Source organism: Lichenostomus cassidix, chromosome 5 (genome assembly GCF_008360975.1).
Source record: "Lichenostomus cassidix isolate B80296 chromosome 5, HeHo_3.0, whole genome shotgun sequence".
NCBI classification, from domain to species: Eukaryota; Metazoa; Chordata; class Aves; order Passeriformes; family Meliphagidae; genus Lichenostomus; species Lichenostomus cassidix.
This window is the reverse complement of record NC_139486.1, coordinates 42923327-42994980: the sequence shown is the minus strand read 5'-3', so window position 1 is coordinate 42994980 and position 71654 is coordinate 42923327. Positions and strand designations below refer to the sequence as shown.

General features: G+C 39.6%; 4 protein-coding genes across 11 annotated transcripts in view; 2 read left to right on the top strand and 2 right to left on the bottom strand.

Annotated features, from left to right (window-relative positions):
- The window catches only part of TRAF6 (TNF receptor associated factor 6), a 22634-nt gene extending 11951 nt beyond the window's left edge, over positions 1-10683 (bottom strand). The window contains exons 1-2 of one of the 2 annotated variants that reach the window (XM_085062654.1): positions 10578-10683; positions 2424-2750 (exon numbers count right to left, since the gene is read on the bottom strand). In XM_085062654.1, coding sequence (XP_084918780.1) covers positions 2424-2719 — 296 coding nt within the window. In that variant the 5' untranslated portion in view covers positions 2720-2750; positions 10578-10683. Of the gene's footprint in view, positions 1-2423; positions 8606-10577 lie in introns of those variants that run through there. The other variant, XM_085062653.1, reaches the window with a different exon arrangement.
- Positions 10684-17895: 7212 nt separating this feature from the next.
- RAG1 (recombination activating 1) lies at positions 17896-22619 on the top strand. Its single transcript, XM_085062652.1, has one exon. The coding sequence runs from the start codon at positions 17913-17915 to the stop codon at positions 21021-21023; it is 3111 nt and encodes a 1036-aa protein (XP_084918778.1). The 5' UTR covers positions 17896-17912; the 3' UTR covers positions 21024-22619.
- Positions 22620-28167: 5548 nt separating this feature from the next.
- RAG2 (recombination activating 2) lies at positions 28168-30875 on the bottom strand. The gene is made up of 2 exons (XM_085062643.1): positions 30727-30875; positions 28168-30617 (listed from the first exon to the last, which is right to left on the bottom strand). Exons 1-2 carry the CDS (start codon positions 30840-30842, stop codon positions 29003-29005), a joined length of 1731 nt encoding a protein of 576 aa, XP_084918769.1. The 5' UTR covers positions 30843-30875; the 3' UTR covers positions 28168-29002.
- Positions 30876-30912: 37 nt separating this feature from the next.
- IFTAP (intraflagellar transport associated protein) lies at positions 30913-70980 on the top strand. 7 transcript variants are annotated; one of them, XM_085062646.1, is made up of 8 exons: positions 30913-31040; positions 31928-32063; positions 42014-42169; positions 54437-54594; positions 56157-56222; positions 57150-57204; positions 63629-63759; positions 70334-70980. In XM_085062646.1, the coding sequence occupies exons 3-8, from the start codon at positions 42061-42063 to the stop codon at positions 70496-70498; spliced, it is 684 nt and encodes a 227-aa protein (XP_084918772.1). In that variant the 5' UTR covers positions 30913-31040; positions 31928-32063; positions 42014-42060; the 3' UTR covers positions 70499-70980. The 7 variants fall into 7 exon arrangements, with proteins under 7 accessions (XP_084918772.1, XP_084918771.1, XP_084918775.1 ...); XM_085062645.1 differs by having other exon boundaries at positions 31928-32116; XM_085062647.1 differs by lacking the exon at positions 31928-32063 and adding an exon at positions 39600-39695 and having other exon boundaries at positions 30931-31040.
- Positions 70981-71654: the final 674 nt, after the last annotated feature.

The window sequence follows — 71654 nt, the reverse complement described above, 5'->3', positions numbered from 1 at the left end:
CTGGTCACTGAAACTGTTTGTAGACCTAAAATTTTGAGCAGAGGAAATGCTCTGTTAATTTAAAAAGGAAGAGAAACCATTTCCCATGTTTGGGGTTTAATTTAGGTTGGAATGGGTTCACCACAGTTTCTAACTCAATATTGCTGTGAATTCTAACCAATAACTGTAATTGTGCAGCTTATCAGCAGAAGCATAAAACATTTAAAAACAAGATTGCCTTAGCTCTTAAAGATCTGAAAGACTGGAAATGAGACACTCGTTTTTGGTAATTTTTAGTCATTTTTCCCAGTTTTCAACCTAGGAATTCTGTTGTCTTTGGTGAGCAGACATTTCTGAAGCTCACTATATTTAAGTACTAATTTACCTTCAAAATTTATAGACATCATAATCCCATGAGAAGGTTTAAAGATTTATTTTCTTTCTCACAGAAATACCCAAGTCAAGGAAGTATAAAACTGCTACTGCCAACAAACAGAGCAAGCTCATACAAAACAAGTAAGGAATTCCAAAATTAAATGTCCTTTATCAGTACAACTGCCTTTTAATGCTTACAAGCATGCATGAAATTATGTACATTAATCTCTTGAAAGAATTTAGGTTGGAATGTGCAAAGCAAAGGCCAGAAAGTGAAGCCAGCTCCTTGTGCCAAGGAAACTGGATTACAGTCAAAGCTGTCAGTTTCACATTTGGGGTTGTTTGCCTTCTTCCAGGCACCTGGATAACACAAATACCATTGTGTGATGCAGTTGGGTAACGCCTGACGTACTTTGCTCACAGAAATAGGAAGGCAATGAACAAGGCAAGGCACTAAGGGAACAGGGGATCTCATGGTATAGTTAGTGGAGAACTGAATATCTCAGCAGCTTCTGCAGAATCACTCCTCAGGGGTGGACACTGGTGGTGTTCTGCATTTTCTGGATCTTTTTCTCAGAACAAAGAATTGATGAAACTGATGTGAACAAGAACTGTGCTGTAAATACACAAATTTCTGCACTGGCTAGAAAGAATCTGGTATTGTAAGTAGGAAATGGAAAACTAAATTTGTCTTCTCATTTTCAGCTCCAACATTTCCTTCCTTGTTCCAAAAGGGATGCCATGAAAAAATACAGCAGCATATGCTACAACAGTGACAGAATCCCAGAATCATCCAGATGGAAAAGATCACTCAATAGAACCTTTGACTGATCACCACCTTGTCAACTAGAGTATGGCACTAAATGCCATATCCAGTCTTCTCTTGAACACCTCCAGGGATGGTGACTCCATCACCCCTCTGGGCAACCCATTCCAATGCTTAACAACCCTTTCCATGGAGAAATTCTTCCTGAGAATCCATGTAGCTGAAACTACAGAGAAGCCCACAAAACACACAAACTACTGTATTAAGCGAACATCACTGTTGGCTTACTGTTCATTTAGTGAGCTACAAATGATGGACAGGGAAGAAAAAGAAATGGAACAGAACTATGGACAAATGGTATGAAAAACCAATCACTGTCTATTTTGCATGCTAAAAATAAATGCCAGGGAAAAACACTGTAACAGTGTAAACAGTTTAATGATCTTCACACAAAAGTGTGCAAAGTAATGTTGAAAATGAGCCAATTCTACATATGGGTCACAGAATTAAATATAAAAATTCCTACCAAAGTGACATTTGAGCTAAGTGAACAATTGCTAAGAAAAAAAATGAGCTTATGCTGAGAAGAACAAATCCCACAGCATAATAACTATCAGTATAATCCAGTACTCACTGACATGTGGGACACTGATGACTTCATTGTAGGTTTAAGGGAAGTACTCTCTACATGGTACTCTCTGCCCTTTCTTGCTTTCAATCATCCATTTTTATAAGCCCAGCCTACTCTTGCCTTTGAATCTTATTCCCACTCCCTCATATACCACCCAGTTTCCTCTCTCAATGCTTTGTTCAAGAATATTCCTTCATCACATTCTCTATTCCAGCTCAACAAGGAAGCAGCTAATTTCAAGTGAAGAACTGAAAGCATGAACTGCTGCCTTATCTGCACCAAGGAATCAAGCTGTCTGTAGTTTCCTGTAGAGAGAAACAATCCTAGGCAAAAGACAGGCTTTACAATCCTGGGCTGGAAAATGAAATTTATATGGGAAATTTCTCTACCTTTTAAAAAAAATTAATTATTTGGAGTTCAATCAATGTTTTCGATTCATAAATTTGTATAAATGGCAAAGTATCTAAAGCTCATAAACCCTCCAAACTTGTGACATTCTGGCCATATATAGTGTTTATTAGAAAGCACCTTTAATGAATAATAAATTTCCAGAGTTCTATTAGCACTCACTGGTAATGGATCTCAGGCAGCACGATTCTGTTTAAATTGACCTTAAACTGCTCTGGTACATGAATTTCTTCTTAAAAGCAGCTTCCGTAACTTTTCCTTTACCTGATTGATTTGACAATGCAGCCTTTGCAGAAGCGGTGACCACACGGCGTCTGCACCGCTTCCCGGAGCGCCATCAAGCAGATGGGACATTCGTATTTACTTTCCAAGGGCGGATCAAACTCCACGTCGTATCCCTGCGTTTCTTCCGTGAAGGAGCTGGGCGGGTTGCCAGCGCCGCTGCCCACGCTGGAGCTCTCCTCCTTGGCCGCGGCGCTGCAGGCGCTGGCCATGGCCGCACAGCAGCCGCTCTCTGCCTCCCGCGCTCCACAGCTGCTGCTGCTGTGCAGCAAGCTCATGGCAGCGGGGCAAGCGCTGCACAGCAGTGCACTGCAACGGGGCAGAAACATGCGTTAGTTTTAAATATTCCAAGGCTCTCCCTCCCAGGCGGGAACAAAATTTATTTCCGACCAGAAACACTGGGACGGTGTTACAGAGCTGGCTCTACTCAAAAGCACTGGTTTTGTTTTGGCCCCATTATCTTTCTTTCCTTATCTTGTGATATGTAGGAAAGGACACTGCATCTTGTCAGCACAGTTCAGACACACACACCGCTCCTTCTGTAAACTCTTTCATCTGACTATCTGATTTCTGTAAAAAGAAGAATCCTCTTTGTCCTTGCTATGTCTGCTGAAGATGTTTCTTTACCACTTCTGTATTATTTACTTCTAAGGCATTCAAATAGATTTTGAGTGAAAAAAATCCTATACAGAATCAAGTTTTATTGGAGGACAACAGCTCAATTCCATATTTTCCTTGCAGTGTATATATGATATATAACATTTTCCGTATAGAGCAATTCACAATATATATTTCAAATCAACTTAGCTTCAGGCTCACAAATACAATGTAAGTCCAAGTGCCTTAACCAAGCAGCTGCTGTGCTGTAAATGAAATTCAAACATACAGCACTGCTGCTAACATTTTAGAACTGCCAATAGGACTTTAAATTGAGTAAGAAGCTACACATGAGATAAGGATAATAATTCCACAGCTCAAAAGCTATCTACAAATTACTCGCACTCAAACAGAGTTCTTGCTCTCCTTTCCCTCTTCCAGGCTAGCTGGCAGAGAGGACAAGGAACATGATTGTAAGAACAGATGATAAAAGTCACCTTTCCCTGAAGAGTGGTGGATGGCATACTAAAGCCTACTTTTACAACACTCCTCCAAAACAGGGTGAACACACAGGTATGAAATAAAAAAGTGCTGGTATCCCCAAACAGATTGCTAGTGTTCCTATACTGAATGAGAGAACCTTAAAAAAAGGCCTAAACAACAAATACAAATTCTAAAGACCAAGAAACCTTCCTCTCCCTTGATTTTTTAAAGGTTACAATAATTTTCTTAGAATCCTACTGTGGTTAATTTTCTATAAATGACATTTCTTTGAAAAACAGAGATTATCACCAGGTGCTATGAGTAGTATGAGTAGTCTGAGGGTTATGGAGCCAGGCATGCAAAACAAGCCCAATAAACCCAGATTTGATAAACTTTTGCACAGCAGTATACACAACGGTATCTCGCAGTGTTCACCTAATAAATTCACTGTAATACCACTATGTAATTTTAAATATATTAGGGATGGAAATCCAATCAAGCTATGAAGTGTAGGGATTGTTTATCTGCATCACTACTTCAGATGCTGGGGGCAGCAGAATGAATAGGATTAGCTTGACCACAAGCTCACGGAACTGAACACTTTCTTGCCTATATCAGAATTTGAATATCACAACTAATTTTTACAAAATGTTCATGGAGGGCATACAGACAGTTTTATTTGGATACTCATTTGATGATACCTGAAGATCACATAAACAGAAACACTAATCAAACAAGGTCACAACTAGTATTTACTGGAAATACACTCTGAACATGTGCAACATCACAGAATTGTGCTTTAGGCCATCTACATGATAAACAACCGGCAATACTGCCCATGCTATGGGCTATTTTTCCCCCACTATCCAGACCAAAAAAAGAAGCAGACCTATCTGAACAAAGTTACCATATTTTGGTCACATATAGTTAGAACAATCAAAACAGAACTTTTATTCTGTTGTGTAAATATGTGACTTTCCATCTTGTTGGGGTACACAGAGGTATGAGAAGTATCTGAAGAGCTGCATTCTTGACATTTCCAAAATACCATTAAGATACAGAGCCTCAAAGCACAGTCTGACAGTTCTGAGTTGTACTGAACTGGCCAGCAATGCTCACTTTCTGCAGAAATAACTCTAGAGCAAAGCTGTCTGGAGCTGCACCCAAAGAGTGCTGCTCACTTCCACTCCTGTTTCCACCCCCTTGTATAGTCCCCATACATTACCTACCACAAAAGGCTTTCTAACTGAGGCTCCTAAACACAACAGCAATACAAACTAAACACCAACCACATTCTCAGCCGCTGCTTCAGACATAGTCCAGAAATGACCAGATAAATCCTACAAAAGCAGCAGAACCCCCCAATGACTTAGAATGGAAGCAGAAGAACCAATGCTTAGAAACATGCTCTGTGACAGGGATTTTTTTTTTTTTTTTGACAGCCATCAGTAGATCTCTTCTCTCTGGAGAAAAAGCCCAGCTTGCTTCTATTGTTAAACTAACATAACTTATTTAACAACTGCTGCAGAGGATGATCAGTCCATGGGCCACATTTCACGAGAAAACACAGGAACTAAATTGGGCCAATGTAGTGGGAATGTTGGTATGCAGGATACTAGAATCCACAGGCCAGCCTAGGACTGAAAAATTCATATTACTCTAAGCCACAGGGGTATATTTAGTGAGACTAAGAAAGGGAAGAGGAACATACATCCCTTTAGCAATGTCATAAAGGAATTCAGGAAGTTGCAAGAAGAAATATATGTACAGCTTTACTCAAATTCAGCTGTCACCTTAATTGCAAAAAAGTGTGTGACTCTTCTCTCAGGCTGTTCCTAGGAAAAAAACCCCATACTATTTAAAATATTGTTCTTATAAAGAAGAAACCAGGATCTGACTCAGTATAATCTCACTAGTTGAACACTGAGTAGATTTAAATGCTGTGCAAGCAGTGTTCTCTCTACCCATTTAAACTGTTTCTACAGACATAGCAAGTATGGATATTCAGTTTACAGCAACAAAACTCCTGTACCAGAGTCAGTTTAATGAATGAGTCACTGCAATCAGTCAACATCCCAGTATCACAAAAAAATCCCCTTATTCGGTGATATACTCCACTCCTACAAGGAGCTTTTTATCTGCGTATGACCAAGTAGTCCACAAAAAAAAGAAGTGCAAGTATCTTTTTAAATTGGGAAATTCAGGCAAAAGAGGCAACTTAAGGTGATTAAGAGCCAGATTTAAACTTTGTTCATATTTTATCTAAGATAGGATTCCTCCTACTACTCTTATCCATTTCATCTTACCTGTAAGCAAAATCCTCCTTCCTCCACACATACTTTAGGTGTGGGGCAAGGCAGAGTTTTCCAAATCAAAATCAACACTACTGTTACTCAGACAATTAACCAAGGCCTTACTACTCCTCCATACTTTAAACCAATTTCTCTGTGGGTTGTAAATACTGTACTAGGAGTTAGACCTGTTTCTTGTGGCAGTTACTTTACCCTCCAAGAGCAGGAACATAGTTTGAATATTTTTGGACAGAGCAGTGCTAGGACAAAACAGGCTACAGAAAAGTATACTTTGAATGGTAATGACAGGTGTTTTCCCAGTGAAGGTAAAGCAGACAATTTGTCAGCTTACTGTAGCAGTTTTTCATCTTCCTCCCCTGGGGAATTAAAAAAATGCTTAGGCTACAAAAGGATGGATTTTAACCCCCAAACCAGGATATATTCCAGATTTCAAATCAAATTGCTACATTTTCTTTTTGATTATGAAACAGATTTTCAGAGAAATAAAACCTAAGATCTCCTAAAAACCACATCAGTTTTTCTTCTTATTGGTAAGAGTTGCTACTCTTCCTTTGTGCTGAACAAAACTGAGTCAAATGCAAGTACAACAATATCCAAATATCAATTTAAAATACCTTGTGTACACTACAGTCTTTGGAACTTATCCTTTTTTTTTTTAATGTTGGTCAGTTAAAACATTAAACACTTTTCTAGACTGCTCTCTACAGCTTTTTGTGTTTGCACAATCCAGCTTTCAGATCCAGGAACAACTGCAATTAAACTGGATCATTACACGGTAATTCTTGCTTTCGCTAGTGTGAAGTTTCTGAGGCAGAGAAAGCCTTAAACTACATTTGCTGATGCACCTGAAATGCCCTTTTCTAGAGCTAGGAAGTGCTACCAGACCTGCTGAGTCTGGATATAATGGACTTTAGCTTGGGCACAGAGGTATTGAGGCCTTGGGCCAGCAAAGGTTGATTGTGCTCTCCAAGGCAACAGCAGTACTGTTTGCCAGCACAAAGGAAGGTGCTTTCCATGCCCAACAGTAATGGACAGAACTTGTTTGATCATTACCTGTGCTGCAGAAGTCTGTGAATGCCCTAAGGATCAAACTTTTATGCCCCAGAAAAGACAGTTAAGACTACAGGAGTCCCCATCCCACTCTTGCAACTTTAAACCATGATGAAACCTTTCTTCACTAAGTAACCAGTGCTTTGTTGCTATTTACACTGCTGCATTACAAAGAGATTAGGCTGATGTGAGATAGCACAGTCACACCAGAAGAGCAAACTCCAGCAAGAATAATGTACCTTATGAATAATGTACCTTATGATCGACAAAAACAATTTCAAAACAGAATTAAACTGCCCATCTTTTAAATTAATGCATGCAACAAAGCTTAGTACTCTGATTTTTCAAGTCCCATAGTACAACAAAGTTTAGGCAGGACTACTGGTACCATAAAATATCTTCAGATTGCCTGTAAAATCACCTTATCATTAAGAGTTTTAGGGAGGAAGTAAAAATATTGTAGCATTGTATCCTATCTACACTGAAATATGAAATGATACTTTTGGCAAACTGAAGGAATACTGTGCAGGGAAGTATCAGTTGCTATAACAGAAAATTTTTATTATAAATCAGGAAGTACTGAATGCAATTAATTTCCACATGCCCTCTCCTACAAAATTGACACTATCCATTTAAATAAGGAAATCAATACAGAGGACTATTCCAAATCCCTTTTCTTACTTACAGTTCACAAATATAATTAATTTTCTTGCAGCCTGGGCAGCACACACCCAGCAGGGGAAATGCCTTTAGCACTGCATCGACAGAAAAACTGGCCAAACTTTTTTCTTCATCTGCCTTGTATATGTATGTATAGATTTCTGGGTCATGAGACTGACAGACCAGTGGAGTGACTTTGGATAACTTGTTTATGGAGTAATACTTGCAACACCTATTCCCAGGAACATTAATCAATTGTGTACTGATAACTGATAAGCACCATGTGTTTCCACTAAGAGGTTTGTAGCTATCATCACCATGGCCTCATCCAGGCAGAACACATGAAATTATGTAAATGCCTTTTAATTAATACCTATGAAACACATCCATTTCAAAGCTATCAAATGGGTAGACAAGCCAAAGCAATAGGAGATTCAGGCAGAACTTTTAACTGCAAAAACTGAATTCTGGTTTCTTGTAAAAGTCTGCAAGCAGGTTGCAAATATTCTGTTGAGATATGAACTTTCTTTTTTCTAACTGCAGTAACTGCTAAGGCTTCTAAGTCTTCTGGATAACCACTCTACTTACATCATTTTAACATGTGAACCTGAAAACTTGAAAGAAGAATTTTTGTTTGAAGCAAATACAATCAAACAACATTCAGAGCTCATTAGACTATCAAGAGCTCCTGACTAGAGCAGAGCAGCCCTTGGGGGATTGCTGAAGCTTTCCAGGTGATTTCTCTTTATTTGTAAAGAATGCTGTCAAGCTTTAATTATGTAAGTATTTTCATGCTTGAATGTCACTTAGGAGACTACATGGTGGCACACTCACAGTTACATTCACATTTTATCCTACTTAAGTATGTCAAAACAAATTTAATTTTAGTGAGCAGTGGAAGCATACTATAGTGTATTTAACACCAAGATACTCTGTGGGTTTTTCCACAACCTAAAAACAAACCCAAGAGAAAATTCCCCAAAACTTTCTTCAATTTATTCACTTTTAGATACAATACACTGAGAATTGGCAAATACAAGGAAAGCACTGTTAGTAAGAACAATAGTAATTAACTCTTTACTTTGCAGTAAAAACTTTACTGTTGCATATGACAACATACTGAGATATGCACTGTGCCTTTCTATACCCCTCAGTAGATCTACAGAGAATGTAAGATGCTATTCTAATGGGGACAAAGTAAACCCTCACAAGGCACTTCAAAAAGAGACAAGGGGAAGTATGGCTGTGAACAAATGTCATTTCCTCAAGGCAGTCTCCAGGCTACATTTAATTACCATCCACCTCTACAGGCATGAGGCTTGTATGTGGTATTAGTATGATCTGAGACCCTGGGAAAGCAAACAGTGAATTAAACACACATTCTGAAACAATTAAAACGTTTCTCCTTTTCACTCCACCTTACATTTACTTTTATTTTCTTTTTGACATGCTTTATACCCAGAATCTTTTATGGTCAGTTTTCAGAGTTCACATGTAAAACTTTTTTTTTTTTTCCCCACATCTACTTAGCTACTCTCTGCTACTGAGACAGAAAGATTACTCTTCTTGACATAGTAAACTCATGGAAGTTCAAAGGGTGAAGAAAAGTGTGTTCATCTCATGGTTATTTTTTCATGCAGAAGTTCTATCAGCTTAGATACCTACTGTGTGCCTTGTCTTTCTAAATACATTAGCAGTTTTTTAAGACAGAAAGCAGTACTGCAGCATTGCAATACTACAAAACTTAAAAAGCTCATGTCTTGGCAAGTTCTCATTCAACAGTCTCACTGAGCTCCATAAATCTTCACCTGCTGGGAAAAGCTGAAGGTAATGTGGAATATGCAGAAGAATTATAAACAGAGTGATACCATGAAAATAATCTAAGTGCTTTTATCAGCGCACTTCTGCGACTTTTCTTCTTTCTTTTACCAGAAGGACAAGTTTTACAGCCTTTTCATTCTACAGGAAGACAAAGCAGTTTGCTTGCAAGTCTTTAAACAGTTGGTGAACAAAGCATAAAGTTCACCCAAAGCTTCAAATCAATACTTTATTAATCACTCACACCAGTATCTAAGACACCACAAAATCCACATAGCTGGGGGTAGCTCTGCATAACGTGTCAGAGGCAAACACGGGGAAATATTTTCGGCAAGCTTTAATGACTAGGTCTAAGGGATATAATTAGAACATTTTCCTCTCACCTACAGCTGATATTTCCGTTTAAGTATGAAAAGACTCAGCGTGACCTGTCAGAGTCAGACGACATTGATGGAAATCACTACTGAAGTCATAATTTAGTAGTCGTGTTAATAAATTTACCGTAAATATTAAATACCGCCCGTCTCTACCAGAAAATAAGAGCTATCGGGTTTAGAAAAAGGAACCTATCTTGCAAGTTATCCTTTAACGTGTTCCCGAAAAATTTACTGAGTATCTCCATGTCACAGCGGGAAAACCAGAGCCCGGCCTTAGCTGATGCTCTCGAGGCAAGCGGGAGCACAGCTCGAGAGCCATCGCTGCTCACGCTCCTCCCGCTGTCCGACAGCAGCCCGGCTACAGGCAGGACAGAGCCACTGCAGCCGCGCTCCGCCCGCCGGGCAGAGCAGCGTGCCTGCGAGCCCCGGAGAGCGGCACGGCACGGCACAGCGGTCCGGCCGGGCTCAGCTCCCCCCGCCGCGCTGCCCGCGCCGCGCTTTCAATTCCGGAGCAGCGCGCCCGGAGCGCCCCAGCAGCGCCCTGCCCAGCGCAGCACACCCCTCGCCGGCAGCCCGGCCCGGCCCGGCCGTGCGCGGAGCCCCGAGCTCGGGGGAAGGGCCGCAGGGCTCCGCGGGGCCGGGCAGCAGGCGGCTCCGCTCCGCAGCCGGCAGCCCCGGCTCGGGGGACAGCGCTCGGCGCCGTCACACGCCTGCAGCGGCCCGCGCCGGCCGGGCCCTGGTTCCCGGAGCGCTGCCGCGCTCTCGCTCCCCGAGTCGGGCCGGCTGGGCCCGCCGCACCTCCGCCCTGCCGGCCGCCCCCCGCGCTCCGCCGCACTCACCGCGACCCGCGGCCGCCCCCGCCCGCCGCCGCTTCCGCTTCTCGCCGGGAAGCGCAGGAGCAGTGCCTCGGAGCGAGCGCCGCCCCCGGGCCGCCACGCCGCTGCAGCGCCCTCTGCCGCCGCGGAGGGGCAGCGCCGCGGGGCGGGGCGGGCGCGCAGAGCCGCGGGGAGCTGCAGCGTCGGTGTCACTGTCACTGTCACTGTCACTGTCACTGTCACTGTCACCGTCACCGTCACCGTCACTGTCACTGTCACCGTCACTGTCACTGTCACTGTCACTGTCACCGTCACTGTCACCGTCACTGTCACCCCTCCCCAAAATACACAACGCTGTCTCCAGCAGAGGCTGTGAGCGCTGAATCCTCCTGCCGGGCCGGTGCTCGCTCGGCGCTGCTGATGCTTTCATGAATTGCCGTAGGGATGCGCTCCGCTCCGCTCCGCTCCGCTCCGCTCCGTCGGCAGCGCTGTTAAAACGAGGCGCTGAAAGCCGGGGGAGCGGTGGTGTGTGCGCCAACGGCTTGGGAGTCGCCGAAAAGCCGTTTCTCAATGCAAACCAAATGCTTATTAGAAACAATTTCCTCTCTGGCCCTCAGCTGTCGCCTTGGAGCTCCTGCGGGCGCCGAAGGCGATGCTGTGCCTCCCCCCGGGCGAGAGCAAGGGGAGCTTCTCCCGGTGCCTTGGGCTGCGGGAAACACTGAGGAAGTGAAATACCGGCACAGGGCGAACACAGACAGCTTCATTTCCTTAGAAACCAACGAGGGGAACTTGGCTGATTGCATATGGGAGTTTTCCTGGCAAGAATCTCTGATTAACATACATTTAAATCCAACAAACACTTCTGTTCCCACTGTTTGGGGGTGCTGGGGGCCACAGTTTTCCAGTGATTTTCAGTGTTTCTGTCTGCATGCCATGTTCCCTGGGAGCTGGAAATCAGTGGCTCATTCCACGGCTAAAGTGCCTGTCTGCAGAGTGCTGCTCCTGGAGCCAAGGCCATGCCAGACCCCAACACACCCCTCAGAGCACTGCTTGTGTCCAAAACAACCTACATTTGTTTTGTTAGGACCTGACAGGAAGCTAAAGAGGTTGGGCAGAGAGATAGCTGGGCCATTAGATAGGGCTCTTAAGTAGCACAGTAAAAAAAAAAAATATCGTTAAGAATATATAAATAAATTGAAACGTTGTGGACCCACTCCTGGACAAGTGGCTGAATTTCAGAGCTACCCTTTTTCTCCTGCCAAGGGAACATACTGTTTGCTACTTTCACTAGCTGTAAAACAAGGAAATTTATTATTGCACGGCTTTGCAAAACAGGTATCCTTAAATTGGGAGTTTTGTATGTCTGAAAAATACTGGTTTTAGGAATCTGCAAGGTGTCAAGGGCACTGATGTCCAGCCTGTTTCAACTGAGAATTCAAGGAACTCATCTGGAGTTTTTATTCCAAGAATAAATGAATTCTTTTATTCAGAACAATTTCCAGATCTGTACAGCTTAGGCCCATTATCATGTATTGATGCCCATGCTGTAACAGAAAGGAATGCAAAAATGCTTTTCTCCACTCGGTGGTGCCAGCTGCACAGGAAAAACATTTTCCAGTACTGGATCTGTGCAGCTCAAACTGTTGAGCAATTGTGCTCATACAGACATAAAACACCCCCAAAGCTGCAGCAATTTGAGATCAATTAAAATCTTTAGTTGCCTGCTGTATCCCTACGAGACAATATTTTTCCAAGGTGATTTCCTGGGTACTTGGAAGAAAAGCAGTTGACTAGGCTCATGTGTGCTCATGTGGTTCCTTTGATAAGGAAGCTGATGCCTGTGCAGTGCAGTTTTGCATGGGAACTCAGGCTCCTGGGGGGACTGGACAGGCAGCCAACTACCTGGGAGAAGTTTTGAATAAGCACCCCAGAGGGAGAGATCTGCTAAACTTCTCAAAAGAGCCTCAAATTCTTCAATACTAACAATGCATATTGTCAGGGAACAGTGCCTGCCATTTCTAGATAAGAGAGGAAATCAGTATGTGACTGCAGAGAGTGATTTTGATTGATATCTGGCATTGCAGCTCGGCCTAATATTTTTTTTTAAAGGTCTCTCCAAATGCTAAGGAGTGAATAGTAAAAATAGGTAGGTTGTTAGGAAGCCCAGGCAAAACAGCAGAGTAGCTGAACTCAGGCCCGAGCCATCTAATGTTCTCATAGGTCTAGAAATGCCTCAGCCATGACATCCTTGTTCCACACTGCCTTGGCCTGGAATGACATCTATTACTTCTGTTCTACTTTATCCTGACACTTCCATTCAGATGTTTCTGATTGGGATTTATTTCACATCAGGGTTTTGTGTGTATCGGAATCTGAGCAAGGACATCAAGATTTGTCTCTGAACCTTTTTACTTTCTCCATGAATTGCATACTCCATAAATACCTTGTTTCCTTTCTCCATACATCAGTTGCTTTGGCATCATTCATTGCACTGGTTTCTGGTTGACTGCTGTTAGCCTCTTGTGTGGCACAAAGACTCAGGACTAACCAGTTCTCCAAGACATCATCTTACAAGAATGGCTTGAGTCAGAATGGCTGAAAAAGGACCTGGAAGTGCTGGTTGAGAGCCAGCAGTGCCCAGGTGGCCAAGAAGGCCAATGGCATCCTGGCCTGTATCAGAGGGAGTGTGGCCAGCAGGACCAGGGCAGTGATTGTTCCCCTGTACTTGGCACTGGTGAGGCCACACCTCAAGCCCTGTTTTGGGCCTCTCACTACAAGAAAGACATTGAAGTAATGGGGCAATGAGACTCGTGAAGGTCTAGAGAACAGGTCTTATGAGGGGCAGCTGATGGAGCTGGGGGTCTTTAGCCTGGAGAAAAGGAGGTTCAGGGGAGACCCTATTGCTCTCTGCAGCTACCTTCCTTTCAAGGATGTTGTACCAAGGTGGGGTCAGTCTATTTCCCAAGTAACAAGTGATAGAATAAGAGAAAATGTCCTCAAATTGCATCAGGGGAGGTTTAGATTAGGTATTAGGAAAAATTTCTTCACCAAAAGGGTTGAGGAGTAGTGGAACAGGCTGGCCACAGAAGCTGTTGAGTCACCATCCCAAGGGGGTATTCAAAAGACATGTAGATGTGTCACTTAGGGAAAAGATTTAGCGGTGGACTTGGCTGTGTTAGGTTTGTGGTTAGATCTGATGATCGTAAGAGTCTTTTCCAAACTAAAAGGTTCTATGATTCCAAGAACTGAAAGCGTTGTAAGATCAGAGTAGATAACAGAGTGTAGGTCCTCTCACCTATTTTAACTATAGCAAATATAAAGTATTACAATTTTTACTGATTTTTCCTCTGGCTGATATCAGATGCTGTCAGGCAAGAGGTGCATTAACTGGGAGATCCTGAGCCACAATGTAAGCACAGTGGCCTCCCTCAGCCACCTTCTCAGGGAAGAGTGTGCAAGTCAGAAATGGATTTTGAGTCCTGCAGGATCACAAAGTCTCCTGAAAAAGGAAAATATCTGGGTGTTTATGTAGTTTTGGTGCTATTGCAAATTCCTGCATCTGGAGTGGGAACTTACATTCACACTTGAAAGGACTTGGAAGATCACTAGAATTTTTGCACAATGATATGTGTGGAGGCTGAAAACTTTCAGGGTGCTGTTGTATGAGAGCATCTTCCCACTTTGAGTCAGTTTTTGAGATAGCTGCTCTGTGGAAACTAAGCATGGGTTTTCTTCGTGGGCTTCCAGGAAAAAGACTCTGCTGGTCACTGTTTGTGGCTACCTGTGGCCCATACCTGCTGTAGTACCTACCAGTTGCTCAGCAAGAATATAACTAACTTTTGTATTGTTTATCTGTCCTGCCTGCCCAGGGCCTTCAAGACTGCAGTCACACATTACTAAAGAGATAAATATCCATGCAAATTAAATACTGCTATCAGAAGAAAGGACATTTTGTGATCCCTGTTGTCATTCACCCAAACCACAGAAGCTTGGCTGGGGAAGTGAAACACTGGCCTTCAATGAAATAGCTTTGACGTGGAACACCACTGTGACCAAGACCAGGTTCTCCTCTCAGCGAGTTAGCAGTGAAGCAACCAGTTATGAAACTACAAAGAAGAAAGCTAAATGCAAACTTTATGTTCAAAACAGTGCAGGTGCTCCTCAGAGAGAATCTGCATACTTATCTCAGAGCCCAGGAGTCTCACACAAGACGACCTTGTTTATATGAATTTTGTGGTTAAGCCTCATAAATTGCCAGGTGCCACCTGGATTTGAGAGTTCTGTATTGTGTTCAGTTCAAATAAACTGTGGTTAGCACCAGTGTTGTATGGGGAGCTCGGAGGGAGAGGGATAAGTGAGATAAACAGCACTGCAGTGTCTTTAAAAAGCAGAGGGAACACAGAAAGAGTGAGAACATGCATGTGAGAGAGCAAACAAGCTTGACATTTGGAACAAACTGGGCAGACATAGCCGCAGCTCTACAAACTGACAGCGAGCTGAAGGTAGGCTAGCAGTATTAATGACAGCATTGCAGATGCTTGTAGGAAATCCCAGTGTTGGTTCCTTGTCCTGGTTTAATGGGCAGGTCAATGATTTTATTTTATATGTGCTTCCTCACTTCAGAGGTTGTTCTGTTCATTTTGGTAAGACTTTCTATAAAGCAAGGTCTTCCTTGATGTGAACAAAAGTATTGCAATCTTGCTTGTCTTCAGAAATGTATGAAATACTGTGATCTGGGGCAAAAAAGGGATTTCTTTTCTGTTTTCAAGAGAAAAAAGGGCAATACTGAACACAGCTGTTTGAGTTGATTAAATAACCACAGCTGGAGATTCATGCCTGCGGTTCCCTCTGTAAGTCTCTGAGCAGGAGAGAAAAAGATTGTTGAGTGTGACCCCGACTCAGAACACAGGCACATTTTGCATGAGTGGCAGGAAATATTCCTAGCACTGGGAATATTTCTTCCTCTCCCAAGAGAGCTGCTAAAATCTCCACTGCCTGGGAGCTAGGCAATTCAAAAGCATTTGATGAGTAGCCTGTTGGCAACAACTAACTGCTGCAGAAGGTGAAGGTCTGATAACCTGAGAAGGTTTCTTTGTCATTCATTTTTTCCAGGACATGTTCAATGAAAGAGAAAAAGGAAAAAATGCTTGAACTTTTCTTTAGCACAGCTAGACCCTGTCTGATTCATTTGAGTTGGTGATTAATAGCAAGAGTCAGGTCACAGGTTTGGAGATGAGTATGGCACTGGAGTGGCACTTACTCAGAGGGTTGGAAGAGCAGAGAAAGTATTAAATATTTTGCTCTAAATGTACTTAGTGCTGGCTGTTTCTTTACAGTGACTTAGATATCGCCCTGAAGAGGCATTACTCACGGTTTAAGAGATTCTGAAGGTGCTGCTGATGGTGGTGAAATGACACAAAATTGCATAGGGTGTTATGTAGAAGAGAAGGATCTGTAGGCAGCATAGGGAAGCTAGGCATTCAATTACTCTGCAGGTGATAGGAACACAGAATTATTCAAGGGAAATGGGTTACTGCTCAGACCATAATTTTCACCAAGTCTGCCACAAGATGCAGACAAGAAAGTGAGACAGTAGTAGTGCTCTGAATACATCTGTGCCCAGCTGCACCTCACAGATCTGTGAACAGCAGAATACAAGCACATATGTTGCCAGGCTGGATCAGCAATGGACAGCAGGAGACTGCAGTGCAGACAGCAATATTCAGGAATATAGGCAGCTGGATGGAGCAATGTGGGCAGATGGGGACAGTGGTATGGGCAGCTTGTTCACAGTGGGATGAAAAGAAGAGAAGCTGGGAAGAAAACAAACCTAAATTTTAGTTTCCAAGCCTAATGAATGTTTTTAAAGTAAAACAGCTCTTCAGGAAAAAGCTAATCAGACTGGTATGTCATTATGGATGTGGCACTTAATTAATGCATGCAGTCCTTTCCCAACAGACTGTGAAGGGCTGTACTAAAATAATGCTTTATTGAAAGGCTATAGATGAAATAATCTCAGAAACACCCTGGGCATCATCACTTTGGAACATGACTTGGATGTATTTCCTAATGAAGGACACCTTCTGAAAAGACATTGAACTGAGATTTCTAGCAAGTTATCTGGATTGCTAATTGATGATACAATCAGTTAAGGAACCACACCCATATCATTTCTAGTTCTAGTACATTGCTTTAAGATATAGTTTTCCTCATTTTTATTACTCCCACCAACCAGATCAGTAAAACCAAAATAAGTCAGAAAACATCACTGAATTTTCTCTATACTGTTAGTTTACCTTGTGCATTTCTCAAAGCCAGGTAATGAAAAAAAAGGTTAGTCACTCTTGGTGTTTCTATACAATTTTATTTTCTGAGTCTGATGCAGTAACAAAAAGTTTCTGTGTTTCTGGTGAAAGTCTTGTATTTTTTTATACACACCATATTTCCATGAAAACCACATTCATATTACTTTTGGCAGCAGCTCTGTGAAAGCTAAAACTGGGGTCAAATTTAACCAGACATTTTCAGATTTCCAGTACTAGAAATCCTTACAGAGTTCCCAGCACGGTACTTAAACAGATGACTAGCGTACAATGTGTAAATATTCTCTCCTGATCAAATCTGCAGCCAGTATGCATTGCTGTATCTCCTTTGGAGTTCAGGGAACTGTAGTGCTTTGCATCAACACAGGATACATTCCTCCTGCTTTAATGGAGCTACTCATATTCATTAAGCACATGCTAAAGTTCCTTACAAAACTGGGGCCTGAATAAAGTCTACACTGGGACTGAGTGGTATGTGCTGCTCTGCCCATGTATGAAATGCCATGCATGAAATACTTCTGAACAGATTCAATCTAACAAGTAGCATGAGAGCAGTGGTTTTGCTGATTTAGATAATATAGCATGAACACACAAAATTCTACCTTTCAGACACCAATTGAGTTCAGTTTCACATTAAAAAAATCTTCAGCTTTCAGAATGTAATGCTGTTGTCTATAGTAGCTTTACTTATGGAAAGCTCAGTCGAGCATAAGAAGGAAAGGGCAGATTTGGATGTTTACTACCAGATGACTAACAGCTTCGTGTAAGGTGCACAGGTGATCAAATAGACATGTGATGTCTCAAGATCAAAGTTAAAATACATTTGTGAACTTATCTGATATATTGAGTGGACAGCCTTTTCTGGGCCTCTCAGTTCAGTAGGTGTCTTGGATGAGTAATGCACTTTCAAAGCATTTCTCAGTTAAAGTGATTAGAACTGTTCTATTAAAAATCATGGCATTATTACTAATTTTGGAAAATAAGCTAATTTACATATTTCCATTTCTCAGGTGATCTGGTTTCTGTGAGATTGCAGATGTCAGCAGCATCACAAATGGACCTGCCTGAAGAGCTTCAGCACTCATATACAAAATTTTCTGAGTGGAAATTCAAACTCTTCAAATTGCGATCATTTGAAAAAATAGCCTCTGATGACAGTCAGCACATAAACAAAGATCAGGCAGAAGAGGCTGCTTCTTCAAACAAGGAATTCATCCTGCATAAAGATGAAGCAGTACCAAGAAGAAAAAAGATGGAGTTAATGGGTGACAGGCAGGGACTTGAGGAAGATGCCCATGCCTTGAAAACACAAGACAATAGAGCTCATCAGAACAATCTGAAGCAACTCTGCCGCATCTGTGGAGTTTCATTTAAAACTGATTGTTACAAAAGCACTTACCCAGTGCATGGGCCAGTGGATGATGAAACTCTGTGGCTTCTGAGAAAGAAAGAAAAAACAGCAACTTCTTGGCCAGATCTTATTGCTAAGGTTTTCAAGATTGATGTGCGAGGGGATGTCGATACTATCCATCCCACTCGATTCTGTCACAACTGTTGGAGTATTATACATAGAAAATTCAGTAATACTCTATGTGAAGTGTATTTTCCTAGGAACAGCACAATGGAGTGGCAACCCCACTCCCCAAAGTGTGATGTGTGCCATACTACCAGGCGAGGAGTCAAGAGAAAAAGCCAAGCCCCAAGTGTACTACATGGCAAACGTGTCAAAACCACTGGGGAACGTGCTCGGCCAAACAGAGGTGTAAAGAACCAAGCACAGATGAACAACAAAAATTTAATGAAAGAGATTGTCAATTGCAAGGATATACATCTCAGCACCAAGCTGCTTGCAGTTGATTACCCAGTAGATTTCATTAAATCCATTTCTTGCCAGATTTGTGAGCATATTTTGGCAGATCCAGTGGAAACAACATGCAGACACTTGTTTTGCAGAACTTGCATCCTTAAATGTATCAGGGTTATGGGCAGCTATTGCCCCTCCTGTTGGTATCCTTGCTTTCCCACTGATCTGGTAACCCCAGTGAAATCCTTCCTGAACGTCCTTGATAACCTGAGTATAAGATGCCCTGTAAAGGAATGTGATGAAGAGATCTTGCATGGAAAATATGGCCAGCATCTCTCCAGCCACAAGGAGATGAAAGATAGAGAGCTCTACAGCTACATAAATAAAGGTGGCCGACCGAGGCAGCACCTCCTGTCTTTGACAAGGAGAGCTCAGAAACATCGTCTGAGGGAACTGAAACGTCATGTCAAGGCGTTTGCTGAGAAAGAAGAGGGTGGTGATATAAAGGCTGTATGCATGACTTTGTTCCTGCTAGCTTTGAGAGCAAAAAATGAACACAAACAAGCAGATGAACTGGAGGCTATAATGCAGGGGAGGGGATCTGGACTTCATCCTGCTGTCTGTCTGGCGATCCGAGTCAACACATTTCTCAGCTGTAGTCAGTATCATAAAATGTACAGAACAGTGAAAGCTGTCTCTGGGAGGCAGATCTTCCAGCCTTTGCATGCTCTTCGCACTGCTGAGAAAGCCCTCCTACCAGGTTATCACCCATTTGAGTGGAAACCTCCCTTGAAAAATGTATCCACTAACACAGAAGTGGGAATTATAGATGGACTATCAGGACTGCCAGTCTCAATTGATGACTACCCAGTAGACACAATTGCAAAGAGATTTCGATATGATGCAGCCTTGGTTTGTGCCTTAAAGGACATGGAGGAGGAGATCTTGGAAGGCATGAAAGCAAAAAACCTGGACAACTATTTGGATGGCCCCTTCACTGTGGTAGTGAAAGAGTCCTGTGATGGAATGGGAGATGTCAGTGAGAAGCACGGAAGTGGGCCTGCTGTCCCGGAGAAGGCTGTTCGCTTTTCTTTCACAGTCATGAACATTTCTATAGCACATGGGAATGAAAGCACAAGGATCTTTGAGGAAGTAAAGCCCAATTCAGAGTTGTGCTGTAAGCCCTTATGCCTTATGCTGGCTGATGAATCAGATCATGAAACTCTGACAGCAATCCTGAGCCCCCTTATAGCAGAAAGAGAGGCTATGAAAAACAGTGAACTGCTGCTTGAAATGGGAGGCATCCTGAGAACATTTAGATTCATCTTTAGGGGTACAGGATATGATGAGAAACTCCTCCGGGAAGTAGAAGGGCTGGAGGCCTCAGGTTCCACTTACATTTGTACCCTGTGTGATGCCACCCGCTTGGAGGCATCCCAGAATTTGGTCTTCCACTCCATAACCAGAAGCCATGCTGAAAATCTGGAGCGCTATGAAATATGGAGGTCCAACCCATATCACGAATCTGTTGATGAGCTCCGCGACAGAGTGAAGGGTGTTTCAGCCAAACCTTTTATTGAGACCGTTCCCTCCATAGATGCATTGCACTGCGACATTGGCAATGCAACAGAATTCTACAGGATTTTCCAGATGGAGATTGGTGAACTTTACAAGAATCCTGATGTGTCTAAAGAGGAGAGGAAGAGGTGGCAGTTGACTCTTGACAAACACCTCAGGAAGAAGATGAACTTGAAGCCTATGTTGAAGATGAGTGGAAATTTTGCTAGAAAGCTCATGTCCAAAGAGACTGTAGAGGCAGTATGTGAATTAATAAAGTCTGAGGAAAGGCATGAAGCCCTAAAAGAACTGATGGACCTTTATCTGAAGATGAAGCCAGTGTGGCGATCCTCATGCCCCGCCAAGGAGTGCCCAGAACTGCTGTGCCAGTATAGCTACAATTCACAGCGTTTTGCAGAGCTCTTATCTACAAAGTTCAAGTACAGATATGAAGGCAAGATCACAAATTATTTCCACAAAACGCTTGCTCATGTTCCTGAAATCATTGAAAGGGATGGGTCCATTGGGGCCTGGGCAAGCGAAGGAAATGAGTCTGGAAACAAACTGTTTAGGAGGTTCCGAAAAATGAATGCCAGGCAGTCCAAAGTCTATGAGATGGAGGATGTCTTGAAGCACCACTGGCTATACACCTCTAAGTACCTCCAGAAGTTCATGAATGCTCATAAAACATTAAAAAGCCAGAACTTCACCATTGATTCAGGGGGTACTTCAGGAGACTCCTTGCCACTGGACATCTTGGAAAACAATGATTCAGCAGAAGTCTAAATGTAAAGCACCTTTGGTGTTGGGTTTGTGATGGTGTCTTCCTGCAAGGAAGGAGATTCTTTTTCAGACCTGTAGAGGTACAGAGAAGTCTGAAATTTACATTCCCTGTTAAGGTGCTGAGAGGAGTTTATTTAATAAACACCGTGTGTGTTGGGAGTTTCCAAGAGGCAATGCACTGGTGCATTTACCAGTTGTTATATGAGATGAAAGCAGAAACAAAAAGAAGGGTCTTTTTTTTGTTCTGGTCGTATTGTTTCTAAGGGAAAAAATAAAAGTAAACAAGGTTTTATAGAAAGCTTTAGTTTGGAGGGAATGTGATTCTAGAGAGTTATGACAGTTGCTGGAAAAGGGAGCATGGCTATTTGTTTTGTTTGCATTTTTAGAACTATTTTGCTACTTACTTTTTAGGAGGGCTTGATTATTTTCTTGATGGTTCCTTGGGTTTTAAAGGTAAAGATTTGTCAGTGAGACACTTGGATAATTGCTTTGGGATAAAGTTCAGTTATTTTTGCATAAAATACTCACTAAAGATGCAAACTTTGATGCCACATACTCTAGAAATATTATTATTTAACATACATATTTTAATACTGCTTAGGAGCAGATGATGGTATCACCATAGTAATTTACTATATGAAGATATAGGAAAGGTAGCTGACTTTTTTAGAGATATTTTTATCATAGGCTGTTTACTCTGAAATGCAAACTTGCGCTCCTTAATCAGGATTTACAGTGCCTTGTGGTTTTCTCATTATATAAAGTACATTCAAGCTCTGCTGTGGAGCTTGTTGCTTCATGAGCATTTTAGACTTCTATGGTAACTTCAGTATATAGAATAATTTGCATTAGTACAGTTTTATTGAATGAATTCCTGGCCTTACTGAAGTCACCAGTAAATCCTCATTAATAGCAGCAGGTGCAGTTTCACCAAGTGACTTTAGTCACAGCAGTCCCATTTCTCAGGAGATGGTTATTACCTCGATCAGATACAGGACAGTAAGGTATTTTCCTGACTGCTATTGCTGGAGTACAGCTGTATCTGATACTGAGCTTTTTCACGCCTGGGATATACTAGACTCACAGCCTCATTTTCCAAATCTGTAAAAGAAGGATAATATTTATTAACCTCAAAGACAGGCTTACATGCCTAGTTAAAAAGCAATAAGCTGTCTTGAAATTTCTGCATACCATATTTTTTACTATTACAGCAGTGTTTAGTTGGTATTTGTCTTTCTGTTGTGATATTTAGTATTTTCATAATTCATAAAATCATAAGACTTTAATTCAGTGACATATTCATGAAACATACTCAAGTACCTGAGATGCCTCCAAATCATCCAGCCTTTCAGATTTGCATCTGTGGCTAGGGTGTTACTGCGTTTGCAGTAATGTTTCTGAAACAAGATTAAATGTGGAAACAATCAAAGCACAGATCTAAAAGAATCCGCTTTGTTTTTTCCATTTTGATGTGGCAGAAGTTGGTTTCTGAGTGTAAGTGAACAACGAATTTAAAAGAATTAATGGTCTGAGGTTTCTTTCATAGTATCTTTTTCGTGTTGCTTACTAGATCTTTAAGGGTCTGGCATTTACCATTTATGGACAATTAAAAATAGAGTCAAGTGCAAGTAATTAGTACAAATATTAATGTTATTCTAATTATGCCTTTCTTTTGGTTTCTATTAATTAAATCACTATTTTAAAAGTAGTCTGTAGTTTAGGATTTTGTTTTAACATGATTTTAAACATAATTTAAGACTATGTCAAAATCTGCAGTTGGAAATAATGTTTTTTTTTCTAAAGCAGTCATAAGGACTACAGCGTCTTCTGTATGGTGTATCATGTATATCGAGACTTACTTAGTGTTCATTTCTAGATTAATTTTTTTTAAATTTCTTTGAAAACAATTATTTCCTATATAGCATAAAAAGTAGTTTTACATAAGTACCATTCTTTACCAATAAATGTAGACCACAAATACAGCTGTTTCCCAGGGAGTATAAATATGAGGCATCTAGCAGTTATAGTTTTGCAGATACAGTTTTCTTATTTGGTCAGCATATATTATACATTATTCATGATACAAATAGTTGCACGCTTCCCCTTTTTCTCAGTATGTATATTTGGGACAGCTGTTTTACCTTACGTTGTATCCTTGACTTTGCTTGAACAAATTAGGCATTTGTTTAACAAACACTCATCTCACAGTGATTTTCACTCCATTTTTAAGGGGTATATATAGTTTTTGTTGCCTTTTGCATAGGAGTGAGGGTCCAGACTTTGTTAATTTTGCACGTCATTTCAGTGGCACTGCTAATATTGTCAAATTCCAAATTCAACTTGACTGCTGATATAACAGCAATTGATTTGTCTCACTGTCTTCAAAAAGGCTGAGTAAGTTTTATCCTTGTACGTATGATTTCTTAAGACAAGCCTTACATCCTGGGGTAACCCATCAAAGTGAACAAAACCTGAGTGGGGACAGAGAAATGCAGTGGCATGTGGCAGTATTCTTTGTGAAATATTTTAAGCCATAAAGACACATTTCACACTCTACCAGCTCTGGGTAGGATGGCTGACACAGAGAAGTATTACTTTTTTTTTCCTTTTCTGTTTTCTCAGACTTGAATCTGATTTAATCTTCTGCTTCCCCGTTGTTGACATCTTCTGTAAATCAGTTGAGAATTTTGAGCTCATTAGAACAAACAAAACTGAAGGGGTAGGTACCTGCAAGTGAAGCTTTTGTAAACAGAACTGAAATAACAATGCTGCATGCACAGAGCCATGCACTGGAAGGCAAACAAATCCTGACTGCAGACAGGTGCACCATTTGGTTATGCAGCCTATTGTTAAGCTTTCCGACTTTGAAAAGGCTTTAGAAATATGTACACACTTCTATTCTATTCACTTCTTTCAAACCTTCACATTCTCTTTTTTACATTAATAATCGGTACAAATCCTTCAGTAATTCATGGTAAATAATGACACCTTGTTCTGAAATTGTATTGACTGTAGTTTTTATACAATCACATTATGTATCTTGTTTTGTGTTATTCAAGGGCTTTGTATTGTGAATTGCCATGTTATAAATGATGTTAACAATGTTAGAAGGTATCATTCTGCTATCACTTTTTTTTCCTCACAGGGATAACTATTGTCTTTAAACAAATCAGCTTTGCCTTTTAGTTAGGTATTTCAGAAACAAACTTTAGATATTTACAGGATCTTAATTTCTGACAACACTGAGTTATTTGCTTTGTTTCACTGCATGGCTTCATAATTTTACTTTTTCTTACTGTATTACAGTTTTCTATTTCATTAAACCAGTTGAATATAAAGGTCTTGTAAATAATTAAGTTTCTGACTTTTATTTCTTACAGTTTTGCAATGATACCCATAATTTCCTGGTGGCAATCTTAGTTTTCATTCAAATTGTGGACACTTTTCACAGTTAGGCTGCTCTAATACCCAGAGGTAGCTTTCATTCCAGCCCTGCTCTGGAAGTCACTAAATTAACACAAATTAAGATTACTTTGTGAATCTCAGCAGTCCTTTCAGCACCCTTCCTCAAAGGCAACTGTTTGACAGAACACTAAACTGATATAAAACCAGTTTTATTTAGTCTGTAAATGTCTTTTGGTTCATTTGCAAATATCATACCAGATTTTATGTAAAATCAGCTTTGCACTTTTAATCACCATGCTAATACATTAAGTGTCTTGCTGGTTTCCATGCATCCTTGGCATCAAATTTTGGCTCCTCGCCAGAGGTTGTGCTGTAAAGATCAGTTCCAATCTACCTTTCAGTCCATTATTTGTAGCATAGTTTTATTCTATTTCAGAAAAATCTTTCTTTCTTCTGTAGAATATCTCCAGGTTAAAAGATTTATGTAAACCAACTGGTTTGAAGGGAACTAATGACAAGCAAATTAAGCTACCTGATTTCCTGTGTAATCAGATAACCAGACATCTAATATTTGGACTTTATATCACCAACTTATCTTTTTCATCTGAACTGGAGTAAAAAAAAATGTTGGATAGCAAAAACCAGAATCCATATAAACCAAAAAACTAAGTCTCAGAAAGTTTTCTGGTAATTTAGGATGATTTAACTCCTTTACTCCTAAATCTGTAATAATTGATTTTTACTTTTACTGACTGAATTTTACTTTCCATGTACTCCTGTGGGGATCAGATGAAGAATAATGAGGCCTGTCACTGCTCTTCTTCAGAGAACTGTTTTAGGGGACTGAATATGTTTAATTGTCAAGCAGTTGACCAGTTGCAACTCCTAAGTATTTCCTTAAGGGTTTAAGGAGTTTTGTACCTTTTGCACCAATGTTAATACTGTCCATGATACAAAAAGACACATTAGAGATCATTTAATTAGCAGCTTTTCTAGCAGCATCAGGAGAAAGGTCAAGAGGTGCATTTTTAATGCTCTTCCTCTGGAGATGAGCATTCTGAGCAAGTGGACAAGGAAATAAACAGTAACTACCAACTCCACAAAGGAGGTACTGCACGTCTGTGGAGTGGCCAGTGCCCTATTCTTCCCATATATGTTTATGCATGGAGAAATTGGGGAGTTTATAAGGTTATCGTCCTGCTTTTTTCAAAGTGAAAATGTGCTCCAGTGCCACAGTTTTTGAAGTAGAGACAACAAATTGGAGCTTGATTTTCAGAGGCTCAAGCCTTTCCCAAAAGTTAGCCTTGTCTAAAATGGAATATGGTAGGAAATCAAATATGGAGGGAGCTATAGCCACCAGTGATGAAAAAGAAGTAAGCCAATCCTTTTGTCTTTAATACATAGGGTTTAGCAGTAAATAACTTTAAAAATTCCTTTTCAATCTGAATTCAGTATTTTCCTTCTGTTTTGTGCTCCCAGTTGCATTATTCCAACTCGTTTTAATGGTCTGTTGGTGCAATGAGTCACTCTGAACTATAACAGTGCTTTAGTGCAACCAGTAAAGTTTGTGCTGTGCCTTTCCTCTAAATTAATCATGTACTTCAAGGTCCAAGCACCTTTCAGTAGTAGTAAAATCCATATATTATTCTCATAGAAGCTGATAATAGCAATACAGTGTTACTAAAACGTGTCTGGGAACCGTGATGCCGCTTATTGTGCTTACAAAACACACAGGTCAGTTAGATGCAGATACAATAGAGATTTATTTCTGCACTCCAATCTACTTCATTTTATCTGTTAATTCTAACCTGCCTGAGCAAGAAACATCTTGTATTGATTAGGTGGTTTTGAAGACAATGAATGCTTTTAAAGTACATGACTCAGGAAATGAAGTACTTTCTGCAGTCTTGAATGCTATGTCGAGTGTCTTCTTTACAGGCTGAAGTTCATATGTCTCCTTACGTTCGAGTCCTTTCAAATATTTTCTCTTTTACTTACAACTTCTTTTTCCTGCAGTAGCTACAGTCTCTGAGCTGTGATTTAATGCTGCTTGTACAGCCTTTCACTATGAAGCTGGGACATGGTTTAACCAAGCAATTTTTCCCTCTTACTCAAATAAACCATACATTTTAATAAAGCACAGCTCAAATATACAATACACAAATGTTATTGGCCCAATGAGGTATAACCCAAAGTCTGGCTGTGAACTGCTTTTTTCATAGCCACAGTGTTAAAGAACAACAGCTCACCTAAGAACTGGAAGGGGCTGCAATGTGTGCTTGTACTTGCCTCATGCTGATCCTCTGTTCTCAGCTCCCAGGGGCTCAGTGACTCACTGCAGCTGCAGGAGTCAGTTCTGGAATTTTGGAGTTGCTCCCAGTTCATGGCAACCACACCACCAATGCCTGAGCCACAGGGCTTTCCCTTTACAAAATTTTTCCATCCTTTGATTTGTCTGCACTGGCAGACAAATTTGTCATACAGTGTGCTGCCTGAGGAACTTGAGATAATGACAGTAACTGAGAGAGGTAACTGGCAAAAACTCAGACTGGGTATTGCCAGGGAGCCCAGTAATTGTGGGGAGTCCTTTGCTATTATAAAACGGCAAAGTGGCAAGGCGTGGAGTTTTGTTGTGTGAGTACATCGTCCCTTTTTGTTGGTGTTGTGATGATGTGGCTTTAATGTTGGTGTGGATTTTCTTTTTGAGGTAAAAAGTGCATGATGAACATATATTTTAATGACAATTCAGCTCACAAACACCTGTGACTACCATCCAAAAGGGGATGTTGACTACTGAATTTCATCAGTTTGAAGGGACTTTACATGAGCACGGTATTAACTTACTCCTTGGAAAAACATACAGAACTATATACTCTGACAAAGGAAATGGGAGGCTGGCATTGAAATCTATGAATTTATAGCCATATCAGGATGCAGAGATGGGAATCAGGGTGATGAATTTCCCATTTAGAAGTCTAATCCAAACTCTAAGCTCTCTCAGCACATGAAAAGGTTGTAAATTGAAACTTTGTACAGTTGTCCTTTTCTTTGCTGCTGACTTGGGGTGGTATGGTTTCAAAGGGAGTACTGTGCAGAGAGGTCTGTGTTGACAGGAACACTGTGCTCCACACACTGCTTTGTAAAGGAGTGGCTGCTCAGGGTCTGCACACAGTGATCAAATAGCTGACAGCTGCCTCTGTTTTTCTTTTTTATTCAGGGATCCAGCATGAGAGTTGGACTGTGAATACTGAGCTATTATTGTTGGCTCACAAATGTTGAGCTACTGGTATTGATTTTCTGAAAAGATGTTTGGAGCAGTAATAAAAATAAAAAATAAAGTCAAGAATGATGAGGCTTTACAAACAGCCAATAAAAGAATCCACAAAAAACTTAGTAAACTCTTGGGCTATTCAACCTTGACAATGTCCTTTTCAATCTGAATCCAATCTTCTCCTCATGTTTTGAGCAGCCAACTGCATTTGTTTCTACCCTCACAATGCTCCACTGGCTCAGTGAATCACTTGGAGCTACAGTTTGCACTTCTAAGCTTTCACTCTGTACACAGTCACCCTGGGAAAACAAAGAAAGAAATGGGTAGTGGAGGACCTGGAGTAATGATAAAAGTCCTGTTCATCAGAAGGAATTTCTTCTGAAGTCAATGTGAGTTCACAGCATGGGGTGGCTGTGAAGCTAGACCCCTTATCAGGCTTCATATGGACCTCCCAAGCATACATGCCGTCCTTTTGTAAACTTTGGGATTTACAGAGTTTGATTTACCCATGAGTACATGAAAAAATGCAGTCATTTTTACCATAAACTTTATTACCTTATTAAATTTTTTAAAATACTAACACAAAGCAGTTGATGATCACAGTAGTTTTAAAAAAGCAATTTAATTTTTACTGTGAGATGATATTCCACAACAGTAGCCAAGACTGACATACAATCATTCAATAGCTCTCAAAATAAAAAATTAATTATCCAGAATTAAATGCTCCATATGTAAACTCTCCATAATGGAAGTCCCTGAAGAAAACTGACCCTCAGTGCCTGAACATTTCTGACACAAGGGACTTAAGCCACTACTTTTGTTTAAAACCAGAGTAATTAGTCTCATTTTATTTCATTATAGCAACATAAAATTGGAGTATGCAGCTATAAATTAGGTCAAATATTTCTAAAACTACTGACTAAGATAAAAAATTAAAATAGGCAAGATAATGTTCTTTATGGACAGATGGTAACGGCAACTGACTACATGGAATAATGTCTTATCCTAACAGCAGTTCCATTAAACTTACTGGGGAGTAAGTTACACGATAAAACACAACACAAAGTTTACCAGTATCTGGCTGTGTGTTTGCATAGTGCCCTCTATGATGGAGTCCCTGTCTGGATATTACAAAAATACACATAAGAGGCAGAACAAATTAATGTGCTTTGAAATTTAACAAAAACGTTGAGATAATTGAAACTAAGATCTCTTCGAGCTTCAACAGCTCACTTTGCTTCAGCCAGTGTTGCCTTTGACTGTGATTTCATTTCCTCCCAGGTGAATACAAATCAGCAGTGTAAATCTATTCAAACAATCTCCGAAGAAAGGACTTTTTCGTTGGCATCGATAACTTTATGGTTTTCTTTCTGCGCAATGGTTTCATGGGTTGCTTTTTCAGGGTTTGTTGCTTCTGGGGAGTTTGTAGCCCTTTATGAAGGTCAATGTGCTTGTTGCAGAAGTACTTGACATTTGCTTCTGAGAGATGTAGAAGCATGGTCTCCGAGAGATCCATACACTGTGCGTGGACCCAGTGGCCAGTGCCACCGGAACACAGGATCATTGCAGGCTTGTTGAGTTCTGTCGAATAGAAAGGGACCCAGGTGTTAATGTCAATGTTGCAACTGGCACAGCATGTGATCCAGTAGCCTGTTTCTGATTCATCTTCTTCATCATCTTCATTGTAAGTGTCAGCATCATCAATGCCAAAGCTATTGGCTTCAGCACTAAAACAAAACTCCTCCGAATCTTCAAATGGAGTGGAGTCTCCAGGGTCTTCACTTGACGTCTGACTGCAAATTTGTGTTACCAGTTCTTCTTCCTTGTCCTCTTCTGCTCCTTTGCATCGCAAAATGTAGAAGTAGTTTGCATCTGGGATTATTTGTTTGTTGGCCCCTGGAATGCCCAGCAAGACAGACCCTTTACCCATATCACAGCCAAACCACATTCTGCAGTGTTTAATATCTGGTGTCCACTCTGGGCTCACACTGTCAACAATTTCTATCTTATTATCTTCTAGAACTATAGTGTTACACACCAACCGTTTCTGGTTGTCAGAGTGGTAGCCACCGACAAGGACAAATTCAGTATCACTGATCTGGGTCACTATAGCACTTGACACTGATATTCCCCCTGGCAGGATGGTGCAGGTTACAGCTGGGCTGCCCAGGGGCAGATCAATTTTTAGCTTGTACAAGTTGGGGGACCTGGTGTTATTTTGAAGTGAATGGCCTCCCAAGATGTAGATTGTATCATCTCTGGCAATTGAAACGTGGAAAGAAAGCCCATCTTGAAGCTCTGGAAGTATGTACGATGTACAGCATCCAAATTCAAAATCAATGAGAAACACAGATGGCAAACAGTCAACTACGCTGTTCCATTTTTCAGTGGTTCTTTGGGCAAGAGGAGTATACGATCGCCCTCCAAACAGAACACACATGCTTTTTCCCCGGCTATGAACTACATTAACTGTATGCCCATATCTGGCTTCAGGGACATCTCCACCCAGGTCTTTCTCAATGCATTGGAACGTCATTTTCTTGCTAGTTTTGCTTACCAGACTCATAAAGTAAATCTTATCAGAAAGGTCGTTGTTAGGTGTTTTACCACCATGGATGATATACTGGAACTCATCATTGCTTGCATCGCTTCTGAGCGTACAAAGAGCAGGGTAGCGCAGAGGGGGAAGGTAACACGAGTCTTTAGAGAAGAAGGCAGGTTTCATTTTGAGCTCATTCTGCTTTATATCGAGGACGAAAACACCCGTGGGGCAGGATCTCTTTGGCCATCCTTTCTGACCAAAAAACAAAACATGCCCATCAAAATTCAGGAGAGAGAAGCCCGGCTGAAGCAGGGATGAGTTACTGACGGTGGATACCATCTGCAGCGACATTTTGTCTGTTGACTGGGCCATACCGTGGCTGAGAAAATAAAAAAACAAAACAACCATATCAAACACGCATTAGACCCCATCTCAACTATTTAACAGTACTTGAATAAATCGTATGGAAGTTGCGCTTCAGTTCGCACTTTGAGACCCCAAAAGAGTCGCTTTTCTGTGACTCAGGAGATGAATCAAGCACGAGGTGTGCACCAGTTCGGCGGTGTTTTAGGGATTTTGTGCCCACAGCGGGCGGCTGACACATGCAGCCCGCACACGGCGGAGCGGCGTCCCGGGCGGGCGGGCTGCTCCCATGGGAACGCGGCCCGAGGGCTGCTGGGGCTGGTAGTTCCGCTGGGCTACCCGGCCCGGCCCGGCCCGGCCGCCGCTTGCTCGTCCCGGCACCGTCCCGGCTCGTCCGGCCAGGGGAATCGGCACCGGCGGGCTCAGAGAGCTTTCGGCGGTGAGTGGGGCCGCGGGGCCGGGGCCGCTCTGCCGGCGGCGGGGTTCGGCCGCGGGGCGCCGGGGCGGAGGGAGCAGCGCCGGTGATGCCGCAAGCCGGAGCTTGCTGCCCTCTTGCCGGCGATGCCCGGCTGGAGTCTCCCGGATGCCGCAGGCCCGCGGCCCCGGGCTCGCTTGGGCGCGGGGAGGACGGGGCTCCCGGCCTGATCGTGCCCCAGGGCCCCGCAGTCAGCGGGCTGGAGGATGGGCGTGCGCGGAAACTCGGCACTGCACGCTTTGTTTGCTAGGAAAACGACAGGATTTGTTGATTGCATATAAAAGCAGGCGGTGCCCCCTGTCTCCGCAGCCATGCAGGGCTGACTGGAGCGGCTGAGGCTGCAATGCCAGGGTGAATCCCACCCTCTGGGGGGCTTGCGAGTGTTCAGTGTGCTCGAATCCTTTTTATTTCATCCCTCTTCTGTGCTCATGCTTCCATGAGGAGGTTTCAAAGGGTATCTTTTACTTCTATAAACCTGCTTGTTGGAAGACCGAAAAGAGTTTATGTAATCAGCCTGGATATTAACAGTGAAAGAGCTTTGGAGAGCACACACACCAGGGAGGGACATAACTGGCTGATTCACTGGCACTGCCCTTTGGTGACAGCAGACTTGTGCTCTAAATAAATGTCCAAGTTCTCTCTCCCAGCCTTTGCCAAATCCCCAGAATTTAAAGGTGTAAAGTAAACAGTAGAAAAAAGACCCCCAAAACTAAATCCCTCTGCATTTTAAAATGTAATTCCTTGTTTTGAAATCTTTAGGATTCGTATTTTCCTTGTTCCTGCTTTTCATTTTGCTGTAACAACAAGACACATGGGGTTTCTTTTTTAAGGAAGGATTGGTATCTTTCTAGCTATGTGACATCAAAACCTGGGGGAATCTGAACATCGTGTACAGGAAGAGTCGCTGTAAAAACATGGGAACTGATGACACTGACTACATTAATTGCCATGTTGTATCGTATTGCTGCAGTGCCTGCCCGCAGACTGGTATGCAAACTTCTGTGCTAGAATAGGAATCTGCCATAGAATGTTTTCCAAAGGTGAGATGTTTTCAGGCCAGAGGACACAGACAGAATAGGCATAGCCATAACTGAGTCTGTTTGAAAAACAATCCGTGGAATGGTTGTCTTATGTTGTGTAATCATCCAGAGATCATGGTTGAGTTCTGTTCACTGTGTAGTCTAATGCCTCTGCCCTGAAGGTGATAGTTTTTCCTACATTTAGAATCCTTTTCAGAAGTACCGCACTGTAGGTGAAGTTTGGTTATAAGTTAATTGAATTAGTGAACCCTTTTCTGAGCATGTCAGAATACACAGCAGGTTTTGTCCTTATTATGCATGAAGAAAGACTTACGAAGTTATTTACCTTCAGGTGATATGCTAAACAGGAATCTGCTGCTTCTTTTTGCAAGCATTCAAAAATGGCATCATCAGAGTAGCTTGCACTTTGGGTTTACTGAATTAGATGTCATTTGTCTCCCTTTCCATATTGTCTGGTTACTCAGCTTCTTTGGTTTTACAGGATCTTTAGAAAAGTAAAATGTCTTCCATACTGAAGATGCCGTAAGAAAATTAGTTCTGTATGAGAAAATTAGTGTTCTTTATTTTGTAGCATTACTGCTCTACATTTGACTGCTGGTTTATATTTGAAGTCTAATGAGAGTATTAAAAGTGGCAAACAATTTAATTGACATATTGATGCACATCTTGTATTTTTATGTATACCTAAAGAATCTCCAAATATGACAATTATTGGTGTCCACAATGTCACAAACTATTTCCCAAATATTGAGCAGTGCTCAGTTCTGAAGAATTTACTATCTGAAGAGTCTGCAGATACAGAGTGGAGAAAAGATCTTGAAAATTATTTGATTGATAGACACACAGAATGTACTGGTTAAGCACACTTAAACACGCTTCTTCATAATCTCATAACATTGCTTGAACTTTACATGACCAAGCAGTTCAGTAAGTAATGGAGGGAATATTTATCTGAGACATCTTGACAGACGTAGGTCTTTAGGCACTGGCTGATACTGCTTTGGCTTTGCATGTATTGTCATGCTAATTATAGTCTGTTAATACAGTGTTGTTGCTCTTTGGCTATGCTGACCTCCACCTCTAACCTTCCAATACCACTGATTCTGTTGGGCCATGGCTCATCTAACCCTGAACAGCTTCAGGGAATGCAAAAGATAAAGATCTAACCTTGTAAGCAAAGAGTTGAAAATGCTTTTTTGTGGCTTTATGCTCAAAACTGTCATTGTGGGGTTGGATTAACATTACAGCTAGTGCAGAGGGAAACAGAAAAATGCCTTTGTTGTGGTGCAACACAAGATACGGGGGAAGAGACATATAAGGAATAAAGACAAATAAAAAGAGAAGGGGGGATTTACATAAACAATTACCAGTTACGATGACTTGAGTTGTATTTCATAATATTTGGTGTTTTTATAAAAGGTTAAGCTGTAAGGATTATACAAATAAATGAGAATCTCAGCATTACATTTGTAAGCCCCGTATTTGGGAAGCAGTAGAGACCTGAGCTAGAAGCTAAGCTAACAAAAAGAAGAAAAACTAATATTCTTCCCAAGTTTATTTTAAAATCAAACGGTATTTTGAGTAAGTTTTTTTCAGGTAAGAGTTGTTTATATGGCAAGAAGAGATTATAAGAAATTCAGCTTTTGATAGATACATTGGGAGGTACATTTATAGAAGGATCAAATGAAGAGAGGAGGTGTTTTTTAAAAACACCAGCTAATGTAATTGAAATGTGCTTGCTATGGCAATAGATATTAAAATATATATATTTTAACATATATATGTTAAAATATAGATAACTGTATTTTAACATAGTTAAAATTTTGGGTGGTGTATCATTTGAGAAACCGTATTAAGTGTTCACAGAGAAGTACAGGATGAACATCTAGAAACAAGGGGTAGCACTCAGTTGCCTAAACAACAAGTGACATTTCATACACCTGTGGATATTCTTCCCTGTTTTCTAGCTTTTCTTATGGAAGCAAGTCTCCCGTTGGTTTTGTGTCCTAGGTCCCAGTAAGTCTAGGGTTTATAAAAAGTCACTAGATGACAATGTTTAGGCACTGACTCACTGCCAAACTGTGTTCATTACTTATTGTCCACTTTGACCCTATGCAGAAATGGTTTGTTCACCTATGTGCTTTGCCTGTTACCCAATTAGGCAACAAAAGCATTATAATCAGGATAACAATGACTAATCAGTGCTGCTGTTTAGTGTGACATCTCATATTTTTTCAACATTGAAAGTATTATTTGTAATAATTTCACAGTAATTTGAATGCTACAAAATAATGAATGATGAATGAGTTGATCTTATGAACTGTAGCAAACATGAACGTTTTTTCATTTATACAAAAATATGATATTTGAACAGTACTGGCCATTGAGAGAATGGATTGCATGATTACATGGAGTCCTAGTTGGTAAACACCCGTTGCTGACCATTAAATTAATTAGTTTGCAGTTATTTTGGCATGAGCACAGATATCTATGATAGAATTAAATTGATTTTACAGTATTGTATTTTTTTCTCTGACAGATCTGTTTTTTAATTTCCAAAACAGAAAAGAATCTCCCTGAAAAGCAAGTGCTGATTCCAAATCCTCCACAATCAAAATCATATCTAGACACACAGAGAGGCTTGAAGTCCTCCATAAAGAAGCTTAAGGAAGGAAATTTTTTGCATTGTATTTCTCAAAACATTTTCTAAATGTATCAACCAAGTTTGCTTTGGGCAAAACAGCAATTTAGACGTACCTGGCTGATAGCGGTTTTTTGTGTCCTCCGTAATCTTTCTGTGTAATTGGGATTCAAATGTGAGCAATGTGAGAAATCTTCTGTGACAGCACAGGGGGCTCGTGGCATGGAGAGACAGCCTGATGGAGGGGAATCTATCTGCTTAATTTGCAGATGTGCTCCTGAGAACTCGATCTGCTGTGGCTAACGGGCTGTGACTGGTTTTCCTTTCCTCTCTTGTCTTCAGATGGCACTACAAGAAACCCACCAGCCTCCAGAAGCTTTAACTCTTTGCAGTAGAGCAAGCTCAGAGTGACAGCAGATGCCTCTTAGACTGTAAATATCTGCAGCATATGCTTCTTTATGGTTTAATTTTTTTACACTGTTAAACCTATCCACCTTTTAATTGTCTCCAGAATTTTTCAGTGCTATTTTAAAATGAAATTTAAAATAAATTTTAACTTAAAAAATTATTTCAATAGGTAGTAAGAGTAAACAACCCTTGCGGATTGGTGTACTATTTTCCCTAGGAATGCTGTTGCTAGTGAGCAATGACATTGAAACAGAGCAAAGGAAATGACAAATGCATGCACTGAGTGAGCGCTGACTAAAAGTCCAGCTTGAAGTCCATTGAAGTAATTAGAAGTGTCTTTTTATTTCTACTCCAGTGGCCTTCTGATCAGACCTTAAAAGGCTAATAAAACTTCGCACCCTTCTGTGGCATTTTCCATCAGTTTTGCAGTGCTTTTCTCCGACAAGAAATAATGAGACTCTGGGAAGTCTACTGGGAACATATCCTTTCAACAGCTAGCAGTGCTGGGGCACAGAGGATAAGCCACTTGCATAACACAGCACAACAAATAAACAGCAAAACCTGGAAAACAATTCACTCTTCATAGCTCCCTGCTTTTGTTTTCCTGGCCCTACTTCACCCACTCCTGAGTTACAACATCTGCTGCACAGTATTTTAGAAATATCTCAACTCCCATTTGAAACTGCTGTGAGAATAGAAATAGAAGGAACTTGAAATGGAATTTGATTAGTACAGCAAAGCAAATATACCAAATGTTTGTGAAAATTGTCTTGAGACTTTGAATAACTGTAAATGCAGATAGGATGTGGTGATGTTTTTCATCTGAAATATAGCAGTTCTAAGGCACTGTGCCCTGTAGCATCCATATGGGCCTTTTACTTCGCTACTGAAACAAAGATAAAAGGAGACTGTAGTGCAGAGTTGAATGCTGAAGAACTTCCCCCAGATTTAAGGGCATTCAGATCACATTTATTTGTATTTTCAGTAGGGCCTAGATAATACTTGACAGCTTCTCATCTAAGTGTTTGCAATATTCTGACCTTTGTTCAGGTCTGTGGTCAAAGATCTACTGGCAAAAAAGATACAAATATTTAAGTGAAAAATCCAGTCCCCCAGTTGTGTCACTTTAATATTGTACATTGACCAGTTCACATGCCTTATCTTCAGAAATTCTTTTTCCAATTACTGTGGTTGAGAAGATGGAGAAATTAAAGGTTGTCGGCAACATTTTTGGATGAGGACGTGGTCTGTCCAAGCTGCTCTGTAACTGTCAATGACAAAGTGCTTTGGAGAAGCTGCAGCAAATATCTTCAGAATAATGTGTCTACATGGGAGGGAAATCATGTTCAAAATTATCCAGGTCAGAGCAGGAAGATCTTGGATTCTCATCCTGAATTTAACTGGCAGAGAACCCATGTGAAAAAGAATAAATAGACTTTTCCTTCACAATTTTTATTTTAGTAACATTGACATAGGCGGTATGTTTTCAGCAGATAGCTCACTGTTACAGAAATGCTTTATTTCACTTGATTTTCTTCTTCTTCTACAATTAATTTCTTAAAATAATAGCATGTTTGCATCTTCTTCCTCCCAAATCATTCCAAATTCCATTGAGATATTTCCAGGCTTTTCAGCATATTTTCTGCCAGTAAAACACAGTCATCTCTGAGCTGAAATGTAGCTGGCTTCCTGTGGGTTGCAGTAATGCACTCCAGCTCAGCAGGGTGAGGGAAGGCTGCCTTACTCATTTGTGTGGAGTTTGCCAGCCAGAATGCAAATATGCTGGATATTTAGCCAGCACCCACAGGCTGAAACCAGTAAAAAAGGGCACAGGGAGTCCAGCATCCTACAGTCTTCAATTTTCTGTCTCATCTAAAACTGACAGTAAACAGTATTTAACATGTGAAGGAGAGGGCTTTATTTGGAGGTCTTATCTGAAATATCTGATTGAATCCAGCTGTGCTTTGACTGTTAGATCCTGGACAATTGCATTCCAGGGGGCAGTGGCTACTGCAGCTTGGACAAAATGTTACCCTTGCCATAGGCCTCTAGGTGGTCTTTAAAGGGAGCAGTACTCTTGAAGCCATTGGAAATTAATTTAAAAAAATTTCTGCTCAGGTATGGGACTGGCATAATAGCACTGAAATCCACCAGGATCAATATACTTGCTTGCAATTAAAGCTCTTGGATATATCCTTTAAAAGTGCATATGAGCTGGGCATGAGAGGCACATGTTTTTGTCCATCTAAAGGTCAGCTCTCAGGCTCAGTAATGCACTCAGGCAAGCAGATGCAGCTCCCATCCACACAAATTGCTGATGCATTAAGTGTGTGCCCTTAAGGCTTCCCTGCTGAAGGCAATGGCAAACATCCAGTTGATTTTAACAGGATTAGCTGTCGTAGATCACATTGAATTGCAAGATGTTGGATGGAACCTCATCTGAAAGTTTTTATCCTTTGTAACTTTTATTTTGTTCCTCCAGCTGGGTTGACCTGCACCTGCTTGTGGCCAGAACGTGATGCCTTTGGGTTCGCTGCTGGAGCTCTGCCTCCCCACAGGTGGTGGTAGCAGGGAGGAAGAGGGAGAAAAGTAGGGCAGGACAGCAGAGCAGGGAGGGCTTTCTTCTGCAACTGTAGATTTGCAGATGTCTAGACAAGAAGGAGGCAGTTTTCTGCCTTCGGGGAAAAGGGTAACCTTCCTCTGCTGTCAGACTCAAAATGTTTTATGTCTTTCTCGAGCAGGCATTCCCAGAATCACTTCTTTCCCTTGGCCTGCTTTTAAAGCGCCATCCTGGGATGTTTGTTAAGGCAGCAACCATGGCCCATAGCTAACAACAAGCATTTTTTAAGGACAGGCGTGAGTTCCATCCTCTTTGCACCATGGGGGCTGATGATCTGCTCTGCAGGCTCCAGCTCAGCGTGGTGGGTGCAGGAGTGCCCTGCTGACATCTGCTTTTGCAGTGTGGAGGAGGCACAGCTTTCTGGGCCATTTGTGAGGGGTGTTTCTGATGAGGCTGAGCTTTCATGGTTGCATAAGCAACAATAACAGGCTGCCAGAAGGGCAATCCTGCATCCTTCCCTGCTCCCACTGCATGTTCCTACTGTTCCCTTGTACAGGCACTCGCCATCGTATGGCTGTAAGGCAGATCAGAAAACGTGTCTTTAAAACAGAATCTATGCATTTGCTCTGCTTACTTTTGGATTTTGTATTGGTAGTTTATTTTATCTGCCCAAGAGGTGGACTGGAATGGTAAACCAGGAGGTGAAGAAGAAATGAAGGTGGTGGTGGCTTTTTTGGGAGCAGCCAGAACCCAGATAGACTTAAATTGATTCTGAGTGCACTTGTCTGATAAAACCTCTTTTTTTTTGCAAAGGTGCTACCTCATTCTTCCTTGCTGTTACAATATGGTTAAAGGTGTAGTTACTGTGATAGCTCTATAGGGAAAAGAGATCAAGCATTGTATGGTAGTAACAGAGCATAAGATTTAAAAATAATGTATTTATGTTCATTCTGATTTTTTCAGAGATAGATTATAAAATGTTGATAATAGTTGTGCCTAGTGGATATTTTCCATGAACCTAACGATGAACTATAAAAAAACATTCATTACTCTTTTTTAAATTTTTAATAACCTTTTTTTAACTGAGAATGACTTCTAAGAGAGCAAATTCATAGTGTGAAAACCTGACTCGAACGTATGCCAGAAATGCTAGTGAAGTATTTTTCCCCAGAAAAAATAAATTTCATAAGATTTTATTGAGTTTGTAGAGAAGATTAGCTTATTGCTCTTTCCATTTAAAAATTCATAATCTTGATTTTTCTTTCATTGCCTCTATTATATTTTAAAGAAACATAAAGCACTCCAAAATGCAGCTTAAACCAGGAAGTCTATATTCCACCACATTTTGTGTTTAATAGAACTAATCATTGTATAATTGAAATTGTGCTAATACTCACTTGACCTGCCTCTGTGATTCAATGCAGAGATTTCTGATTTGTCTTAAACTGCTTGGAAGAAGACTGCATTTTGAGAAATAAAATTGGTTTTGCACAATCTGCTGATGATCAGCAAGGCTTTATGAATGATTGCCTCAAGAAACCTCATTAAAGTCATTTGGATGGATGAGCAGGAGTGAAATGCAAAAGGAAGAAAGCATAGTTGCTGCTTGAATGCATCACTTACTTATACTTGACTCTAAAACTATCCAAAGCTGGCACAAGGAAAGGATCAGATACCCTTGCTTTACTTTGCTTGAGACCTCCAAGGTGGTTGGATTCCTTTTGGGCAAAAAGAAGATAAGTTTTTTGTTTTAGTAGTAGCTATTATTTGGCAGAACAATGTAGTAGTTTCATTCCTAGACATGTCATTGTATCCACTTCATAAATTGTGGAGGATTCCAATGCATTATTGTGTGTACTTTTTTGTTTTTTCAGGACAGTTTAAAGAAGTCATTGTCTTGAGGCTATGAATTGGGTGATTGTTGAAGTCTTTTACCTATGTAGAATCTACTGGTTAGCTCCTTAGCAAAGGTGAGAGTCTTCTAGTCAGCCTGGTTTCAGCTGTTCACCTCACAAAACTTCTCTGCAACTGAGACAGGATGGTGATCATATAAGAGAGACTCTGTAATAAAGCAGGTGGGAAGCAGCAGAAAACAAAGTGGAATAAAAAAGAAAAATACCAAAACTTTGATGGGTTGAGATACGTTTTTGAACAGCCCTCTTGTACTATCCATCCCAACTACATATTCAGTTACCATCCTCTGCACTTGCTTTCATTTAGGGCCATGCTACAGCACCCTGCAATTCTTCAAAATAATTGGAAAGGGGGGACAGGTAGTTCTAGCTGCCAGTCTCTCCTCTCTGTTGTTTGAGAGAATGCTTGTTTTTCTGACAGAACCTAGGCTTTTATTAGGACCTAGCTGCTTTTTCCTCTCCATGAGGAGATGATTCTGTAGACCTCAATAACAGCTGTGCGAGGAAAAATCGGAAGTGAAGTTTCCCAAATTCTGTAGGAAGTAGAAGCTGTACAGCAGAGTAAGAACTGAGACACAATTTTGGTACTACCTGGTCTGGGTGCTTAGTCTCAGGCTGATGATATGGTGGCTGTAGAGCATGGAAAGCTGTGATGCAGCTGGTTAAGGCTATGACTCTTCCCCCAAATTGCATATTAATTTTCTAGTTTCCTAGAGCATTTTAGAATGAAGTAATCTAAGATTTACTTCCAGCCCTCCACTAATCTGTTTTTAAATCATTTAAATTCGTGGTGACTCATTTTTTTAATCTGTTATTGGGAATAATGTTTGTTTGCTCTTTCTTTTGGGAATATTGTTAAGTTTATTTTGTTAGTGTTTGTAAGGGACTTGGAGATTCTAGACACCAGACTCCAAAGAAAAACAAAAAGTTGTTATTAATATTTTCTTGATATTTTTTTTTCTTTCACAGTAGCCTTACAAATCACAGCACTATTTCAAGTAATGATTTTAATAGCTTAACCACAATGATGAATAGAAGGCACTGCGTACCTCTCAAAGCACTGTAATATACATAAACAACTCTGAGAGTCTGGTGAGTTATATTCTGGTTGGTCACTCCACAGAGAGAATAATAATGGTTGGATTTCTGTGAAACATTAGAGAACTTAAACTCTAGGTTATGTGGGTGTGCATGTTTTTTGATATCTCCAGGACATTAGTCTTCCTTGGAAGTGGCAATCCAACAAAATTAGAGTTTTATGTTAGAAGTCACACTTTATTTTCTTTCTGGTCTCCGAACAATTCTTTTTCGATCTTATTTAACTTCAGAATTGGGTTGGCAGCCTTTCGTTAGAGCAGTTGATTTGATGTTTTGCTGAAGAATTAAGCTTTCATTCCCAAAATCCACTTCTTAGTGCTGTGGTAAATCAAGAGAGGAAACAGAGGAACACATGCAAATCAAGCACTTATTGTATAATGCCTTCTTGCATCTTGATCAGGTTTATGTGTGCAAACTGATTCTATCAGTTCGGACCTGTGTGAATAAAAAATAACTAATATGGTAACTGTTTAGCATCATGCATCTGTTAACATGCATTTACACAGCTTTTATAGGGAAAGGGCAAGGTTGACTTCAGCAGACTTCACCAAAGGCTGTTTCAGGACCACTACTTCCCTTCCAGTAGAGTCTGGTTAAGTGATGAAGGTGGGCTGGAAAGCTGTTGCTGTGTGATTGGAGAGTGGAGCTTTTATCCTTAAGCCCTCAGCATTTATTCCCTTCTCAAGAGGGGTCCTGACATTCCTGTGTGGCTGTCCAACTCCACCATGCTCTCCCCGTCCTGTGTGCTGCCTCAGTTCTCACACACACACACACACACACACACACACAGACACAAAAGTGTCACTGTGATTTAACATGTGGTCCAAAATCTGGGTTAGTGGCTTTGATGGTACAGTGAGCACCTGGAGATGATGGATTCAGTCCAAGTTTTGAATGTACAAGTGTGTCCTGGTTGTTAAATACAACATGCTGATGAGTGGTGTTGCTGTTCCTGTAAAGAAGGCAGGCGTTGAAAGACTGAACAACTTAAGGGAATGAACATCAGGAGAAGCTGGCACTTCTGTGGCCCATACTACTCAAGGTCATAAATTTCAAGCATAAATGATCACAATTTCTCCCTTTGTACTTAACATTTCTGTGGCCACACGAATTTTGGGAGAAATGTGGAGTAAAGTTCCACTGACAAGATCAGAACTTCACAAGGAGAGAAGAAAAATTTTACTTTCTAGTGCACATCTGTGTGAACCAGGGACTCTTCTGTTGATTTATTTTCTGCCTGCAGATACATATATATAGCTTTTTTCTTTTTGTTGCAGAAGCAGCCTACTAAGGCAGATATACCTGTTCGACTCCTCAGGTGTGGATGATCATGGGAGAGCAACTGTTAAAGAACAGCATCCTTGATCAGTTTATTAATAGCCATGAGCAGTCATATGAAGAGTTTCTAAATACATTCACTTGTCTTTTGACAGGTATGTAACTTCCCAAATCTCCCATTAGATAACATAGGCAGAAGGGAAGGTAAAAAGAGAATCAGTAGTATTTAGTGTCTTTCTGCTGCTTACCCGCTTTGTGACTTTAGGCAAATCCTTGTGATGCTTTTGTTTCTCCACTCAGCAGTGGGAACCCTAAGGACAACTTCCTACAGATTGGTTCCCACGCTGCTAGGTCTCTGCAGGTGGTTAGCCATTTATGCTTGTTTTAGGGAGGTGGGGGAACATGCACTGTTGGGAAGGATAGCTGTTTCCCAAGTACAGCTTGCATTGCTTTGCTTGAGCAGTTTCCATAAAAGAAGAGCCTAAGGAAAGTACTTAATAGTGTGAGATGGCCTGGGATTAGGGGTGTGCAATTTGGATACTTTACAGGTTTACTAACACTAGCCTGCTGTCCTGTGCCTGTGTGTGTGTCTTCTACAATGTGATTGCCTTCTATGATGAAACAGCTACCTGGAGGGATGTGGATATTGTCTGAATCGATTTCAGCAAGGCTTTCAACACTGTCTATCACAACATCTTCATGGGCAAACTCAGGAAGTGTGAGCTGGATAAGTGGACAGTGAGGTGGATTGACAGCTGGCTGAGTGGCAGATCCCAGAGTGTTGTGATCAGCAGCACAGGGTCTGGTTGGAGCCCAGAACCAATGGGCAGAGACTGATGTTGATGAACAGAAATTACACCTGAACATGAGGGAGAATTTTACTGTGCAGATGACCGAGCACTGGAACAGATTGCCCAGAGATGGTGTGGAGTCTCCCTCACTGGTGATATTCAAGACCTCTCTGGATACAGTCCTGTGCAATGTGCTCTGCAATGACCCTGCTTGAGCAGGGAGTTTGGACCAGGTGACCCACTGTGGTCCCTTCCAACCTGACCCATCCTGTGCCAAGCTAACAGGTAGCTTGGATGGAGGTACAGCAGGACATCAGATTAAATGATTAGGCTGAAAAGAGCTTATGCTCTGCAGATGAAATAAAAAGTGTAGTTTAACCTTGATCTGAGCACTGCTGAATTACAGAATTCCAATTCTGTAGCTCAGGTTCACTTTTTTAAGCCACATTAAGTCAGGTGCCATAAAAATAACTGCAAGCTATGTATTACTCACAATTCTCTTTAGCACTGCTTTACACTAAAAGTGATGTTCATATATTATTGCAGAAGCACTGTATTTTTAAACTACAGAATGTGGCATGCTCCATTGATTGGCACTCAGAAGTATGTCCTGTCCTTGTCCTTCGGTCAGAACTAAGTGTCAGTCACAAGCATTGAGCAGAAAACCAGTGAGGGAGTTGAAGTTGCCACAGAAACAATCTTGTGGCAACTTTCTGTCTCCTCCCTATAAAATGTAGAAGACAAAGGAGGCACTGGGGGATGAGATAAGAAGATTGAAAATCTGGTTCTGGTCTTCTTATGTATGATTGATACACTGGGGATAGCTCCTATTGTAGAAGCATGCTACCTATCATGATGCCACTTGGAAAAAGCCTCAGCGTGTATTTCAGTCACTTTCACTGTCACTGTAGCATTTGCCACTAATATCATATAAAAGGTAGAGCTTTACCTGAATCAAATGCTTAGAAATGCAGATTCCTATGGTGGTATGAACTGAACAGCTCAACTTGTTTCCTTCCGACTTTAATTTTCCTTTAAAAGTACCCAAGGTGCTGGTTTGCATTATAAACTAATTACCTCCAAAAATTCTACTTAAAGCCCAAGACATATATTGTCATTGGATAGATTTCTGTCTGTCATAACACTTGAAACAGAAAACACACAAAACTATTTGGATCTCATTGATTTCACAGAGTAAGGTATTTATAGAAGGTGATTTGCACATGCAGGTGTGTAGTTGGCATTGCAAGGATATTTTCACCTAAAGTTTCTATGTTATTCTTGAAAGCATCTCATAAGAATCTGATGCCCTAATGACTTTTTAATTTTTCTTCGTATGTTAAATTCACACACAGTAAAGCTGTAAAGTAGAAGCTTGAGTAGAAGGACCCAAGCATCCTTGACTGTTCTTGCCTAGCTAAAAAGAGCCCTTTGAGGCTGTAAGTAGCCTGGAGTGATGCCCCGTGAACACATTAGGATCTTCTGCTGAGAGTATAGTTTCACTCTTATGAATATTGGGAAGCAGTGTTAATGAATTTTTGCATTCCTGACTTCAGTTTGATTTTTAAAGAATTGCTAATATCCGAATCAAGAAAATCACATTTTTAGAATGTTGTCTTTTTATTGTATCTGAATGTGTGATACTAACTTTGAATACTTTTGTTCTTCCTTGTGCTATTTGAAAAGACATTCTCTTAATTCAAGTACGATCTAGAGTCCAAATAAGTCCTTCTAAATCCTGTGTAATTGATTTCATGATGTGTGTTCAGCTTAACTAGCACAGAGATAAGTTATAACTTAGTCGGACCATAAAATTACATCTTTGATGTGGGATTTTAATGTTTCGGATTTTAGTACTTCTAAAAATCGCAATGGTTCTGTTTTTTAAAATGTTCTTGGTGCAGTGAGAAAATGAGAGTTCATAGACTAATTGACAAGTAAATCCTGTAGTAAGACTTTTACTTCATGTCTACAGATCTGATGGTAAATGGATAAACATACATAAATACATTTTTAAAACTCTGACCTGAGCATTTAAAACATACTGCTCCAACAGAACATGACTTGTATATCTTAAATAAATAATATTTTAAAATTATGGGAGTACTTCCTCCATAAGTGGAAAATTTTTAAAACTATTTTATTGATTCTCTAATGGATAGATATTTGAGGGCTAGTTTAAGATTCTAGATAAGTCTCTTATTTTTCCTATGTAGAGCATCCAAAGTGTATTTTTTGTCATAAGGATAATATTAACAAGATGAATATATACAGGTGAAAGGGCTGGTGAACTCATGGAAATGTAATTTAGCAATTAGAGCGCGAGTACAGAAAGGTGAAATTTTTCATGCTCGCTGTAAAGCTTTGCAGTTGAAGAAGCCTCAGAAGAGCTGAATTTCCAAAGGAGTGGATGATGCTAATTTCTGTAGATGTGGTCAATGAGTGGTATGTTCAGAACTACACACTTCCTAGGGAAAACTTTGGACAAAATCTTGTGGAAATGCATCCAACCCCACTTTTGAAAAAATTGCCACAGAGGACAAGAGTCTCTTTCAAATCCTAGGTAGAGTGTTTGAAATCTGGTGCAGAGATCTGTGATGCTCAAAATTAGAAGACAGCATCTGCTCATTTTTTTTAACTCAGAGGAAGAATGGGAAATTCACTGGAGCATAGAATGTCTCATTTGACCTTGTTCAAAAAATACAGAAAAAAAACCCCAAAAGGTCCAAGCTTCGAATTTTTCATCTAGATTTTAAATTACTCCTCTCCCACTTCTAAAAATGTGGGATTCTGGATCATTCAGCTGCGTAGGAAAATGCTGCCATGAATAAAATTCTTATCCAAATCCAAGTTAAGATTTGTATTTTTTTCATGGATCTGGGCATTTGACTACTAGAATTAGATGAATTCCATTCCTGCTGTTAATTTGGCTCTATTTTGTACATATCCCACTGCCTGGCAGTGCTTTGAAGTCCAGGGACCTTGATTAGACATTAGACCCATTGAAGCAAACCACACCTTGGATTGAAACTTCACAGCCTCAGTGTTGTTGTTTTGATGTTTCTGTGCTGAACAAACTGTCAAGTGGAGGAAGTTTGGAAGTGACTGATCACTTCTGTGCTTACAGGTGGCATGCAAGAGGCATATTCTGTGTTATGATCAGATTAACTTAATTCCCCAGTGAAAGCTGCGCAGTGTATTCAGTTCACAGTCCGTTTGGCTGTAGCTGTCTGCTTCCTTTTTTCATTAACCACATTTAGGAAAAACAACTTCAAAGTTCCCATGTAAGTGTCAGTGGAGGCACTTTACAAATGTGAGTCTTCACAGCAGAAAGCATAGCAGAGAACTATATAAGAAGTGACAATAAATGCACTTTTATTTTAAAAATGGACCAGTAGGACAATGCTAACCCCATGAGAAATTTCAGCCTATGAGATTTGCCAATAAAAGCAACTAGACAGTTCAATAAAACTAATTAAATTAATCTGTCATCCCCAGGGAACTTAAACAGGGCATGAAATAGGGAAACAGCATCAATTCAGAGCTTTTTATTGATGTGTTGTGCTGGATCATTTGATAGAATTGGTTGGGAGACAAAATTTGCAATTTTCTATTGATCATAAATTCAGTAGCTACTTCTATGTAGCCTTTATTCAATACGGTATAAAATCAAATATCATACAGAGCCCCTAAATGTAGGAAAAAATCCCAGACATAGAGATGCAAACATAATAGATTATTTTTGAAATAATAGTAACTGATCTGTTTTATGGTTATTTGTTGTCCTGGTATTTGCTCTGCAAGATACTTCATCTCCATTGTATAGACAGAAAAAAATAGGCCAGAAGAAGGGACATGACTTGTGTGCATTTGCCCAGTAGCTCACTGGAAGCACCAGATAAGTGCAGAGGCACTCAGACTCCTGGAAACTTGGACAGCTCTTGAACAATAGTGCTTCACTGATAGCAATTTTTTGTTCTTTTCTGTGATGCCTTTATTACCAAACAATTTCTAAATATTATTTCAGATAAAAAAATGTATTTTCATTCTCTTGCATAACTTAGATTTTCTGGAACACAGGGAAATATTTAGTAATTTTGCTGTTGATACTTTGACACAGGTTCTGTCCTATAGTGGCATATTGGCAGGGATTGAAATCTGGGTACTATAAAAAGCGGTAACATGGAGTGAATTCTTGCTGTACCCTCATCACCTTGTCTAAAAAGACATCAAAGTGCACTAAATGTGGCTGTTGCCTTAGTTTCATGTATTGCAGTGAGGTGAGGAAGCTCTCTTTCCACATGTGGGAATGACAGAAAGCAAATAATGTCTGAGACCAGAGCTGTGTGTAAGTGGCTCAACAGGACAATCAGAAACAGAATTCAAGTGACCTTCCTTCCAGTTTAGTGCTGAACTATTTGTAGAATTGGGTGCTTTTCGTTGTTCAGTATACAATTAAATAGAAAGGCCTAATTTCAAGAAAGTAGATATTTGCCTTAAAAAAAAAAAAAGACAGGCATTTTAAGGATGCCTTAATGTGATTATAATGTCCAAATTCAAGCATTTTCTAGACTTTTGGGCTTTGTGACATTTTATTTTGTTCCCACCTGCTGTCATCTTTTTATATTACTTGTTAAGACAGAAATGCTTTGTATGGAGATGTCAGATGCTTTTAATTATATACAATTTGCTTGTTTCTTACAGCACTTATCTACTTGCCTATTTGTGCTGAATTCTTCTTCGATGCAAGTACACAGAAACTTTTCATAATTGATTCTGCCCTGATATATTAGTATATGACATGTTCTTTTAAAGTGCTCCCAACATATCTATTTAATGTAATTCCCTTGTGCTGAGGAGAACTTTAAGCCCATTTATTTTCTTTGACTTTAAAAAAAAAATCAAGTATTTAAAAAATAAACTCAACTGCATTCTGTCTTTCTTAGCTAAGATTCAAAGTAGGGCTCAGTATAACCCAAACTCAGAAAGAAGTCTGAAGTTCTTGTACATCTATTGAAAGAAACAGCATTTTGCTTGTACAGGCTACATTTGCCTTGTTATTTAACTGACAGCATTAGTATTCAAATGGAGAAGGTATCCAGCAACAACACTGCTGAGCTGTGAAAGAATCATATGTATTTTTAAATGATCAGATGGGGTGAATGGCGAATAAACAGGAAATATTGCTGCTTTTTTAACGCTGAGATTATCAAAAGCACAACAGAGACGTAGATATTGATACAGGTAAATTACATAAAACCAGAACAAATAGGTTCCATTAAGTAAAACTGAGAGATACTGATACAGTAAAAAAAACAGTTAAACTTTTGAAAATTAAGAGCTCAGTTAGTTTTAGAGAAGTATTGCTATACATTAAGCTAGAGCAGCTGTGTGAGAGGGGCTAAAATATACTTGAGAATAGCAGTCATTCTGAAGAAGCACATTAAAAAAAGTCCTTTTCTGACTTATTTTTAAACATACCACAGTAAGTGTCCAAAAATGGCAGTCAAAAATAACAACTGAGAATTAAGAGTTTACCCTTTTAGATTAGAAATAGTCCTGATGAAATGATTTGTCCCAGTCCATGGGATATGTATTTATCCTAGCAGAGGACATGATGCAGTGGAATTTCTTTTAAGAAATTGGTATAACTGATTAAAAAAAACAAAACAAAAAAACAAGTCCATATTACTGATTATAGTAAAACTTGACCTTTTGTGAAAGGGAAAAAAAAAGCTAAACAATACTTTGTGCTGATTACTTGTCCTTTAAACAGGATAAGATCAAAGACATTAGGGGTAAAGGCTGCACCACCTGAATTTTTATGTTACAAATATTAATTTGCATACTGAGGCAGGTATTTTAGGCAAGTTATTTTCTCTGCTGTAGAGGAGTTCTTCTTGCTCAGTGCTACTCTGAGATCACTGCCATCTAAATTAGTGCAGATTTTGATGGAGTAGGATTGAAATGGGACTTAGAGGAATTCAGATAGTTGCGGGATAGACAGTTCAGATGCTGAGTGTGGGCAGATGTGATACAGTATCTAGAAAACATCCACTGCTTTTTTGGGTGACATCAGGAGGCTAAGCCCTTAGATTCTTAAATATAACTACATGATAAAGTTGAAGTGCCTGAATTACACCTGAATTGCTCTTAATTTTGGACAGGCATATAGGAATTTATAACTGAAGTCCTCCAGGAATATACCACATGGGATAATTGGACTTTTTCTGTTGAAAAGTTGGGCAAACTGCATTGATTTACAGTGATTTATACATATGAATACGTGGAAACAGAAAGGTATCCGGTGAACATAAACCAGAATGGCTTTTTTTAGGCCATTTTAAATAACTTTAAAACGCTATGTTTTATTTCCAGCAGGGCAACATACAAGCAGAGGGAGGCTGCAAATTTGGGTTGGATTACTGCAGAAAATGTGGGAGCTGCTTTGACTGAGTTACCAAAAATTAATAGAAGGCCTCTGAACAAACTGGATTTTCAGCCTTGAGACTTGTTTTCCTCTGACTGCTTGTCATTTAGGGTAAATTGAGGGTAAACTCAGCGCTGTACAGTGATTTACATAATTGGAAGTAGGTAAATACAGGTAGTTCTAGAGTATGTTACCATCTTATGAATATGTCAAAGTGGTATTTTATGGAAACATTTCAGTGGCAGGTGTTTTTCTTGTTTTAAAATGTTGGCTGCTGATGTGTTTGAAGAAGGGAGAAAGTGAATGAACATGACATTTGTACTTGTGACCTCTGTTCCAGACAGTTGTTATGGTACTGTGAGTAAAATTGTTTTTTTTGTTCAGGAGTCCTGCAGAAAGTCACTGTAATATTTGAGTTCTAGATTTTCCATCAAAGCACAACTTGGAAGAGATTTAAGGGATTCGCAGGCCTTCTGCTGGTCCTCAGTCCAGGTTTTGAGGACAAAAAAGTAAATTGGAACTTAAAGTAGTAGCTTTGCTTTTTTTTGCTATGTTTTTTTCATGTTGGTGTTGTTTTATCTTAAAAGAGGCCTGTTTCTAATTCTCAACCAGTTTTTGTTTTTGAAATAAATTAATACAATTGAAGAAAGGTGGGAAGTACCTGATAGTTTGAATTGTTTTGTCCAGTGTATTATCCCAGGTCAGGTTTTCTATGATATTATATTGATTACTGTGTCTGGTCTGGCTTTGAAAGGTTTCAAACCATGAGAATTTTATCATTCTTCTGGGGCTACTATGTCATCTAAGAGATTTCACTGACAGTAAGTTTTTCCTGATAATACTGGTAGCTCTCTTCTCTAGTTTTGTGATAAGTGACTCCATTATTCTTTGAAATATGTGGGTGATCACTAGGCATTCTCAAAAAATTCCCTTCCAAATTGGAAGACAAAGAGAATTTTAGGCAATATAGAGGATAGATAGCAGGAGAGAAAAAAATTTATCAAGTTGGATATACTTTCTGATTGAAACATGTTTCTGAAGTCTGCACCATACTCTTAGTGACACACAATTATGATGGATACTACTCTTGAGAGACTCAGATGTACTTTTCTAGAGTCCTAAGTTGGCTTGTTATTTCATTTTTAAGATTACTGACAGTGAAATGACTAAGAAGTGAGACAAAATCTGTCTGCAGAATAAATATGTGAATCTTTCCATCATTTCAGCTTTCTTCCTCTGCTACATTTTGTTGTGTTTGTATCCCTTATTTTTGATTTTTATCACATATTGTGAAGGCCAGTGTTTTGCAACAGGATCTTGGCAGGTTGAGAGCTGTGACTGTGAATAATGAGTCAATTACCACGTAGTCAGGGGAAGGGCAGAGTGATCCTCTTGCTGGCTTGAATGTGATTTTTCCTTCTTCCCCTTCTCTTTCAAAAGTAAGGAGAGAAATTGTTGAAATTCAAAACTCTGTCAAAAAATACAGCTGATATACTTGTCTGCCGATTGTAGTTTCTTTAACTTTAAAACAACTTATGGATGTTGTTTTTAATAATATTTTTAAAGTTCATTACAGTTATTGCTTCAAGGGAGCCAGTTGTGTGGTGCACGAATTAGGAGACTATAGGTGTCTGTAGTTACTTTGGACACCTGAAGTTGGCTTTTACTGGTCCTGAGGGACTGTGCTCAAGTTTATTGTTGAGGCATATTGTTTAAATCACCTGCCTCCCCTTTAATTTATTTGGCATGTCCTCATAATGCTCATGGTTGCATTGTTGATATTCTGTCCATAGAATTGCATTTAACAACTGCTTTGAGTTGCTTAGACATTTTTCTTTGGAATTTTTCTTCACATGTAGTCATGAATCTAATATCACATTGCAGTGGTGAAGGTTTCATCAAATGTAATGTTTAATATTCTCTAACCCAGTAACTCTGCAATGGTCTTAACCAGAAAAAGGTTTCTGTCAAAGATTGATAACTGATCTCTTAGGAAAAGGGATAGTGCTTCTAAGCTGTAGTCTGGGGTTGGTAAATGGCACATAAATACTCTGAATGCACTTGATTTCTTACTAGCTCATTTAATCTATCTAGCTTTTTTGGCTATGACAATAGCTCAGGTGTCCAGAAAATATACAACCTAATAGAGCAAGTTTGTCAGCTCATATGTACTGCCTAATTATAGCTGCCCAACTATGTGTCATAGGTCTTTTGATGCTAAAAGTGATATTATTTTCTTTGGAGAATTCAGAACCTCTATTTTTGAGAAGGATGATTTGATTTATATCCCAGAAGAATGACCACAGTGGTATGCAAGATAAGCATGGGCTAGTGCAGGAATATCATGTTAATTCAGAGTCTGTTGGCTGCATGAATTATGCTTCTGGTCATTCCAGTGATAATTTCTTTTGTGTCTCTCTTGGTCTGGCTAAGAAAGCTGTATGGCTTCCAGAATCGTTTTATCACTTCTCATACGTAAATGCTTCTGATGTGCACAGGGAGGATACTGGGTCAGTCCTCAGGCCCTGTTGTACTCTGTAGGTCTGCAGATGTTTGGCTGCATTATTTGCCAATACACATTTACCCCAAAATACTTCAATATTCTTTTGTGGCTTGTCAGTCTTTAAGATAAAACTTGCAAGTTCTTAGTATAAAACAGGAAGCCCGTTCTGTTTTACAGCAAAAAAAAGATTGCAGTTTTTTGAGCTAGCCATATAGTTCTTCATATAAAGTAGGGTGACAAAATTATCTTCAAATAGTGGGTGACCATTTTACCAGTCAAGAATTTACAAGAGGGTTTCATGTCTAATACTGCTTCATTTCCATGGCTTAAAAAGAGAGTGTGTTGGAGAAAGTGATGGCTCATATGTACTGCTGTATCCAAATACTGGTTTAGGAAAGCACTTGTTAAAAAAGCAGGTAGAAGCAAGACATTACAGAGACCTGGGATTTAGGAATTATTCAGAGGATCCATCTGTTGTCTGAGCATTAAAACCTGTTTGCTATATTGCTCTGGTGTGGTGCAGTTTGCTTTCTATGAACCCTGACTCTTGAAAGTGTAGACTTCAGGTTATGCCCAGCCTGCCAGCCCTTTATGTGTGTCATAGTAACTGCAGCACAGAGCTGTCCCAGGGGGTTAATAATTCTTTGCTGTGTGGCTCAAAGTAGTAACCCCAAAGGCATCATTGAAACTCTCCACAAGAATTACTTCAATGCTTATGATACATAATTATGCTTTAGGAATGCAATGTGGTGTTTCTTATTGTTGCAAAGTACATTTTTCAAACTAAACCCAAAGTTTAATTAAATGAGACTTTATTTTTCATTAAGAACATGTGGTGTGAAGTTCATTTTAATTGATTGTCGTATAGGTGCTCCATATTTGATAATGGAACTATTAAAATAAAAAGTACTGCATGTTTATTTTGGCCTTGATTACTGTATTTCTTGCTAGGTTGAAGAAAGAAACCCCAACTATTCAGCGTGGGTTTGGACATCCATACTTCCATGCACATACTTGTCTGTAATCAGCTTCTAGATCCAGTCTGTACTATTCAGACTTGAACTGATGATCATCTAGCTGTGTCCTAATTCTGCTGGCTCCTTTGTGCCCCACGGACCTGGCTGGTAGGATAGTCAGAACCACCTACAATTGTCCTAACCTTGCTCTGCTGTCTAAGGAGTTGTTAAAGGTCTGAAAAAGGTCAAAAGTTATCACTGAAAGACTCAGTTCTATTTCTGAATACTTCCCTCTTTCCAGTGAGTTCTCAGTTAGCCACTATGAATGTACAAAATAAGCCCAAGAGAGGTCATTCTGATATTCTGTCAATACACTGGCAATACATTTTTCCAGTTTGTATTTCAAGATGAAAGGAACCCCCTGAGGGAACAAACCCTACTGGAACATCTGTATTTATTCTTTAATCTCAGGACTTAAACTTTGGGCAATTCAGTATCACTGGCATACTGCTGTTTGTTAGTCTGATCTAATAAAGTACTAATTCTCAATATTTTCTCACTCAGATTGCTGATAGAGGGAGAAAATCAAATTGGTAATAAGGTAATTCAAGAGCTTTCTGTAGCTGTTAAACATGGAAAGCAGCAGTGTCCAAAGAAATCAGCTCAAACAAGGTGTTTTACTAAAAATAGAGGGATGAGGTTATAGGACCTGTCAGTGCATCTCATCACGTACATGGTCCTGCAGTGATGGAGGTTCTGGGATTGGTGTCCATGGACACCCAGGGGATCTGTGGATGCTGGCCCTGGACCAGCCCGTATCAGAATCATCTCTGACAAGAACTGCCAAGGCTCACTTCTGTACTAGACAACATGAGCATTTGCTTTAGTGGTTGTGGGGTTCATACATGGGGCACATGTTTGTGCTGCTAACCAGTATAAACAGGGTGATACCAAGATACTGATGTGCAAAATAACAAGGGTTCCTGTGTTTTTGGTCCAAATCATTGCTGTACTGTGATCAACATCCCAGCCAGGGATCTTCTGGATCCTGGATTAGGTATGTAAAGGAATAGGTACACTTGAACTCCTTGAGATGTTGAGTGATTTTGTGGGCACAGATCCCATATAAGCACAGTTGATGAACTTTTAAAATGAGAAAAACAAGTGTTGGGAATGTGTGTTGATGTTGGGGAATGAGGAGAGTTTTCTGGTTTCAATGCTAAAAGTGTATATCAAGAATATCTCTACTGACTGCACACAGTTGCCATTGAGCTTGTGTATAGTGGTGTCTCAAAGAAGAGACTCTCTTCATATGTGCTGGTGTTTGCACTGTCAAATGAAGACATGGACACAAATGTTAAGTGCCATTTTGCCCAGAATTCAGAGACAGTTTAAATGAAGTTTTAAAACAGAAGCTAAGGTGTAACCTTACTTTCTTGCCTTTTGGAGTATTTCGGCTCTTGGTTGATTTTATAAAGTTTTCTGTATATTGCATAAGCTTTTGTGATAATGAATTCTTCAGTATTGAGGAATATGTGGTACTCTGTGCACTTGAAGTTCAAACTGCATATTCAGTTTCATGGTAAAGTTTGCAAAATACATGTATATGTTGTACATGGAAGCTTTCACGAGAGGAAGAGTGAAGGTGTAAAAAAGTCACTATTAGATCTAACAAAATACTTGCTTTTCTCTTTCATGGATAGTGTGCTGCATTATCTGATCTGGTGTGATTTGCCTTGCAGAGAAAGAGGGGAAGACAATTGAGGAAAGTAAAGTGGACTCCTTAAGAAAAATAAGTTCTACTTCTGAATTACCAAACAGAAGTAAACAGGATGGCTCACCTGAAAGAAGTGAAGAAATGTGGGTGTCATTTCCACCACAGATGCCACATGAGAAGGAGGTAATGACTTAACATTTGTCCGTGTGGACAAGCACCACATTCAAACAGATCAAAATATGGACAGATACACTGTCCAAATGTTAGAGGCTAGTGGTATTTATCCTATTTGAGGCAAATATTTAAAATACTACCCAAGTGTTAAATGCTTAGAGAGGCGCCTGCAGGGATCATGTTTGGCAGTGGCATTTGCCCTGCTGAAGAGCTGCCATAATCTGACTAACAAATAAGGCACCCTACAAGGAGCTGTGTAATGCTTTGACTGGAGACCTCAGTTAGTGGTAGAGGTTGGCAAAAAGGAAAAAAATATCCTGAGTGTATGGATGCCACCATGGACAGTTTTATTTTGTTTCTTGTAGATTTTAGGAAGTACACAGTTCTGTATTGCAGAAGCTAGTTTACTGCCTGAAGTAAACAGTAGGCAGGCCAGGGGCATTTTTGTTCTTCTGAAACACAGGAGATTAGGGATTTCATGTGTAGGGACAAGAAAACAACAGACATAATCTCGAGGGAGTGAGATGGAAATCTGAGTCAGCTTGTTAAGAACTTATGCCTTCCTGCCTGAATAACAAGTAATTTACTCGTGATCTAGCCTGTACTCAAAATTTCCCTTCGATGAACTTCCAGTAAAAAAGAAGTAGTGGGTCCTTTTGTGAAATACACAGAGCAATTCACTGAAGTGCCTTCAAATGATGGGCCTGCCAGGCCTCAGAGCACAAGCTGTCATTTTTCTCCCTACTAGGACATGTCTTTGAGGTAGAATCAAGCAAGGCTTTTAAAACAATTACATTCTGTCAGTTGATTGTGTAATAATAATGACCATAATCTTTTTGCCATTTTGTTAATGAAAAGTATTGTTTCCTCATTGGTATAATTTATCTTTGTGTCTCTTATTTTAGCCACATTGAATTGTCTTTCTGCCACATAAAACAATATACAACTTATATTATCCTTTATGTAATGGAACTTCCATCATCCATTATGTATGTCTTTGTTTCTAAAGAAGAAAAAGCTTCAGACATAGCTGCACATTTTTGTCACATTAGCAGTTTAAGAAACAAATACAGTAATAGAATGCATCAGAAAAATTGCAGTGTAGTAGCAGGAAGAGGTCGTAATGCAGTAAGTTGACAACTATAACCTTTAAGCTTGCCCTGAGAAAGGAAAGAGGGGAAAAAACTGCTATTGCAAACAGCGCTACTGTTCTAAATGCTGCTCTTAAGGCATGCTATGATTACTTGCACTGTTGTTCCAATTGATTCAGTCCGGTCCCCTGTAGTTTTTCAGAGAATTATCTGTATCTGTTCTATTTTCTGGAGCATTCCATTCACTTCTTAAAAATTTTTATATATAACATACATAAAGCTGTTTGAACACAATCCTGAGTAACGTGTGCTAGGGGACACTGCTTGAGCAGGGAGAGGGGACAAGGTGACCTGCAGTGGTCCCTTCCAGCCTTACCCACTCTGTGATTCTCTGAACTGTATGGATAAATCAGTAGGAGCATTGATTGTGATTTTGATTCTGTTTCATGCATTTAAGTATTTCTGCCCATCTATCTACAGGCAGTGATGAGTGAGAGCTGGACAGCTGGTGTCTCTGATGGAAATAGTCTCTCTGAAAGACAGAAGGTGAGGTTTTCTTTGATTTTCTTAAAAGTGGGGATTATGAACAGAACATGACTGATTTTTGTTGTATTAACTTACAAATTACTTGCAATTTGTTTATGTATTTCTTTCTCATCTGTGGGAAAGAAGAATGAGAGCAATCCAGCATTTTTTCTAATGTTAGTGAGGATGTACTTTTAAAATGTAAAGGTTATGTAAGTCTTGATGAGAATGTTTTAATGATGAGCATCTTTAATTACTTCTTGTAAACACAAAAGACAACCCAGGGCATGTAGTAAATCCTCCATGGTAACATTACTTGCAGATACGCTGGGAAAAACCTTTCATTCTCACCCTGTGCATCTATTCAGAGTGATACCTGAAATGAGAAATGTCTTTTTTGGTACATTTTAAATAGTTTAGATTGTTCAAGGGACATTAGCCTGAGAAAACAGTAGAGCAAAGCCCCAGAGGAAATACTAGAAATGTAATAATTCTTAGGTTTTTTACTTCCTAATCAATTCACCATTAGTGTCAAAACAGAAGGATCAAGCTCTAGTTTGCCTACAGCATGTACTATCTTTGTGCCATATGAAGTGAGTTTGCAGAATTGCATAGTAACTTATCATGTATCATTTCCCTATGAAAATATTTTACTTCTCCATCTTCCCACTAAGTTCCTGAAAAAGTTACTGTACAGCTTGAGCTTCATTCCCATCACTTAAGTTGATATGCAGCAATTTTGGCAGTAATTCTTTGCCTATACCTAAAAGTATTTCCTTTGGGTTACACCTTTTAGAGAAAATTTGTATGCTTTCTTGGAAAAATGCAGGGGAAAATGGAGAAGATGAAGCAGAAAATTTAATGCATTTTTGCTTTGCTCTAGATTGTACTATAAGGAATGGAATTGATATAGTTTAATCTATTTTCCAATTTGGGTTTTTATGGCAGGTGGACAAGTACTTAAACTTGGAAGATGTAGACACAGATGAAGACACATGCAGTGGTAGGTTCCCCCCCTTCATATTCACTGTCATTTTTTGTCTTTGAGTGCAAGTATCTGAACATTGATTAAAGAACTGTTTCTCCCCTAAAAGAGATGATCTTCCTCAGTTCTTCTATTGCTAGAAGATTCCCCACATTGCCGCAATTCCCCAAACTGAAGCACTAATTTCCTCACTCTAAGAAGTAATGAAATAATAAATTAAAAGGAATATTTATTGTACTGTGTTCTGGTGAACAGTTATTTTTTCTTCAAGCTTTTCTAGAATCACAGAGCAACGTCTTGTTAGCAAAATCTCTCCATTTTTCTGCATTTCTGTTTTGCATTGAAACTACTTTGATTACAAAAGTTTTTTCACGAAGTAACGTGGGTGCTAAGAGACAGTTCTGTAAAGTGGAAATATTTAATGAAAATACTGTCTGTACCTATTAAAACAATTTCATCCTGGGCTTAAATAGATGAGACTAATTTTGAATTCACAGTGATCTTCTTTAAGAATCCCAATTATGAGCATTTTGAGTTGTATTGAACTGTTCTGTATATCTATAATAATTTTGACTCTCCCCCCTCCAAAAAGTAAATGGAATACTAATGTCTGTAGTTATTTCTCTATCATAGGTCCTTGTGTGGTCTTTATTACAACCAGAATTGACAACCTTTTAGCATTTAAATTAATTTTCCTCATCTGTACCTATGAGTGTACAAGGAAACCAAGCCAAACAGCCTAAGGGATTTGTCTGAGGTCACAGACAGAAGCTGCTACAAAGCATGGCTTTGATGCTTGCTTTCTTAGTCATTGCCACTTGATTGCTCTCTCCACTCCAACAGTAAAGATTTGATTAGACTTTCCTTTTTGTATGTCTCGAGTTCCTATGACGTCCAAGGCTTAGAGACTTCCAGTATCTCACAAGAAAACAATAAGCCAACATAAGTCATGTTTACAGCAAATATTTTTTCTCCAACCTGGGCAATTTCAGAAAGGAGGTAGTAAAACAGCAGTCCCGGATCAGGTACAGACATCAAAGATTTCTTTTGAGTGCAGTTTGTGCCCTTTTTTCCCTCCGTAGGGTACTGTTCTATGTTTGTGTCTTAAATTCTGGTAATAGCTATTTAAAAAGCCCTGGAGCTTACTAGTGGAAGCATAAACCCACATTTCGCTTGTATCACAATGCAATGAGAAATGCCTATATGTAGCTCATTAAAATATTGTTAGATATCTCCAGTTCCAAACAGGCCACAAATTGGTTGATGAGAATTAAGCCCAACGCTAAAATACCAAGAAAAACAGCAAGGAAAAAGAGCTTTACAAGTTATTTGGGGATAACTTGCTGTGTTCAGTTCTGTGACAGACATTGCTTCTCTCCACCTGCTGGCTCATTTCTGTGTGTTTATGTGCGTCCAAGAGTAAATGTTGATCACATACATATATGGAAAGTCCTGGTAAAACAGCCTTCATTTGAGGCAGACTTGCCTCAGTGCAGAATGAGGCTGTATCAACAATGCTCACTAACAACATTAAGCTTTTTGGTCGTATTTTATAACACTGAAACACTGCCTAGCCAGAAACTAATTATTCTTTCTAAGTGCTGTAAGGAAAGTGAACAGCATCCAGATTTATACCTGGGAAACCCACAGCCTGGGTCTTGCTCAGGGCTTCTGTAGTGAAGATAGTTGTTGAGTCAGGCTAAAAAATTTCCCCTTGACTCCTAAGTGCAGAAAATAGCACTTACGGTTTGATAGTTGTCTTACATGTCAAAATCCACTTGATAGCTTCATAATAAGAGAGGTAAAATCTTAGTCCTGTAGAAACCATAGCAACAGAATGCAACTTGAAATACAGTATGATGTCACTTATATTGTTTGTAATGAAAAAGTAATCTAGAATAATGTCACTAATAATCTAGAATAATATCACTAGAATATCTTAATAAAGGATTAATTCTGAAGAATTCCAGTTAGTTTATAATCGAGGCAAATTTTGACACAAATTAAAAAGACATTCTGTTGTTCATCTTTTTAAATGCTGCCACCTTTTGTCAGAACAAATGATTGATTTAAGACTTCATATTGTCAAAAGAAGCTAAAAAATATCATAGCTTATTTACCCAGTAAAAAATACTATAACTTGCTGGTATAATTGCAACAAGCCTTTATCTCTCCTTTTTATTGGCAGCAGTTCAGTGTTTCTTGGCTTCACTTAGCTTTAAAGGGCAGATCAGTTAGCTGAGTTAGCAACTGTACATTAATACAATAAATATTCACGCTTAAGGGCAACTAGCTGAAAGCTGACAGTATGAAAAGCGTAATAGAAAATAGGTGTTAAAACATCCCATCTAACTAGTGCTGTTTGACAGATGTCTTGGAAGAGTCATTCTAGTGGTGAGGTTTTTTTTGTTTGTTTTGTTTGGTTACTTTTTGGGTTTTTTTGGTTGGTTGGTTGGGGTTTTTTTGTTTGTTTGGGTTTTTTGTTTGTGGTTTTTTTGTGTTGCTCTTTTTTGGGGGTGGTTTTTTTTTTCCCCTTTATTTTCAAATTTATCTTGCCAAGTTCAATGTCTTTTAAGGTGTGAATGAATGTGACTGCTTCTTACGAGTAACAAAAGCTGCCCACAGATTTGGCCAGTATGCAAATTCATTGTGGCTGTTTTTGTTTGACAGCACTGGGCTGAAAGCTTGAAACAAGGGCAGTGCTTTGCATTGTGGGGCTTTGGCAGAGTAAGCCATGGTTGGCAGAGTAAAATTGCTGCCCTAAACCATAGCTTTAATGCATTGTGTAGAGACAGCATGGCTATGGTGTACTGCCTAATCGCCCTTTCTCCCTGAATTTAATCTCTAACTGTAAGTAGCTTAAGGCAACAGTAGAGATGATCAGGCTTTCTCCAGGGATGGATGGAGGTTGCCTAGTGCATATGTTTTGGCAACAGAATTCCTTTCCAGGGCTGGTTACAAATTTCTTGCTGAAGGCCTTGAGGGATAGCTAGGTAATAATAGGTAATTTTTGAATCAAGTACAAACTATGTAAAAAGAATGTCTGGAGATCTTGAGTATGCTATTATTTAAATACAAGAGAAAATGATAACAGGAGTAATTAAATGTTTGGGTGAGACTGCATATGCAAGGATATGAGTCTCATCCTAATCCATCTTGGAGCACTGAAGTACTGCAAACTTGTCTTTTAAAGGTCCCAGTTGTCTGTAACTCCGCCGAGGCTGAGGAGAACCCAATTGACTCAGTTACTTTGAAGCTGAGGCCAAGCATAACTAATGATTATTTAAATAATATTTTAGGCAAATTATATCAACATCTGTTATTTTTCATATTCTGTGCCTTTCCATTTATATTTTGAGCCTATGCTTACCCCCAGAAAAATCAGGTTGAGGAAGAGGATTCAGAGTTAAATGAGGTGGATTTTTTTAAGTATGGGGCTCCCCCCCAGCTGGTGAATCCCTTTCTTGTTTTTCTTCTCCAGTCTCTGCAATCCATTTAACACTGCCTTGAGATGATTTCACACTAGGCAGCTCTTTGGGACTAACAGCCTGAAGCATGAGAATTAGAAGAGACTGCAAAATTTAGCTTTTAAGCTTTTTTTGTTATCACACTCTTCTCAGCTCCCCATCAACAGCATTTTTGTGAAATGTAGTGTCTGAACGTGGTAAAACCTGTGTCAGTGTATATATAGCTCTCAGTGTATATATAGCTGGGTATCGTTTGGCTGCAGTAAAGTTATTGAAAACTTTGAACTTCTTCACTCTCGAAAGTTAAAAGCAGAGTTGTGCTACTAGGTTATTTTTTCCTATGCTCGTAATTGATGTCAGTGGTACACAATAAGCAAAAAACTCTAACTCAGCAGTGCTGACAGATTTAGTAATCACTGTCTGGGATGTGGTAGGGAGGGACTACAGAGAATTGTTCAATTTCCAAGTATGCTGTCATTAAAGTATGCTGGACTTGAGTAAAATTGTCAGCCAGAGAGTTGCTTCTTCATGGTATGAGAGGCGCATTTTGAAATGTCTTCTCAGGTTTTTTGGTATCACTGCTTGTTCAGTTATCTCTATATATGGTGCCGTTGGCAGTATCCAAGGCTTTCCTATTGCTAATTAATCACCTCCACAGAGAACATAATTAGCAGCTTAATTAGGATCATCATCCAGTAGTGCTGTAGCAGCAGCCTAAACAAGCTGTGAGGTACTGGCTAGAACTTAGAATAGCCTGGAGTTCCTTTGGGTGCTCCCACTGAGAAGGAGGACTGTCAAAACTCTCTAATTTTTCTCTCTGAAGGGGTTTCTTTATTTTACATTATCAGGGAAAGCAGCGTTTACCAATTAGACTTTCGTATGTTGTCACACAGCCAGGATAGAGAGAGACAAAGCTCATTTCTGGCATGTCTACTGGCAAACAAAGGTTGATTACATTCTTATGGGGTGATTGAAGGGAATTTGAAACACTGTTTGCATTACTAACAAGCCTTAAAAAGTGGAATTGACATTCTGAGTATGACAAGCACTTCTTGCTGAAAGCAAAAATAAATTTCCTTCTGTTGTCCTAATTCTTAAGAGTTATCTTTCTGAGCCCTTGCCAGGCTGTTGCATAACAGTGCTTCCTCTTCATCTTCTCTCTGCAGATTGGTCTGTTGAGGGGGAGAAGCTCCTAGTGCAGAAGTAATCAGTGTTTATATCAGTAGGTGGTAAAAATCTCTTGATGTCCAGACTTCCTTTACTTTTGTAAGGGTATAGATTTAGGTTGCAAGTTGGAAATAGTGGGAGATGCCATTCTCTTTAAATGAGCATTCACATCTTCCTTCTATCCTACAAGCACTTTTGAGCCAAATTATGAAAAAAGCAGCTGTGGAACATGGGAAGACATAGCCTAGATACCTGTGGACTGTGCTGTCCTTTTCAGAAAGCTCTCTCATATAACTCATGCAAAATCAGAACAGATGCTATGCTGAGAGCAAGTGCTGAAAGCACATAGATGGCTGGAGATAGACATAAGCAACCAAGAGAATAGGGGTGAAAACAAACCCACTTATATGTGAATCATGAACCAAGAGACAAAACTCCAGAAATGAAATACCCAAGGGAGTTAATTCAACGCTTTTTAAAAGAACATTCTACTTTGCAATTCGAAACCCTGCTGGCTTTTAAATAGCACACGATACCCAGAAGAAAACTAAATGAAGAATTTGATCATGGTTTTTTTACAAAGACCTCATTAGGAAATCTTTATTTTCAAGTGCAGATCCACAGGAGAATGAGAGGTCCATGACTCCATTACTGTGGTAAAATCGTGCAGATAGAGATAAATAGCCACTTCATCCTTTTCACCCTGGATCTATGTAGTCTCTTGTTGGTTCCATTAACTAACATTTAAGCAATGCTTTGAAAATTTATTCTGAGATTTCAAGAGAAATGTAAATGTAGTATAAAACTGTAAAGAAACTTGTGTATCAGCTGAAAAAATAGTAGGTAGATTTACATAATCCTTTGACTAAATTGCAAGACATATGGTCCCCTTAAGTTCTTTCATAAAAACATTACTGAGACAAGATGGACACATCTGTGCTGTGGCAGAGCTGAGATTGATTCACATTAAAAGATATTTCTAAACCTAAGGCGTATCCTTCTGGTCTGTCACAGAATGCAAACCCACTGGTCCTGGTATGAATGTTTTGCTCAAGTTTGTAAAGGAAAAGTGATTCAGAAAACTGTGCATTTGTGAACTGTGGGACAAATCCTGCCCATATGGAAAGGTTACATGTCACTCCATCCCAGATATAGGGAAGTCCTCTCAAGTATGTCTTTTGGAAAGCTCAGGGAGAAACAAACATCTGTGAAATATCTTTAGACAAGAGTCATCTGGCACTGTAGTGGGGAATATTAGTACTTCCACCAGGTATTTTTACTTAATGTTTTGTACTTCCACCAGGTATTTTTACTTAATGTTTTGTAAGAGTCATATTAAGATACTTTGCAATGATTCTTTATGTCCAATGTACAGGTGGCTAAGCTCTAGCAGAATAGAAATGAATGAGCCTGCTCAGCTCATCAGTGTCAGGCAAGGTATTTTATAACTTCTACTGCAGACATCTCGGCTGAGGAACTTCCATCTTTGTTCTGAAAGAAAGGAATGTAATCCCAGGTGCTCTCTGAGTTCATGAGCATCTGCATCCAGATTTTAATTCAGCACCCTTATAAAAGAATACCTACTTGTCTGTATTCAGCCAAGTTTGATTTTTCCTTAATACAGTATTACTATCTAGATTTTAGCTCAGGACTGCATGAATGTGTTTCAATGATAGCTTATGCAACAACAAGTACATCACACTTTGACTGACAAGCTACTGCCCATGTCTGAGCACTACAGGATTTTAACAAGATTTTGCTAATTTATGCATTGAGTGGAAGATTAATGTTGACTCTTTTTTATTCAGCAGGGTCATTAGTTCTCCCAGGAGAGGTGGAAGAGACAGTGGCTTGTTGTACAACCTTCTTTGATAAGCCTATTCAGCCAAAGTTCAGAGCCTTGTCAGTTCCCCAGCCTTCGGCCAGCAAAGCCCAAGAGGTATGAGGTCAGATGTATTCATTCAGACTTTGGGGCTTTGGGGTATTTTTTTTTCCTATTGGCTTCTAATGTTATTTCCACAAGAACAGAGGGATATAGATGGAGTATGTGGAACTGCTGTGAGTTAACAAGTCATGTTATTAATTTTTAAATGGATAATGAATTCTTAAATATGTTAAGAATTGAAATAAACACTCTATCTTGCACACTGCTGCTATATAATCCTACATTTTCAAAATGTGTATTTCAGTACTTCAAATGGTATGTGGGCTTTTTAATATTTAATTTGTGTAACTCACAGAATATTCAAGTAGAATCTTGCGCTTTTCAGCCTTTTAACAATCCTTACTTATGTGGAATGATGGACCATTTAATTTTCCAGTGATCGCATGATCTTATGGCATACTCATTGGCTTAATATAGGAGCCATTTTCTGCAGCAAGGAGGTAGTGAAGGATCCCTTTAACATGACACTTAAAAGAAGAAAGAGGGTTTTAGAATACAGTGTGGTCAGAATTAAGATCTGGTCCCTTGGAAATGAGTAGTAGCGAGATGCTGCTGAGAAACTGCACTATCAGGGTCTGGTGGAGAGGTTTGCTGTATGGACTCTGAGGCTTTTAATCAGACACAGCCAATGCAAGCTTTAATTTAGAATTGCTGTCTTCCTTCAGAATTTTGGTTCTTTTCAAACTGCAACAGAAGGTGTGGATTGCTCACTGGCTTATTTTGTCGTTAAGCTTCCTATCCAAATAGTCAGCGTGAGCATTAACTTTTGGGGGTGTTTCTATTGCAGAGAATTCTTCACTGCTCTTTTCCCCTGCCTGATCATTGCAATAAGAAGCTGAAGTTTAGCTCCCAGCTAAAGTGGGCCAGTTTTGATAATTTCATAAGATTATGGATGTTCCCATGAGGCTTAAATCAAGTTATAAATGACGCGTGACCAAAGAAGGTTTGGTGTTATAGCACTGCATATGGTGCCTCCTTTCCAGGGCTCAATTGTGTTTAGTTCCTTGCAATAAACTCTTTACTATAAGGAACAAGTCCACTTTGGGAAAAAGTAGATGTTCTAAAATGACCTTTCAAGCTTTAATACCCACCATTCTGTGAATAAAAATACTCACTCTTTTCCCGAAGGATTGACATAATTCAAGGTTTTTGCCTTTAGATATATCCATTGGACACAAAATAAAACCCAAAAAACTAGAATGAGGTTTTACAGCTTTCTCATTTCATAACTTCGGTATAAAACCAAAGAAGGAGGGTTGTAGCAGCCTGCAGTGTTCATAAAGGACTGCATATGATTCTTTAAACTATAGTTCATGAAAAATAGATAAAGATCCGACTGCATGCAAAATTCATTTCCATTTGAGGGAAAGTTGGGTTATGAAAGAAACTGAGTATTATTACATTGGCTATGAGTTGTTACATTTTTCAAGAAGAAAGACAATTTTCACAACCATTTGGTTGGTGGCAGGCTACTTAAAATGAAGACAGTCTTTCCTCTAAATTATAAACATATTTTTGCCTTCATTTAGATAATATAGCTGTGGCCTGATTTTTAGAACTGTCAAGACTGAACAGGTCCATTTTAAAATCCCTCAGTGCTTCAAATTGTCATTGCCTTGAAAATTAAGTCTTGCATTGCTTATGGCAGGACTAGTTTAGAAAGAGAAAAGGATTTTCCCTGGAGACATCTCTGCTCTAAAATGAGACTGTTCTCTGTCCATCAAAACAAATCTGTTAGGGAAGGACAACAGAATGTGGCTGCCTAATTGGTTTTCTTAGAGAATTGAAGACCATTCTGTATGAAAAATAGCAGGATAAGAAATGCCTATGCTATGGAAACACTTATGAGGCACTTTAGGGTAAATTGTGTATCTCTCAACATATTGCTAGGGAAGGTTTAAAAAAAGAAGCTCTGCTAAGACCCAGTTTATAACTTGGATAATTGTTAAAGAACAATTTGTCTCTCTGAAAATGTTTTTCTGTCAAAAGGTGTTAGGAAGTGGCTTAGTGAATGACACAGCAAATTATTTGTGCTGCCCACTGGTGTTGCTTCATCTTTCTTTCCTCACTTTAGACATAAACATATTCCAGGATTTCAATATTGACAGTGGAGCATACATGACCTCCCACAGGCCACTGCAAATTGAACCAGCATCTATTCTATGCTTGAAATACATTATTATAGAACATTTCCCTCCCCTACGCAGAAATTTATTTTCTCCTTTATTTCTACTTAATATATATTCTTTCATAAAAGATATCAAGGTATTTTTATGTCTTAATGCCTGCTTCCTCGTGTCTTTATTTGTTCCTATTTCCCTCTCAGCATCCATATGAGTGCAGCTGATGCATAATTTCCATCCACTCACTATAAACATGCATTCAAAGTGGGATTCATCTAACCTAACTTCAGCTTTAAATGTAGTTTGAGTTCTCTAGTCACCAAGAAGCGGAGACAAGCAACTCCAGAAAGTGATTCATCCCACTTGCTGTGGGCATTTGTTGTAGGATGTAATATATCTCCATCCAAAGGCTCTGTCTGGGCCATTTTGGCTAATTGGCTACGTTAGTCTAGAAACCTAATTTTTGTATGGCTGGGATTAGGAAAGAAGAATTCTACCCTTATATTCTCCTTTATTTGTCTGTGTTTTGAGCATTCAAAAAAGTATTTAGCATGTCTGTAATTTTATCTTAATCTGTGGCATGGCAACATTTATCACCTAAAACACAACTTCCATTGAGTTCTTTTGGTTTAAGGTTTTACTGATAGGGCTCAGCTGAGGTTTCTTTCTGCTACGTGTTGTGCATAAATGCAACAAGAACACAGAAGAACTTAAAGACAGGATTGACTAAGTGAAAGAAGATGGAAGTTACATCTTCTCAGAGGCCAGTAAAGACACAGAGATTGAATGACTTGTCCAGAATGATGAAGCAGAAGTGGAAAATTGGTCAAGATTTATTGACTTCCAGTCCAGTGCCCCAAGCTGAAGACAAACTTTTTTTTCTCCTCAGTACCCCAGTGTATACTAAGCTTATATGAGGTCATAGCATATATGCTTCCCCCCACTTTTTTTATTTATTTATTGTTAGTGAACTAGTAAGATTTCCCTTGAGCATGCAATGAAATCATTGGTGAGTGTACGTGCATGCTTTACATAATTTGAACAAGTGAATCATAGAGTGCCATAATTACACAGAAATACAAGTTTTAGAAGGGCAGAGACAAGCTGTTCAGCTAAGCGTAACTCAGCGCAGATTAATAAAAGAACTGAGTTGCCAATTATTAATGGACTTCTGAAAATGTCAACTTTAAGGTATTTTATTTACAATATTACTTTGTAAAACAACCTCTAGCAAAATACTTCAGTTATTAATGTGAATATTACATTCTTTCCCTACTTTAATTTGGACATGCAGGAACTGTAAATGAAAGTGATTTTTTCTTCAGAGAGTAAATCACAGAAGCAATCTTAAGCAAACTGGCAGTTTTCTAATAGAACAGGATTCTATTCCCAGAGAGCTCTCAAAAAGATTTCAATTAGATGTTAAATTAGACACCTGAAATTCACATATTTCTCTCAGCTCCTTAGGCAAAAATAACAAGATAATAACTTGATCAGCTCAGAGGATTCAGTGTTCTATTGTAAAAGGCATTCCTTTTGACATAGAACAAAATTGTAGTTTGCACTATATAAATTTTAGATTGCTTGTCTTCATGGAAGTTTGAAGTCAATGGCTTCTTGGGAGAAGAAGAAAAAAAGAAATCCCTAATGCTTCGAGTATTCATTTGAGAGTTGAAGCAGACTGATAAATATGCAGTGTGAATAAACTTTTCAAATGTGCAATGAGTGGGTAACAGAATAATTGTTAACAGGGCGAAGTTGGGTATGTTTTATTTTGGCATCTTATTTCAGTTAGCATTTTGGGGTCAAGTTTTGTAAACAAAAGTTTTTCCAGTATTTCGCTGTATCTGCATAAAATGTTCCTGGAATGACAGGAAGGCCAAGACAAGGTCATAGTGGGTTGTGTGTATACTTTCTGTAACTATGGTGACAGAGAAAAATATATTTGCTTTTGTAGAATCCCTCTAAAGGCTTACTGTAGTTTGAACTCTTCTTAGCTTAGTTACCTTAGATGTGTGTCATGGCTTAACCCTGGGCAGACACCAAGCCCTGCAGCTGCTCACTTGCTCCCCACCAGTGGGATTGGGAGAGAATCAGAAGGGTGAACAGGGAAACTCATGGGTTGAGATAAGGACAGTTTAATAGGGAAATCAAAAGCAGTGCACACAAGCAAAGCAAACCAAGGAATTAATTCACTGCCTCCCACAGGCAGCCAGGTGTTCAGCCATCCCCAGCAGAGCAGGGCCCACCATGTGCAGTGGTTACCTGCACATGGGGAGACAAACGACATCACTCCAAACTCCCCTTTTCTCCTTCTTCCTCCTACTTCTTCCTCCTATTGCTGACATACAATGTCATATGGTCTAGAATATCCCTTTGGTCAGCTGAGGTCACCTGTACTGGCTGTGTCTCCTCCCAACCTCCCATGCACGCCCAGCCTCGTCCCCAGCGTGGCAGTATCAAAAGCAGACAAGGCCTTGGCTCTGTGTGAGCTCTGCTCAGCAATAACAAAAACATCTCTGGTTTTGATGAATTATCAACCCTGTGTTCAGCACAAACTGAAAACACAGCCCTATACCAGTCACTGTGAAGGGAATTAACTCTACCCCAGTCAAAACCAACACAATGTTGTAAAATATATTGTTACAACCGAAATAACTGAAAAATATTTGTGCCTTGCACTGCATTTTAGAAGGGTGTTTTGGATTTCTGCAAATGAAAGACAGGTATTAAAACTCTGGTTGCTGCTACCATTTGTTACCCAGTTGCTGGCAACCTTACTGACAAGGAATTCTAGGAGGCTCTGCCTGTGGAAAAGATGAAAATAAACATGAATATGCTGAGGAGGTCAAGGAGTTGGCTTTATCTCTAATCGGAATGAGAGCTTCTGTGCAGGCTTTATCTCCTGTTAACATTTTTCAAATGTGCTATTTATAAAAGTTAATGATGGTTTACCTAGGATAGTCTATGGACTATAAATATAGCAAGATAGTCTTTGTGTGCAGAATGAATAGTGTTTTCTAGAACAACTCTATCTACAAAGTTTTTCTCATTTACAAATGCCCATGGTCAACAGGTCTCCATCCAGGATTATCTGGATCCTCCAACATCTAATGAAGCCAATGTAAGCCAGATCCCTAGAAAATTGAGCAATACAGATGATTAATAAAATGATACAATCCCAGAAAAAATATTTCCTGGTTATTCATGCAACATTACAGTTTATTAATAAAGGATGTAGACACTACCCAGATGCTCTCTGCCTTGTCTATCAAGTGCTCAGCCACCAGAGAGGAATGCAGCTACCACTTCCCTGACTTATTAGATGTCATTAACTGTGTCAATGCTGCTTCTTAGAAAATGTCACATCAAATTGTGCAGGGTACTATGCCGTCTAAACTGAGCAGTAATCATAAGATGCTGAGCGTTCATCCTGCTTTTCAGCAAATACTTGTATTAATTTCAAATACATCAGTAGTCATGGGCTTCATGGAGGACTTGTCAGAAGCTTGAAAAAATAGGCATGTGTTTAAATGTTTTGCTGATTTGATACTGAAGTACTTAAATCTTTAAAAAACATTTCTAGGCATTTTAAATTAACTTCTCATAGGATAGGGAGCATTCCTATACAGTTTTAATAGTGAAGATGTGTCTCCTGTGTTGCCCTGGAATTCATTTTATGTAACTGCTTACCATAAACCTTTCATGTCATGGCCCCCTGCAGTTTCTTATCAGCATGGAGCATGTCACAGTTATTTGTTTTCATTATAGGCAGAGTGTTTATTCTAAAATATTTCAACCAGAAGCAATACAGAAATGCTATACAATATGTCAACAAAGCACATATTGGCAAATGCAGTAAGATTCTTATGTTCGTCATGCAAGAAATGCAAACCAACCAATTCTGTATCTCTTGAGATGGTGGAAAAAAAATTATTGGAGTCTGAAAATTGATTATGTGTCATTTTGCTCATTGCAGGCCTTTCCTCCACTGCAGCTGTGTTCTGGGAAGCATGTTATATCAGATGCATGTATGCTGAAGCTTTATGTCATACTTACCCAAATTCTGAGGATATGGAATCTGTCATTGAAATTTAACATAGCTGCATATAACATCTCCATATCCCCACAGCCCTGCTGCTACAAGTGGCAGGAATATAATAGATGTGTGCAAGGGAGGTTTTTAAATTCCTTGCCTTGAGCAAAATTAGTTAATGATATTCATTCAGATACAGTACTGTACAAATGGGGCACATTAAATGGCTTAAATTAGGTCAAATTGAATAATTGAATTTATTCTTTTACTTAAAAAGAGCTTAATCAGCTGAGGGTGTTAGAGTCAGAAAAAATAGTTTAATTAAATATTAATTAGAAGTTTATATTTTGAGCTTCCTTATTATCACTTTCAGCAATATTATTTATGTATCTGTTTTTCCTCATTACAGCTACTAGGGGATGATGTTCAACCATTCTCAGTTGATGAAGAATTTGATTATGACAATGTGGCACTGACCCCTAAGTTTTCTGAAGCTGAGCTGAAGGCCATTAAAGAGTTGTCTGAAGGGAGGAAAACGAGTACAGATGTCAGATCAGCAGGAGCTGAAGACTGAGTCAAAGGTGTTCTGTGCAGAGGTGTTGGAATGACATTTTTATGGGATGAATATAGTTCCTCACTGTATTCTTATTTAGTGTTCTTATCTGCATGGCCAGTAAATGGCATCCTCAAGGTTTGTTGTTTATTCTGCCAAGGTGCCTTGGAGCCTGTGTTGGCTCAGGATGGGTGTGCTGGAGTGACTTCTTCATAGGACCAAAGCAAGCTGGTGGATTCCAGAATACCATCGTGGCTACTCTTGCTTATATCTGGTACTGACTCGGCTCCTGAGTAGTACAAAGCTGGTCCTAAAGCTGCAGTTACCTCATTCTTTCAGTAATGCAAGTAAGAGCTTTTTTGCAGCTGACAAATCAGTCTATGAATTCTTTTCTTTAAATGTATAGCATTACATGAGTGAATAAATCTGGGAATATTTGGTTTTCTCTGTCTTTTGAATTACTTCAGTTCAGCAAAAAAATAAATATTCCTGTTTCCAACAAACTTTTTGTGTTGATCAAAATTGACGTGGTACAACTCCTAAAATTAAAACAGTAACTGCTCAAAAAAACCCATCCCTTTTCACACGGAGGAAAAAATAGCAATCTCATCCATTAAAGAAACTGGCATTGAAAGGCTGTCAGATTTTACATTTTTTCACAGGAGATGATTCCAAATACCAGCTTATAGCTTACACTCTGAATCACTGAAATACAGCAAAGTGGAGTTGAGTAAAGGTCATATGGGTGGGAGAGAAGAATGTGCATCTCTGACACAAGGTAGTAGTATGTACACTCTCTGAGGGGTTCGGAATCCTTTCTTTTCAGCTAACTGTAGAAGCTTTGTTATCAAGGCTTGGTTTAACATCACAATGCTGCATTGTAGTATTGGTCATCTTCTGGTATAACTGCATTCAGTAAAGCTAACTGACCAACATTTTGTCCTTGGCCTATCTCCATTATTTCTGAAGTGAGTGATCAGCATGGTAAATGTGGTGAGAGTGCGTGAGCAAACTGACAGGACACCGAACTGTAGGTTTGTTTAAAGGCTGTGGATGAATTCTCTGTGGCCGGTTGGCTGCTTCATTGTCAGCAATTTACAAAAGCAAAGAAGGGTGTTCTGATGTTCCAAAGAAGATTTTCTGGATCAGTAGTTTTGTAAACCATAATCATGCTCCA

Excerpts from the sequence above, each read along its gene's own strand:
- IFTAP (XM_085062646.1), top strand. The coding sequence starts at position 42,061 with ATGATCATGGGAGAGCAACTGTTAAAGAACAGCATCCTTGATCAGTTT. Across the intron at positions 57,205-63,628 it reads AGATGAAGACACATGCAGTG|CAGGGTCATTAGTTCTCCCA; the intron begins GTAGGTTCCCCC and ends TTTTTTATTCAG. Across the intron at positions 63,760-70,333 it reads CGGCCAGCAAAGCCCAAGAG|CTACTAGGGGATGATGTTCA; the intron begins GTATGAGGTCAG and ends TCCTCATTACAG.
- RAG1 (XM_085062652.1), top strand. The coding sequence starts at position 17,913 with ATGTCAGCAGCATCACAAATGGACCTGCCTGAAGAGCTTCAGCACTCA.
- RAG2 (XM_085062643.1), bottom strand. The coding sequence starts at position 30,842 with ATGTGTCAGCCGCCCGCTGTGGGCACAAAATCCCTAAAACACCGCCGA. Across the intron at positions 30,618-30,726 it reads GACTCTTTTGGGGTCTCAAA|CCACGGTATGGCCCAGTCAA; the intron begins GTGCGAACTGAA and ends TTATTTTCTCAG.